This window comes from Arachis stenosperma, chromosome 4 (assembly GCF_014773155.1).
Source record: "Arachis stenosperma cultivar V10309 chromosome 4, arast.V10309.gnm1.PFL2, whole genome shotgun sequence".
NCBI classification, from domain to species: domain Eukaryota; kingdom Viridiplantae; phylum Streptophyta; class Magnoliopsida; order Fabales; family Fabaceae; genus Arachis; species Arachis stenosperma.
Genome location: NC_080380.1, coordinates 98,278,810 through 98,350,898, shown reverse-complemented (window position 1 = coordinate 98,350,898; position 72,089 = coordinate 98,278,810). Strand labels below are relative to the sequence as shown.

Sequence of the window (72,089 nt, the reverse complement as noted above, 5' to 3'; positions counted from 1 at the left end):
GAGGTCTCGATTATTTTTTCCTAAGCGAGTGAGTCACACACCTACTTCATCAGATGTCATTGTCCCTTATTTGAACAAGGCTGGCTTCGGCCATACGGTGCCTCTCAGAGATTTCGTATTTGACAACTCCCTGATCATGACATTCGTGGAGCACTGGCATCCAGAGACACACACTTTTCATCTGTTATGGGGTGAGTGCACCGTCACTCTACAGAACATCGTGTACCACCTCGGGTTACGGGCGCATGGAAAGATCATTGAATAAGTTTTCATAAAAATCTAATTTCGTTGAATTTCTAACTTCGAGGACTGAGTTACGGCCCACTAAAGTTGGCCAAAAATAAGTTTTTACCCAAAAACAGAATTTACTAATTTTCAAGAGGTTCACAAGTCACACCAGTTTTCTACATCAATATAATACCTCCCAACTATCCCAAATCACTCATTTACTATCAACCAAGTTCAAGCCTACTTAATTTACATATTACTACTCTAAATCATCATTTTCACACCTCAATTTTATGCATAAATATTCAATGCATTTCATCAACTTACTAAACTTACCTTTCACAACCTCCGGCCCAAAATTCATCAACTCTACTCATAATTCATAAACACATAATCACTAACCAAAATCAAATCCAACAATGTATCAATTTTAACATATCAATTCCGTCCAATTACAAAATTCAAGCTTATTTCTAGGGACATCTAGCCTAGGATTTCATATCATAGTATTTTTAATAAAACTTAAACCGTTCCTCTAAGAAGCCAAGATCAAATCCTCAATTCTTGAATTTTACCAAATTAAAGCTCCAAGTTCACCTCCACCAAACTCAAGCACCACCAATTATCAACTTAATTCCTCTAATATCAATCTACACTATTTTTACATAACACACAATACTCAATCTCTAGGACTTCATAAAACTTTTTGAACACATGGGAATAGTGGCTCTTACCTTTATCCACTAAAATTGGTGATGAAACCTAACTAGAACTCAAACTAAAGCTTTCCCAAAATACAAGAATCACCAAGTTTCATGAATACACAAACCTAAACATGATTCTCATGGAAAAAACAAAATTGCAGTTTGGTGAGGGAGATGCTTACCAAAATTTTGGCCATAAACGGTGCGGCGATCGAAACTCCGGATCAAAAACTATGGAAGATTGAAGTTTGTGGAGTTAGGGCTTTGTGTTTTCTTCTTTCTTCTCTAACCGTGTATCTCTCAAAGAAATGGGGGAGAATGGTTTATTTTATGCTTAAATGGTGTTTCATATAGTGTGGGCTTGGACCTGAATATGAGCACGTTGTGATTTTTACCCATTAGCCCTATCTCGGGTCAAACTCTTTAAAATAAGAGTTTGGGTTTTTATTCTAAATATTTTTCTAGTCATTTTAGCAGTTTTATTTTTCTCATACGCAGTACCGGACAGACTTAAGCCGATATTGCCGGCTAAAATACCAATATGCGTTTTACGCAGTTTTTTGCAAAAAATTATATTTTTTCACTCGAAAAAATTCTCCAAATCCAAATATCATTGTTACAATTTTAAATTCCTAAGTTTTAATTTTTTTACCCCATCTGGGAGCATTTAACTATTTTAATTTAATGATTAATTATCCAATTAATCGTTTTATAATTTTTATGGGTCTTATAATGGGTCAGTTTAAAATCAGCGCAGGTTATTTGGGCATATCTGATGCACTATTGAATTTGAAGCATTAGATCATATCGACAAATAATCCAATGGCTTATATTTAATATATAAATAACTTATTAAAAATTATAATAAAAATAACAAATGTTTTAATATTTTAAAATTGCCCCATCATAAAATAAGAGAGAATCAAGAATGAAACCCTCGTTTTAGCTGGAGATTGCCGCTGGAAGGCTTTCCCCAGCAAAGAAACCCTTCGACAACGATAGAGAAGATCTCTGGCAACGATTCTTCCTCTCTCGTCCTTGCTTGTAAGAACCGCAACTAATCAATCGGTTAATTAAGTGAATTAATTGCCCAAATTAGATTCCGAAAGGTTAGAGAGAGAATTTGAGGATTTAAAGGTGATTTTTGGACTCAGTGGGTCTTTCTGAGTCAGAAAATGTGCTTTCTACGAAAAACCGTGAAAAATTACGAACCGGAAATTAAACCGGTTGAACCGGTTCAAGTCTGCCTGGTACCACACGAGAAAAGTGAAAACCATCAAAAACCTTAGAAAAACATTAGAATGGAAACTGGCTTTAATTTTAAAGATTTGGTCCGAAGTTAGGCCAAACGGCTAACGCTAACGGGTTTGGACCGGGCCCAAGTTGGGCCCAAGCCCAACATATAAATACACTTAAATGAACCCATTTCAGCCACTTTCACCCTCATAAACCTAAACACAACAGCACTGAAGTGAGGAGAGAGTGAGAGCTTTCCACCATTGTTACTATTCACTTCAACTTCCCAAGCTCTATCTTGAGCTACGGAGCTCCGATCGCCGCACGTTTGCGGCTACGCGTTCCCGTGAAGAGCTCTACAAAAACCCACCAAGAACCTCAAGGTAATCACGAAATCCTTCCAGTTTTGCTCTTCAAAATTTCGGGTTTTATTAGAGTTTGGGTTAAATGGGTTTTTGTGATTTTGGATGTTTAGGTTTGCTTTAATCCTTACTTAGCTTTGGATTTGCGTTGTCAAATCTGTTGGGAAAGGTAAAAGCTCTAAACCCTTGTGAGATTATGCTTATGTTGAACCCTAGGTTGATTTATGGTGATTTATATGTATATAGTTTGATTATTGTGGCTTTGGGAGCTTTTGGAACTTATTTGTGCTTGTTGGAGTGGATTTGAAAGCTGGATTGTGGTTGGAAGCTTGTTGGTGCTCTTTTAAGTTTGGGTGCAAAGGGAATCGGCCAAGGTATGGTTTCGGTTTCCTCTATGTAGTATATAATATTCATGGACACATAGGCTAGTGACCAATAGGATAGGTGAATTAAAATGATGGTTGGTATACTAAATATTGATGAATTGATGAATGTTGAGTTGATTGTGATGAATTATAATGATATGATGTTGAATGATTGTATGGATTGGGAGTTGGTTCTTATAATGATTGTGTTTATGATTTATGAAATGGTGGGTTTGATAGTGATTTTGATCATAAGTGTTATATTTTGATGTTGGAATTGAGAATAATGAAATGAGAAGAAAATGTGGTGAGGTTGATGTATTATGCTATAACAGGTACATTTTGATGAAAATGGAGCTTTGGATGGTTTGGTATGATTTGGTATGGGTATGGTGAGATATTGTGGTAATTATGAAGTTTTGGAAAATTGAGTTTTTGGTAAACTTTGTTTGATCATAACTTTTGCCTCGTTTTCAAAATTGATTGAAAATTGTTAGAATTAAAGATCTTTGAAAATTCTTCGAATCAGTATAAGGTTTGTGAAAATTGGAATTTTGTAGAGAAGTTACGATCATTCAAAGTTGGTGTTAAAAACCTAGTTTTGAGTATTAGAACATGGGATATAAATTAAGGCTCTAGTACATGATCTTAAGGTAAATTAGAAACGGAGGTCTAGGTTTCTGGCGTGCTGAGAATGGTTGACGTTAGGTGAGGATAATTGGTATATGAGATGAGGAATGATGGATCTATGTATACTGAAAATGCTTTGAAAACCACTGAAATAATTTTTTACATGATATTTTGAGACGCTATGCGCCTGGCAGGGACGGTGGTTAATCCCGCCTGTCGAGGTAGCGGCGGCGGCGTAAGGACGGTGGTAATCCCGCTTACGTTGAGATGTGAGGTCTGAGGCAAAATATCCCGCTCGCATCCCTTCGGATCTATAGGGCGAGCAGGCGCCGGTACCTAGACAGTGATCCGGGCACTATATCTCGGGGTTCCCATATAAGAAATCCGAAGGGCGACGTCTCCATGGAGATGTGTCGGTGGCAGTTGAACCGACAATGTGATATCACAGCCAGTAGGGCAGGCATTCATCATATGCATTTATTTCTTGTATGCTTTGTCTATTTGTAATGGTTTGCCTAATTGAATAACATGCTTACTTGCTATTTGAATTATTTGCCATATATGCTACTACTTGTGCTTTACTTGCTTGAACATTATCTGTGTTTTCTGCTGGGATTGAGGAGATTCGGAAGGCGGTGGATGGAATCGCATGGAGGATCGGTTGGTGAAGGCTGTGGACAGCGGTGTTTGGTTAGCATAGAATTCCTTAAGATAGATAACCTGGTTTATTTAAGTCAAGTTGGTATATTATGCTTAAATGTTTTTATAATGATTTAAGTTTGAATCTTGTGATGGATATGAGCTTAGGATTGCCTTTGGCGTCCCGGGGTCTTATATCCTATATCACACTGAACTGTTACCATACTGAGAACCTCCGGTTCTCATACCATATTGTTGTTGTATTTTTCAGATGCAGGTCGCAACCCATCTCGGTGAGTTGCTTTGGTTGGTGACAGGAGCGGAGAATCTTGGGTCATTTGAGTTTCTTTTGGTTTATTTTGTTTATACATCTCTCCTTTTGTATTTTGTTTGCCTAGAGGCATGTATTTGAGAACAAAACTTGTATAAGCTGTTTTTTCACTGTATGGTTTTGTATATCAGTATATGGCTAGCCGGCTTAAACTCCGCGAGTCGTGACTAGTTCCCTATGATATTATACTTATCTTTTGTTATATCTCTCTTTTTCTATGCCTTAAGCTAGTAGCTCCGTTAGTTGTTGTGCTTCGAAATTCTTTTGAGCTATATCTTTCATCGGCTTCTAGATTATACTATTCTTTCTATATATATATTATGTTTGAGTTTAGAACTGTCGTAATCTCTGATTAACCTTGGCTTTACGACGCGAGGTAAGGCTTAGGCTAATTAGGGTGTTACATTTAGTGGTATCAGAGCGTTCGTCCTCGTGAGCCTGAGGGATGGACCGATTGTGCTTCATTGCATACTCTGTGTGTCTTTTCTTTGATGCTATTAGGTTATCTATTTGATATATGCATAGCATGCTTGTTTGTGAGTGCCTGTTTGGGTTAATTGAAGCACTAGACTTTGATATTGAGACTGATCACCTTGATATCTATTGTTTGGTGTGGACAGGAATCCTACATGGCTACTCGCGGGCGAGGTCGAACGCGTACCGAGGCAATAGGAATGAGCAACCAGCTGACAATCACGCCGAATTCATGGCGGCGATGGCGAATCTCGCTAACACCATGGAAGCTAATGCTGCTGCGACTCTGCAAGCAGTGCAAAGATTGGGCCAACCGACTGGGAATGGCAACGGAAATGGGAATGGCGAAGGGAATACCAATGATGCTGAGGGTAACGGCGATAACACAGGAGGAGTTTCGATGACCTTGGCGACGTTCCTCAAGGTTCATCCGCCACTTTCCGAGGATCCCACAGATCCTATTGAAGCGGACCACTGGTTCCAGGCTATAGAGCGTGCTTTACAGGCGCAGCATGTTCTCTCAATCAATATGTAGAGTTTGCCGCTTATCAGCTAGCGGGAGAGGCCCAGCCCTGGTGGCAAGCTGAGTGTCGTTTGCTACAGCTTCAGAACGCCGACATTCCATGGGAGGTGTTTCAAACGGCTTTCTACAAGAAATACTTTCCTGAGTCTGCAAGGGAAGCAAAGGAGATGGAGCTAATGCAGCTGAAGCAAGGTTCCATGTCTGTGGCAGAGTACACCAACAAGTTCGAAGAGCTTTGTAGGTTTTCTCGGGTATGTCAGGGTGACCCGGAGACTTTCGAGAGCTGGAGGTGCATTAAGTACCAAAGGGGCTTGAAGGACAACATTATGACTGCTGTGGCTCCTATGGAGATCCGTGTCTTCTCCGACTTGGTGAACAAAGCATGGGTAGTGGAGGAGTATGCCAAGACAGTGGCGGCATCTAAGGACACTCATGGAGGGAGCTCTAGTCGTGGGCGTGGCAAGTATTTTCATCCAAGAGGACAAAGCTTCAAAAGAGGGGGATATACTCCTCAAGGCCAAGGGGGCTTCAGAAAGAACAATCAGAATCAGTTTCAGTATGCTAAAGGAAGAGGAAATCAGAGTAAGAGTTATCCGGATTTAGCTTGTGATCGTTGTGGACGTTTTTCACCCTTATGACTCATGTAAGATTGGTTTAGGTGGTTGCTTCAAGTGTGGGTTACCTGGCCACATTGCGAGGGATGCCCTCGTGGGGGAATCAGAATGCGAGCCAGAGTCAGCATCAAGGTCGAGTCTTTGCTGTGAATGCCAAGGATGCTTCCAAGGCGGATCCTTTGATGAAGGTATATGTCTAATTGGTGATAAATCCTTAGTTGCATTATATGATACTGGAGCTTCGCATTCGTTTATTTCATTTGCTAAAGTTGAGGAATTAGGCTTGAAAGTATCAGAGTTACCTTTTGATCTACATGTACATACTCCGCATCAAACAATTATGACTAGGTCAGGTTGTAGACAAGTAGGTTTCAAGCTTGAGGGTAGAGACTTTGTACACGATTTGATCTGTTTACCAATGGTGGGGCTGGAGATGATTTTGGGGTTTGATTGGTTGTCGAAGAACCGGATTTTGTTGGATTTCTTTGAACGGACAATTCGGTTTATGCCGGAAGGAGAAAATGGAGCAGTGGTAGCTACAGGGTATTACCTGAACTCTGTAATGGTGCATTATAGTGGGGAGGAGTGTCAGGGTTATATTCTGTTGGCTGCCAATGCGTTGGGCGATGCCCATAACATAGATCAAATTCCGGTGGTTAGAGATTTTCCAGAAGTGTTCCCGGAAGATATCCCTGAGTTCCCACCTCAAAGGGAAATTGAGTTTGCGATTGAATTGGTGCCGGGCCGGACCAGTATCGATTGCACCGTATAGAATGGCTCCTAAGAGCTGGCAGAGCTAAAGACTCAGTTGGAAGAGCTTCTGAATAAGGTTCATTCGACCAAGTGTATCACCGTGGGGAGCGCCAGTTTATTGGTGAAGAAGAAAGATGGAGGGATGCGTTTGTGTGTGGATTACCGACAGTTAAATAAAGTGACAGTGAAGAACAGTACCCGCTGCCAAGGATAGACGATGGATCAATTGCAAGGAGCTGGAGTGTTTTCCAAGATTGATTTGAGATCCGGTTACCACCAGATAAGAGTGAAGGAAGATGATATCCCTAAGACTGCGTTTAGGACACGCTATGGACACTACGAGTTTGCGGTAATGTCCTTTGGGTTAACGAATGCACCTGCTGTTTTCATGGATTACATGAACAGAGTGTTTCGTCCCTTTTTGGACAAATTTGTGGTGGTTTTCATAGATGACATCTTAGTTTACTCTAAGACGGTAAAGGAGCATGAGGAACACTTGAGGATTGTACTGCAAATCTTAAAGGAGCGGAAGTTATACGCTAAGTTGTCAAAGTGCGAGTTCTGGAAGGAGGAAGTAAAGTTCTTAGGCCACGTGGTGAGTAAGGGAGGAATAGCTGTAGATCCTTCTAAAGTAGAAGCAGTGATGGAATGGGAAAGACCGACGACTGTGACGGAAGTCAGAAGCTTTTTGGGTTTAGCCGGATATTACCGGAGATTTATCGAAGGATTTTCCCGGATTGCGCTACCAATGACAAAGTTGACAAGGAAAGAAGTGTCGTTCGAGTGGACGTCGGAGTGCGAAGAAAGTTTTCAAACGTTAAAGCAGAGGTTAACTTCAGCACCTGTTCTAATCCTACCGGAACCGCGTGAACCGTTTGAGGTATATTGTGATGCTTCTTTGAAGGGTTTGGGTTGCGTGTTGATGCAACACTGGAATGTGGTGGCTTACGCATCGCATCAGCTGAGACCGCATGAGGTGAATTACCCCACTCATGACTTGGAATTAGCGGCAATTGTGTTTGCATTGAGATTTGGAGACACTTATACGGAGTAAGGTTTAGCGTCTTTTCTGATCATAAGAGTCTCAAGTACATCTTTGATCAGAAAGAGCTAAATATGCGCCAGAGAAGGTGGATGGAGTTGCTTAAAGATTATGATTTCGAGTTGAGTTATCACCCTGGAAAGGCGAACGTGGTAGCAGACGCTTTGAGTCGGAAATCTTTAACAATTGCTTGGATGAGAATCAAAGAAGAAAACTAGTGGATAAGTTTGTAGATCTTAAGCTGGATATTAGTGAAGTTGCCGGAAGAGCTTGTTTGAATCAGTTACAGATTTCAAGCACGTTTAATCAAAATACAAAGGGCTCAGCAAGATGAGCAGAAGTTTCAGCAATTGTTTCAACCAGTTGGTGATAAGAGACGCGAAGAGTTCACTAAGGATGATGAAGGGTTATGGAGATATAAGGGAAGGATTTGCATACCAGATGTTGGAGTTTGAGGCAAGACTTGCTGTTGGAGGCTCACAACAGTGGGTTTTCTATTCATCCCGGGAGCACGAAGATGTATTATGACTGAAGAAGATGTTCTGGTGGCCGGGGATGAAGAGTGATATAGCTACAGTGGTATCCAAATGTTTGACCTGCCAAAAAGTGAAGATAGAGCATCAAAAACCGTCAGGAATGCTACAACCACTTGAGATCCTCAGTGGAAGTGGGAAGGAATTGCAATGGATTTTGTTACCGGTTTACCGAGGACTAGGTCGGGGTTTGATGCGATTTGGGTGATCGTAGATCGCTTAACCAAATCCGCTCATTTTCTGCCTATCCGACTAAACTGTTCTATGGAGGAGTTGGCAAGATTATACATCAAGGAGATAGTGAGGTTGCATGGTGTGCCGTCAAGTATAGTATCGGACCGTGATCCCCGATTCACATCAAGGTTTTGGGGAGCTTTCCAAAGAGCTTTCGGTACAAAGCTATGTCTTAGTACGGCGTATCATCCACAAACAGATGGACAATCGGAAAGGACTATTCAAACATTGGAAGATATGCTGAGAGCATGTGTGTTGGATCAACCCGGGAGTTGGGATCGTTACATGCCATTGGTGGAGTTCGCATATAACAACAGCTTTCATGCAAGCATTGGGATGGCTCCGTATGAGGCTTTGTATGGACGGAAGTGTCAATCTCCACTTTGTTGGTATGAATGTGGAGAAGTAAGTGTTTTGGGTCCAGATTTGATAGCAGAGACTACTGAGAACATTAAGAAGATTCGTGCAAGGATTTTAACTGCCCAAAGTCGACAGAAGAGTTATGCGGATCAGAGAAGGAAACCCTTAGAGTTTGAAGTGGGAGAACATGTATTCCTTAGGGTTACACCAACAACTGGGATTGGAAGAGCAATCAAAACCAAGAAGTTGAACCCAAGATATATAGGACCGTTTGAGGTTTTGAAGAGATTCGGGCCGGTGGCATATCAAGTAGCTTTGCCACCTCATCTGTCTAACTTGCATGACGTATTCCACGTATCACAGCTCCGTAAATACACGTCGGATGCGGCTCATGTGTTGGAGCCTGAATCGGTCAAGTTGAAAGAGAACTTGACTCTCCAAGTGACACCAGTGAGGATCGATGACACTAGTATGAAGAAGCTGCGAGGAAAGGATGTCCCATTGGTTAAAGTTGCTTGGGAGCGAGCAGGAGTAGAAGAGCACACTTGGGAATTGGAGTCTGAGATGCGAAAAGATTATCCCGAGCTTTTCTCAGGTAATTCAAATTTTGAGGGCAAAATTTCTTATTTGGTGGGGAGAATGTAAGAACCGCAACTAATCAATCGGTTAATTAAGTGAATTAATTGCCCAAATTAGATTCCGAAAGGTTAGAGAGAGAATTTGAGGATTTAAAGGTGATTTTTGGACTCAGTGGGTCTTTCTGAGTCAGAAAATGTGCTTTCTACGAAAAACCGTGAAAAATTACGAACCGGAAATTGAACTGGTTGAACCGGTTCAAGTCTGCCTGGTACCACACGAGAAAAGTGAAAACCATCAAAAACCTTAGAAAAACATTAGAAATGGAAAACTGGGCTTTAATTTTAAAGATTTGGTCCGAAGTTAGGCCAAACGGGCTAAAAACGCTAACGGGTTGGACCGGGCCCAAGTTGGGCCCAAGCCCAACATATAAATACACTTAAATGAACCCATTTCAGCCACTTTCACCCTCATAACCTAAACACAACTGCAGCTGAAGTGAGGAGAGAGGTGAGAGCTTTCCACCATTGTTACTATTCACTTCAAACTTCCCAAGCTCATATCTTGAGCTACGGAGCTCCGATCGCCGCACCGTTTGCGGCTACGCGTTCCTTGTGAAGAGCTCTACAAAACCCACCCAAGAAACCCTCAAGGTAATCACGAAATCCTTCCAGTTTTGCTCTTCAAAATTTCGGGTTTTATTAGAGTTTTGGGTTAAATGGGTTTTTGTGATTTTGGATGTTTAGGTTTGCTTTAATCCTTACTTAGCTTTGGATTTGCGTTGTCAAATCTGTTGGGAAAGGTAAAAGCTCTTAAACCCTTGTGAGATTATGCTTATGTTGAACCCTAGGTTGATTTATGGTGATTTATATGTATATAGTTTGATTATTGTGGCTTTGGGAGCTTTTGGAACTTATTTGTGCTTGTTGGAGTGGATTTGAAAGCTTGGATTGTGGTTGGAAGCTTGTTGGTGCTCATTTTAAGTTTGGGTGCATAAAGGGAATCGGCCAAGGTATGGTTTCGGTTTCCTCTATGTAGTATATAATATTCATGGACACATAGGCTAGTGACCAATAGGATAGGTTGAATTAAAATGATGGTTGGTATACTAAATATTGATGAATTGATGAATGTTGAGTTGATTGTGATGAATTATAATGATATGATGATGTTGAATGATTGTATGGATTGGGAGTTGGTTCTTATAATGATTGTAGTGTTATGATTTATGAAATGGTGGGTTTGATAGTGATTTTGATCATAAGTGTTATATATTTGATGTTGGAATTGAGAATAATGAAATGAGAAGAAATGTGGTGAGGTTGATGTATTATGCTATAACAGGTACATTTTGATGAAAAATGGAGCTTTGGATGGTTTGGTATGATTTGGTATGGGTATGGTGAGATAGTGTGGTAATTGTGAAGTTTGAAAAAATTGAGTTTTTGGTAAACTTTGTTTGATCATAACTTTTGCCTCGGTTTTCAAAATTGATTGAAAATTGTTTAGAATTAAAGATCTTTGAAAATTCTTCGAATCAGTATAAGGTTTGTGAAAATTGGAATTTTGTAGAGAAAGTTACGATCATTCAAAGTTGGTGTTAAAAACCTAGTTTTGAGTATTAGAACATGGGATATAAATTAAGGGCTCTAGTACATGATCTTAAGGTAAATTAGAAAACGGAGGTCTAGGTTTCTGGCGTGCTGAGAATGGTTTGACGTTAGGTGAAGGATAATTGGTATATGAGATGAGGAATGATGGATCTATGTATACTGAAAATGCTTTTGAAAACCACTGAAATAATATTTTTACATGATATTTTGAGACGCTATGCGCCTGGCAGGGACGGTGGTTAATCCCGCCTGTCGAGGTAGCAGCGGCGGCGTAAGGACGGTGGTTAATCCCGCTTACGTTGAGATGTGAGGTCTGAGGCAAGAATATCCCGCTCGCATCCCTTCGGATCTATAGGGCGAGCAGGCGCCGGTACCTGGACAGTGATCCGGGCACTATATCTCGGGGGTTCCCATATAAGAAATCCGAAGGGCGACGTCTCCATGGAGATGTGTCGGGTTGGCAGTTGAACCGACAATGTGATATCACAGTCAGTAGGGCAGGCATTCATCATATGCATTTCCTATTTGCTTGTATGCTTTGTCTATTTGTAATGGTTTGCCTAATTGAATAACATGCTTACTTGCTATTTGAATTATTTGCCATATATGCTACTACTTGTGCTTTACTTGCTTTGAACATTATCTGTGTTTTCTGCTGGGATTGAGGAGATTCGGAAGGCGGTGGCGATGGAATCGCATGGAGGATCGGTTGGTGAAGGCTGTGGGACAGCGGTGTTTGGTTAGCATAGAAATTCCTTAAGATAGATAACCTGGTTTATTTAAGTCAAGTTGGTATATTATGCTTAAATGTTTTATAATGATTTAAGTTGAATCTTGTGATGGATATGAAGCTTAGGATTGCCTTTGGCGTCCCGGGGTCTTATATCCTATATCACTGGGAACTGTTACCATACTGAGAACCTCCGGTTCTCATACCATATTGTTGTTGTATTTTTCAGATGCAGGTCGCAACCCATCTCGGTGAGTTGCTTTGGTTGGTGACAGGAGCGGAGAATCTTGGGTCATTTTGAGTTTCTTTTGGTTTATTTTGTTTATACATCTCTCCTTTTGTATTTTGTTTTGCCTAGAGGCATGTATTTGAGAGAACAAAACTTGTATAAGCTGTTTTCACTGTATGGTTTTGTATATCAGTATATGGCTAGCCGGCTTAAACTCCGCGAGTCGTGACTAGTTCCCTATGATATTATATACTTATCTTTTGTTATATCTTCTCTGTTTCTTATGCCTTAAGCTAGTAGCTCCGTTAGTATGTTTGTGCTTCGAAATTCTATTTTTGAGCTATATCTTTCATCGGGCTTCTAGATTATACTATTCTTTCTATATATATATTATGTTTGAGTTTAGAACTGTCGTAATCTCTGATTAACCTTGGCTTTACGACGCGAGGTAAGGCTTAGGCTAATTAGGGTGTTACAGCAATGCATGATTGTCGACGTGAAGAAAATTATTAGTGAATACCTATTAGCTTCTTCTCTCGTTTTCTTCCGTTCCTTCCACTTCCTCTCCCAAATTCCATGATTTTTCATTTTCTTTTTGGTTAAATTATGATTACAATGGCTCTGTAATCTAGAACAGTGAATAATTTCGGATTATGATACCGGATTTTTTGTTTCAAGCACTTGCTCAAGTATTTTGTCAAAATAAAGAGGCCCCTGTTTCTGATACAGGGTTTTTAGTTTTTCAAACCTTTCTCCAATGCCCCATCCTTTTGTTTTTCAATTTATAATTGACTGGCTTTTGTTCATCCTTTTTTTGTTTATCAAGGATTGAGATTTGGGTGAACTGAAAACAGTCTCTAAAAAAATGGTGTTTTTTATTTTTGTTTTTTTATGTAACTATATGATTGTAGCTTTCAAATGCAAATTTGACTTCTTTTTTGGCCTCCAATTTTTACTGGTGAGGTTTAACTATAGTGAATGCATGATTGTTGAGTGACGATAGATATGAACATTGTGGTGGTTGTTCACTGTGATTGGTTAGTTTCATTGGTATAGCATTACTGAATATATATATGCAATGCTTTTTAAATCTAAAATTTCTTACAGATTTTTGTGATTGGAATGTGACAACTGATTTTTTATGTTGGTGAACAGATTAGTTGAAGCCCACATATTCATTTGCAGTAGATATAGAAAAGCTAAAAGTCAGCAGTAGAAAAAGATCTCTAGATATTTTTCAAGTTTGAAGACAATTTGAAATCAAATTCTTTGAATTAATGGCTTGAGATCATGCATAGAATATGCATCACTGTATATAATTCTATTTTAAGGTCTCTTGATGTTTTCAATGATTAGTTCTCAATTTTGCAGAATCGTCACGCATTTGAGAAGCCGGTAAAAATCTATAACTAAGGATTTGTATCATCTCAGCACGTCAATATAATAATATATTCAGCCAGTGGCACTCTACAGTTTTCAAGAGGTGGAAAAAGAAGTGTGTAAGGGATAGATATACCGTCTATCAATCTTATGTTGGAAATCATAACATTATTATAGCTTAGGAGATAGGTGTATAGCCTTAAACAGTTGCTTACTGGTTATTGAATCTCATTCCCTTAGGTTCTCATCTCGTTGGTGATTCCTTTGTATTTTAGTATATAAGATTTTGGGTTTGGGTTTGGCTTTGTATATAAGTTATAGGGATTACTCAAATGTCTTCCATGTCTGCTTTTATTCTGGCTCTCTCTTATTTGCTTTCCTTGCAGAGACTAGAAGGTCAAGATTTTGTATATACTTTTGCAGGGTCTTCCATGTAATTTTATTTCATGACTGGTTTTAATTTTCAATAGAAGCATATTATTGATTTCACTTTAATAGTAATATTAGTTTGCTCCCACTTGGACTTGGGTTCTTATCTATACGTTGTTGTTTTAGTATTTTTAATGGTGGTAATTATTATTGAGAAAATTGTTATAAAAGACTTATAAGAACATTTAATTATTAAAAAGAACATTTGATAAAAATAAAATTAAAAAATCTTTAATATTAACAAGGAGTCAAAGACTGACTGCCTACAATTACAAACCAACAAAACCAAATTCCAAGGAGTGGCTACAACAAATATAGGATCACACTGATGCTCTAAGAACATGAACATCAGAAGTAGACATGAAGAATATCTATCTTTAAGTTAATCAGTCAGTATGATACAAATGTTCAAGAGGACTAGTATTTTCAATGGATTGATCCCTTTAGAAGGCAACGCTGCAGTCGTCTACTCAGAGCCTCCAACTTCTCAAACATGTCACCCTTTCCCTTTTGTCAACTGTCTCGCCTTTCTTCTTTTTCTTCTTAATCTTGTTCTTGTTCTTCTTGAGCTTCTTTTCATCTTCTTTTGGCTCTAAACACTTTTCTTTCATGCTTCTATACTGTATTCTGAAATTGTTAATATCAATTATATCATTACGTACTCAAACTTTACAAATAAGCATGAGAAGCAACGACAATAGTCAACAGACCACATTGATATAGACTAACATTCAAATTAGAATCTCACTTCACTTACACATCATTTTCAATATTACCCTTAGTTTAATCAATAAAACAAAGAATAAGAAGAGAAACATATAAACATTGTGAGTGTATGCACGTGTGCACATGTCTGTATGCAATATACGTATACCTGAGGGAGGTTATCGACCCTTAAATCTGCACAAGATTCTTCATCATTACCTCCAAGAATATTTGCCCCAACTTTCTCTGTTTGAGCTTGTACATGAGAAACAATCTTCAATTTGATTATTTACCTTATCTTGAGGCTCCATTATTACTCTGAAAATGGAGGATGAAGGGGGAGATGGAGAACCACATTGCTGACGACCACTCGATGAGAGAAAAGAGAAGAGAGAAGAGAGAAGAGAGAAGAGGATACAGGGAAGAAAAACCTACGAACGATGCTGGGAGATAGATTGGACGGCAACGGCGACGGCTCGGCTGGACGCCAACGGTGAAGGCTGAGACCATCAGAGAGTAGAGTAGGTGGTGGTGAGTTAACAGGAAAAGAGATTAGGAATTAGGGTGACTTCGGAGTTTGTTCACCGTGTGGTGAGTTTGGGGATATGGCAGAATTTGGAATGTGATGAGTTGATGCCAGGGCATCTTGGCTAGTTTTACTAGCCATTTTTTGTATGCTTTACGTTGGTTTCATGCATTTTCTTAGGAAATAAGCAAGTATTTGGTTGAAAATGCAATCATACCATGATTCAAGCAAACATTGTGAATTTTGAAAGATTTCATGAGAATTATGCATGAATTGAATGATAAATTGGATGATACATGATCCCATGATTAAGAGCAAGACTTTGATGCACTTTGTTTGATTGATTTTAGGTAACAAGAAGCAGAGAAGAGCCACGTTAGTGGCTACATTAGTGCCACTAACGTGGCCATTAACGTGGAAGAAAAAGAGAAGCCCCAATGTTAGTGAGAAAGTTAGTGGCATTAACTTTGAAGAAGGAGAGCATGGAACGTTAGTGGTAAAAGTGAACGCCACTAACGTTTGTGAAGCAAAGAAGGCCTACGTTAGCTTCCACAATAACTACATTAACGTGGTAGTTAACGTAGAAGAAAAGAGAAACGCCAACGTTAGTGGAAAAAGTGAGTGCCACTAACGTTTGCGAAGCAAAAAAGACCCACGTTAATGGCCACGTTAACTACATTAACGTGGTAGTTAACGTGGAAGAAAAGGGAGATGCCAACATTAGTGGAAAAGGTGATCTCCACTAACATTTTCGAAGCAAAAAAGACCCACGTTAACGGCCACGTTAACTACATTAACGTGGTAGTTAACGTGGGCAAAAGTCTCACCTGGCAGCCTGCCCATGCCTTCTTCAAACAAGAATAACTTGAGCCACAAAGCTCCAAATGAGGTGATTTCAAAAGCATTGAAAAGTAGGATTCCAGAGCTTTCCAAGCATATATGGCACTACATGGCGGACACTAAATTTGAGGGAGAAAACCTGCCCCAAAAGTGCAAAGATGAACATAGTATCAACCTGTAGTAAGGCCAGCTGACCTCTTCACCTTCCAAGAAGTGTAACTCGAGCTGTAGAGCTCTAAATGATGCGTTTCCAAAAGCGTTGGAAAATAGACATACAGGGATTTTCAACAATATATAATAGTATGGGGTGGACATTAAGTTTAAGCTCTAGAATTTGGCAATATTAAACCCCTGATCGCTAGCGTTATTGTGACTCACGTTTTCCAGTAACGCTAGCGACTATGCCAGCGACCTTGTCCACTTCAAAGGAGCATAACTTGAGTTACAGAGGTCCAATTGAGGTGATTCTAGTTGTGTTAGAAATCTGACATTCAAAACTTTCCAAATATATATAATAGTCTATAGTGGGCATGAAATTGGAGCACAAACAAGAGGCATCTTTTAAGCCCCAAAAACACCAATTGATAACAAGTGCAACGTTAGCCACAATAACTTTGGCACTAACGCCAAACTTGTAGCATTAGTGTGGCTAACGGTAGCACTAACATTAGCACCTGGACCTCAATTTGATTCACTTCTCTTTCAAGGACCACCCAACCTCAAGGAAGCAAGCCCACAAGTGTCAACCAATCAAGGCCACAAGAAGCATCTAGAATAGGAATTTTCATTTAATTGTAATTTGCTTTTAATTTCATTTTGTAATTTAGGAGAGCCTATATAAAGGCCTTAGTTTGTACATTCAAAGTAAGCTGGACAGGCTGGAGATTGGGGATTGAAGAGGGGTCTTCGGACTCCCTCCCCTCACACACTTTTCCTTCTCTTTCTTATCTTTGTACTTTTCATTTATGAATTTGGAAGTTTCAATGTTAGTTTTAACCTTCATCTTTACTTTTCTGCACTTTCTTTCTTTTCTATTTTGGTAGAGCAATGATCAACTAACTCTTTTCATTGGGTTAGAGAGCTCTATTGTGATTCAATGGATCAATTGTAGTTCTTATTCTTCTTCTTCTTTCTTTTCTCTTGATTTTACTAGAGAGCTTTCGATCTTCATCCAATTGGGTAATTGTCTTGGAAAGAAAATTGCTCATACTTGGATTTCCTCGGAACCTTAGAAAAGGAACGAGGAAATCATGCTAGAAATGCTCTCTCACATTGGATTAGGTTGGGGGTTGGATGGATATTGTGACATTTAATCCTACCAATACTTTAATCTATGAATGTATGTGGTATAATCAGTGACCAAACTTCATCTCTTTCCATGAGCAATTAAATCAAGGAATTAGGAAATTGGTCAAGCTTAGAGAGATTGGATTGCCAAGGAATTGGGATCCAATCACTTAAGATTGCTAAGGAGATCAATGAATGCATTGATTGAGGAAGAGATGAGAATGAACTTGATCCGGAGGATTGCAATATCTCTTGATCCCAATGTTCATTTTATTTTTAGTTCTTACATTTATTTTTCTTGCCATTTTACTTTTCTGCACTTTATTGCTTTCTTTACTTTTATGCCATTTCTTGTTACTTATTACTCCAATATGATTCGTCTAACTAGGATAATCAATTAACCATTGATTGCTTAATCCGTTAATCTCTGTGGGATTCGACCTCACTCTTTTGTGAGTTATTACTTGACGACAATTCGGTATACTTGCCGAAGGGAAATTTGTTGAGAGACAAATTTTCATACATCATGAGTTTAGGGTTTTATTAATTGAATTTAAAAAATATTTATGGTCAATATAAAAAAAGTATTATTATTATTATTAAACTCTATGTGGGGTATATTTATAATTTATATTTTGTGTCTATTAGAAAAGCTTAAAAGATTTGAGTTTACTAAAGATGGACCCTCTTATAATGGTGGCTTTTTGCTGCTTCGCCTCTTCCTTCTCTCTCCTCTTTCGATTTTCTCCTTCATCCAAGTGAATGATTGAAAAACAAATTGGGATGAAAGGTTTTAGCTATGAGTTAGTTGTGACACAGGGAGAGAGGCCATAGATGAAGAATTGAAGAGAATGAAATTCATCAAAGGTAGTTTGAAAATTTTATTTAATTATTTAAGATTTGGATAATTTTACTTGCAAAATCTATTTTTTTTTTATATGTGCAAATGATAATTTCCATCTTTTATGGGTAGATATGTCAGCGTTTTCAACTTTCATGAGTATAAATGATAGTTTACTCTAATAATAATAATAATAATAATAAATAGTTAAATCTAATACGAAATTATTAATACATAGTTATCAGGTAGTGAAAATCTAAGATGTCTTAAAAGAGAAAGCTTGAGAGTTACATTGATTATGGTGCTCTCTGTGCAGAATTGTATCATATATGGTCTTTTATTCCTTTATTTCTTCTGCATCACTATTGGATTATGATGAAGTAATATTAGCTTCAATGTCTTTAATGTCTTCGCATAACTCCTTCACTTATTCTCTTTCACTACCAATAGTGTGTTGTATTCTCTTTCTTATTTCAATTAATGACCTCCTTTTTTTTCTATTTGTCAAATTTTTTATTGATTTTCAAATTTTGAATTTAACCACCATACATTATATATATTACTCTTACTTATTTATAACTCCTTGATTTTATTGTTCACTAAAGCTTTTTAGTTGTTTATCCCGTTTCTTATTTTTTCAATCCGTCATCGTGATGGTGGTGCAGGGCATTGTAGGCGTAGCACACCCTACAATTAAGATTTACTTTGTGATCATGTAATTCAGTGTCGACTGTTTAATTTGGAGCGCAGGTTATTTGGGCATATCTGATGCGCTATTGAATTTGAAGCATTAGATCAGAGTGACAAATAATCCAATAGCTTATATTTAATATATAAATAACTTATTAAAAATTATAATAAAAATAATAAATGTGTTAATATTTTAAAATTGCCCCATCATAAAATAAGAGAGAATCAGGAATGAAACCCTCGTTTTAGTTGGAGATTGTCGCTGGAAGGCTTTCCCTAGCAAAAAAACCCTTCGACAACGACAAAGAAGATCTCCGGCAACGATTCTTCCTCTCTCATCCTTGATTGGATGATTGTTGACGACGAAGAAAATGATTAGTGAATACCTATTATCTTCTTCTCTCGTTTTCTTCCATTCCTTCCACTTCCTCTCTCAAATTCCATGATTTTTCATTTTCTTTTTTGTTAAATTATGATTACGATGGCTCTGTAATCTAGAATGGTAAATAATTTTGGATTATGATACCGGATTTTTTGTTTCAAGCACTTGCTCAAGTGTTTCATCAAAATAAAGAGGCCCCTGTTCATGATACAGGGTTTTTAGTTTTTCAAACCTTTCTCCAATGCCCCATCCTTTTGTTTTTCAATTCATAATTGACTAGCTTGTGTTCATCCTTTTTTTGCTTATCAAGGTTTGAGATTTGGGTGAACTGAAAACAGTCTCTAGAAAAATGGTGTTTTCTATTTTTGTTTTTTTATGTAACTATGTGATTGTAGCTTTCAAATGCAAATTTGACTTTTTCTTTGGCCTCCAATTTTTTACTGGTGAGGTTTAACTATAGTGAATGCACGATTGTAGAGTGGCGATACATATGAACATTGTGGTGGTTGTTCACTGTGATTAGTTAGTTTCATTGGTATAGCATTACTAATGATCTTGAGAAAAGTTTATATGACAATATATTTTCTGCATATATATACGCAATACTTTTTAAATCTAAAATTTCTTACAAATTTTGGTGATTGGAATGTGACAACTGATTTTTTATGTTGGTGAACAGATTAGTTGAAGCCCATATATTCTCTTGTTGGAAGAGCATTTGCAGTAGATATAGAAAAGCTAAAAGTTAGTAGTAGAAAAAGATCTCTAGATATTACTCAAGTTTTAAAGGTGAAGACAATTTGAAATCAAATTCTTTGAATTAATGACTAGAGATCATGCATAGAATATGCATCACTGGATATAATTCTATTTGAAGGTCTGTTGACATTTTCAATGATTAGTTCTCAATTTTGCAGAATCGTGATGCATTCGAAAAGCCGGTAAAAATGTACAAGTGAGGATTTATATCATTTCAGCCGGTCAATATAATAATACATTCAGTCAGTGGCACTCTGCAGCTTTCAGGAGGTGGCAAAAGAAGTGTGTAGAGGATAGAGACTATCAATCTTATGTTGGAAATCATAACATTATTATAGCTTAGGAGATAGGTGTATAGCCTTAAACAGGTGCTTACTGGTTATTGAATCTCATTCCCTTAGGTTCTCATCTCGTTGGTGATTTCTTTGTATTTTAGTATATAAGATTTTGGGTTTGGCTTTGTATAGAACTTATAGGGATTACTCAAATGTCTTCCATGTCTGCTTCTATTTTGGCTCTCTCTTATTTGCTTTCCTTGGAGAGACTAGAAGGTCAGGATTTTGTATATGCTTTTGCAGGGTTTTCCATGTAATTTTATTTTATGACTGGTTTTAATTTTCAATAGAAGCATATTATTGATTTCACTTTAATAGTAATATTAGTTTGCTCCCACTTAGGCTCTCATCTACACGTTACTGTTTTAGTATTTTTAATGGTGGTAATTATTATTGAGAAAATTGTTTTAAGAGACTTATAAGAATATTTAATTATTAAAAAGAATATTTTATAAAAATCAAATTAAAAAATCGTTAATATTAACAAGGATTGACTGCCTACAATTACAAACCAACAAAACCAAATTCCAAGGGGTGGCTACAACAAATATAGGATCACACTGATGCTCTAAGAACATCAACATCAGAAGTAGACACGAAGAATATCTATCTATAAGTCAATCAGTCAGTATGATACAAATGTTCAAGAGGACTAGTGTTTTCAATGGGTTGATCCCTTTAGAAGGCAATGCTGCAGTCGTCTACTCAGAGCCTCCAACTTCTCAAACCTGTCACCCTTTCCCTTTTTGTCAGCTATCTCGCCTTTCTTCTTTTTCTTCTTCTTGATCTTGTTCTTGTTCTTCTTGAGCTTCTTTTCATCTTCTTTTGGCTCTGAACACTTTTCTTTCATGCTTCTATACTGTATTCTGAAATTGTTAACATCAATGATATCATTACGTACTCAAACTTTACAAATAAGCATGAGAAGCAACGACAACAAACCACATTGATATAAACTAACATCCAAATTAGAATCTCACTTCACTTACACATCATTTTCAATATTACCCTTAGTTTAATCAATAAAACCAAGAATAAGAAGAGAAACATATAAACATTGTGCGTGCATGCACGTGTGCACATGTCTGTATGCAATATACGTATACCTGAGGGAGGTTATCGACCCTTAAATCTGCACAAGGTTCTTCATCATTGCCTCCTAAAGAAGAACATTTGCCCCAACTTTCTCTGTTTGAGCTTGTACATGAGAAACAATCTTCAATTTGATTATTTACCTTATCCTGAGGCTCCATTGTTACTCTGAAAGTGGAGGATGAAGGGGGTGATGGAGAACCACGTCGCTGACGACCACTCGACGAGAGAAAAGAGAAGAGAGAAGAGAGAAGAGAGAAGAGAGAAGAAGAGACGGGGAGGGAAAGCCTACGAACAACGCTGGGAGATGGATTGGACAGCAACGGTGACAGCTCGGCTGAACGGCGACGGTGAAGGCTGAGACCAGCGGAGAGTAGAGTAGGTGGTGGTGAGTTAACAGGAAAAGGAATTAGGAATTAGGGTGACTTCGGAGTTTGTTTAGCGTGTGGTGAGTTTGGGGTGGGGCTGAATTTGGAATGGGATGAGTTTAGGATTTTATTAATTGAATTTAAAAAATATTTATGGTAAACATACAAAAATAATTATTATTATTAAATTTCATGTGGAGTATATTATAATTTATAAATTGTGTCTATTAAAAAAACTCAAAAGACTTGAGCTTACTAAAGATTGACCTATTTGATTACCCCAACTCTTAAAAAGTATTTGGGATGACACGGTGTAGCTCACAAGGAGAAAGCGCGCAATGGATTATCAGCTATATTAGTATTTGGTATATTCAAAAGATATCCCTTATAGTTCTATAAGCTTCTGGGTACATTCCTCTCTCCCAAATTCATAGTTTTTTTCTATTTTTGTAATTGGATTAATTTCAGATTTTGAACTTTTTTTTGTTTATTTTGTTTTTGTTTTTGTCTCATGTTATATGAATTCATATTTATAATGTTGAGGAAAACTCTTGAGTTTTTAACTTCTCAAATATGTCATTAAACTAATTTTGAGAAAAAAAAATAGGGGTGGATGGGAGTGTCTTTTCCAAGCATAACAATAGAAAAGATTTTTTGACTTTATCATGTTGCAAATTTTCTTCTTCAGTATATCTTTTAAATATATTTTATTTTTTAAATAATTTTGGCTAAATTTGATCAGAGCAATGAACTATTTCTGTTTGTTTTGAATACTAATTATTACGTATTTATAATCGACTCAATTATGCTTTGGGGATTTGTTGGGATTTAAGGTTTCGCACAACCAATTATTAATTTTTGAATTCTGAATTTCTGATCAATTGTGCTATTCATAATTTTTCAGGATCTTGAGAAAAGGATTCGGAAGGAAGTAAAAAGGAGACCGTGCTTAATGTCCGGGTTACTATTTTCACATGACCAACGTTTAGGCTGTATTTGTTTTCAGGGATAGGACACTGAGATAAGATAGGAATACGAAAATATAAAATTGTGTTTGACAAATAAGATATGGACAAAAATATTATGTCCAGGAATATTGAATTAGTGTATTTTATATCCATCCTGACGAGAAAGACGCAGAGACACTAACAATGAACAAAACTTATTTTTTATTTTTTTTATTATTTTTGTTAATTTTTTATAATTATATTTTTTTATAATTTTTTTCCTTATAACTGACAATTTCATCTCTTTAGAAGAGGTTTGGGTTACTCTTTTGCTTAATGATTTAGAAAGAATAATTAATATTGATCTTGTATTATAAGGATAATCGCTATTTGTGAGTCGAATTAGCTCTCATCCGGAGATATTTTGAATCGGCTTGTTTATATTTTAGATTATTTCTGCTATAAGAGAAGCTAGTCTTGAATCTTTAAATTTAATTCTTGATTTTGATTTTACGAAAAGCAATGAATGAATAGGTTAACTTTTTATTAAAATACTATAAATTTGATATGTGTGCATATTAGCATATTTATACCGTAAATGTTGAAAAGTCTCTTTATGATAATTATAGATAAGCACTCACTCAATATTTCATCATTTTAGGTATGTGTTCATGTATTTTTTGTTGCAATTTGTTTATGTAAACCATCAATTAATCATACATTCAAACGATATTCTTCAATGAGTTACAATGTATTATTATACAGTGAAATGTTAGAAATTTTTATTTTTGACCCGTTTTTTTTTTTCATTTTCTTATGTTTGATGTTCAAATCTATTGTATTACCTTAAAAATTGATTTGTCCAACTCGTACACATAAATATTTAAAGAGCATGTGTACGATTTAGGGTCAATTTGGACTCACTTTTGAAAAATAGTATTTAATTTTTTTTATCTTTTTAAAAAAGATTTTTTTTACAAACAAATTATTTTACATTTACATAGGCTTTTTAAAAGAAATTTTTAAGTATTAAAAGCGCCTTTTACTTCTATAAAAGCAAATAATTCGCTTTTTTAATAAAAATACTTTTTCTTAAAAGACGTATCCAAATAGATTTTAAATTGAATAAAAATACTTTATTTTTTTAAGAAAAAGTACCTTTTTAACTCAAAAAAGCCAATCCAAACTAGAACAACGAGAAATACTATATTATCTAATAAAAATAAATGTTGAAAACTGCTTTATGTATTTTAAAACCTGAATGACTAAAGTGTTCAATTTTAAAAATTTCAAGAAACTAATTTGGAGAATTACTCTAAAATAATAAAATACTATAAAATAACTATTTAAATTCATGTCATTTTCAGCAATTTATCTAAAATATAATTCAAACAATGAACTTATTTGAGTATTATTAACTTGCTAGAAAAAAAATTTTCAAAGAAAAATATTTTATTTTTATTTTTTAGTGTGTTTTGACAAAATTTTAGTAATAAAAAAAACCTTTTTTAAAAAACTATAATTTATATCTTTTATTTAAAAAAATATTTTTAACAAATAAATAAACAAATATAATTTTATATTATTGTATCCAAATATAATTGTTAAATAAAATATTTTTTCATTAGATATCTAAATCACTTGAATAAAAAAATTTCATAAAAACTCACCCAAATAAGCACAATATTTAGTTTACTATAATTTATTTTAATATAAAAATTATTAAATTATAAATCATATTAATATCAACTTATTTTTAATTAGAATCAAATTGTAAAATCAATTTTATGCATCAATCCAAACACATACTATATCATAAGTTATTACGTTTTCAAGTTCTTGGGGGAGGGGGGACCCATTGACCATTGATGATATATGAAAACCAAACATTTACTTTTAGGGGGGGGAACTAAAACAGGGGGGAAGGGATAATGACTTTTGTTATTAACAATAACACAACTGCAGCAGGTATACCTTAATGTGGCATTTTCATGAGTGATTCACATGTTAGAAATTACATTCTCCTCTGATATTTTCATTTCATCAAGCTCCTTATCATATCCCATCCATGGGTTTCATGAAGGAACTCCCAATAATGGTTTAACATGTGATCAGTGGGCGTTACTCGATCCCACTTTCCCGTACAAAATATAGCATAAGCATCAGCTGCGTACCTGATTGAAAGAGAACCAATATCAACAAAGGGAAGAATAATGGAATGCACTACCTGAATAAACAAGATGTGCCCACTTACTTTCCAACCCCATGCAATTGAGTTACATGAGTCCAATTTCCATTCAAGTACTCCTCAGAAAAGCGCTGTAACATTCTTGACCTTTTCTTTTGGAGACCTAGGCTCTTTATTATTTCTTCTATTTTCTCTTGCTCAACTTGAGTGCAAGATTTTGCATCCGGACATAAATTGAACAGGTCCAATATAACCGGTCCTGCCTGCAATGTGCAAAATAATACATGATTACATCAACTTTTTACATGGTCCAATATGATTAAATGTAATTCTATATGGCAGTAAACATATTTAGGAAAACAATTTTCAAAGACACCAGAACCACATCTAATACGCATCAGCTAAAGATTAAGCAGGCCTTATGAATGAAATGTTTGGACAAAGATACAAAGTGCATTGCTTATTATAAAGGAAAAGTCTAGGGGGCCAGCAGTTTTATTGAATTTTGGCCAGCATGTAACCAGCAGAGGAAGGTGAGTCATTGGATGAAATTTCACACCAATCTCACACCATCAAATCATCATTGATGGCTAGTTGATGGCTAACAATCACAAAAATTGCTGGCCCCCTAGCATTGCTCTATTATAAATTATAGCTCTGGTGTACAGGAAATCAAGGATATTTGCTAAACAGAGTATATAAAGCTTTAGCACATTATTACTAAGAAGATTTCGCCAAACTTTGAAACAAACTGAAGCCATATAATAAATTTGAGGGATAAGTACCATTTTGGTCCCTAAGGTTTGGGGTTTGTTGTTTTTTTAATTCAAAATCGTCCTCAATGTTAAAATTATTTTTAAAATCATCCTTTTGACTATTTTACCATTCCCTCACTAACCCTATCACCATCTCCATCACCCATTCTTTCTTCTTCTAATGTTCTTCTCACTCACATACATTCAGAAATCAGAAGAAAAGAAGAGAGAAGAAGAGAGCGTGAATGAGAGGAGGAGGAGGAGGAGGAGGAGGAGGAAGAAGAAGAAGAGAGGAGAAGGGATGGCGCCGGTGGAATTGATTGTCGCCGTGCCCATTGACACAGCAATCAGAGAGAGAGAGCAAGAGAAAAGGCGGCTTTGGTTCTAGATTTCCTCTTCTTCCCTTTTCAACAGCAGTTTCGGAGAATCAGGGCAACGACCATGACGATTTCAGCAGCAGTGGTTTCCTCTTCTTCCCTTTTTCGACAGCGATTTCGGAGAACCAGAGCAACAACCACGACGATTTCAGCAGCAGTGGTAGCGGCGATTTCAGCAGCTCTTTCTAGTGACCCAACCAGTGGCAGTGGCAGTGGCAGCGGATTCCATCACCGCCACTGCCCAACTCTCCATTTCTCCTTCTTCTTCTTCCTCCGTCACTCTCTCTCTCTTGTCTCTCTCTGTACTAATTTTTTCTTTCTTTCTTTCTTTCAAAAAAAAAATGACCGCTGTGTTGTTGTTGTTAAATTTAAAAGATTAGGTTGCAATAGATTATGTTGTTCTTGAATTTGGATGTTGTGCTGTTGTTGATAATGGATGAAATAGATAGATGTTTGAATTTGAATGCTATATTGTTGCTGTGTTCTTGAATTTGAGTGCTGGTATGTGGTGGAGTAAAGGGGCGTTGGTATTGGTGATGGTAAGGGTGGTAGTAGATGATCAGATTGGAGTTAGAACAAAGAAGAGGCATTTTTGTCTGAAAATTGTTAAAAGGATGATTTTAATTCGAAATGCAACATTGAGGACGATTTTGAATTAAAATTAGAATTTGAATTAGAAAAAATATTAAAGACGATTTTGATTTTAACCGCAAACTTTAGGGACCAAAACAATACATATCCCTAAATTTGATATATTTACAATAATATATCATGGAGACAAAGTGTTTCTCTTGTGATAGGCATAACATTCCAAAGCTGGAGCATATCACTAATGTTGACAAAAAAGAAGAAAGAACTAAGAGGCAATTAATTACATCAGCATTAATAAGAACTAAAACCATTAAGTCATCCTTAGATGTCCATTGGAAGAGACAATTCTACCACTTAGCACAAGAACTGGAGAGAATAAAACAGCAACTGCTTATATCTCATTTCAATCTCAGATTGAATACAGCATTCTTTTCCAAGAATTAATAGGTAGTATACCTAAATAAACAGTTTGGAAAGCCAAAAACAAAAACTATTCCATCAATTTTCTAGAACCCACACATTACCCGAGTGCATGAACAAAAAGGACAAATGAATAAATATGCCGGTAATGTTCGTAGTTATCATTTAAATAACTTCTTTTGGTGATCTATGCTCACTAGTTTATGATTTAATCTCATCTGTGTGATAAGAACCTAGTATCAGATGAAGAAGAAAATGGAAGCATCTGTGTGTTTGTATTACTCTAGAATAAAAAGTTGCTAGGTATTAAAGAGTTCCAAATCGAATTCTAAGATATTCCCCTCAATATCTCTCCCCTTACCTATACAGTCATCCACCTTCCCTTGAAAGCTAAACATTCTCTCTCCAGTTAGTTACAAAACCCATCCCAACTTACACTTAATTACAATTAAGGCCCCTTTGACACCATTCCACTTTCTTCTCTTTCTAACAGGTTCCTAACAGTAAAATACTCTCAAATGGGAGAACATTAGTTGCAACTTGCAAATGGGAATTACTACCAATACTAATATTTGGGGTCCTAACATGATGCCAACACTTTGGTGGACACATCAGATTAAAAGATAGACACATACAAAGTCCTCTCTCTTCCAAATTGAGTGATAGACACATACAAAGATAGTCCTATCTTTTCCAAATTGAGTGACATTTAAGTTTCTCTTTTAGGGACTAAAGAGAGAACTTCCATCATGATGAATGTTTGCATTAAACACCCAAATGAAGACAGAGTTAATTTGGAAGAAAAGAGAGTTGTGGGCGAAAACAGAGAGGAACCAGCTGTTGCGACAAATAGGACAGCTGTAAAAGTTAGTGGGAAGAGCATGGATGAGGGGTGAATTTGGTTATAGGGGAGAGAATCGCCAATGTATTTAAGAGAGGACTCTAAGAGAGTGGAAGCCATTGTAATGCTACCTTGTTCTCTATTTGTCTGCATTTCTTACTTACATTAATACACTCACATAGAATGGAATGGTACCGCCATGAAACCTTCCAGCTCCTCTGTTCCTTCATTCTCTCTTCTACTCTCTTCTCTATACTTCTATCTTATACACTCTGATTCTCATGTTCTGCTACTTCTATCTTATTATCTAGTCTGTTTGCTGTGGTATCAGGTTCTTACAGTCTGAAAGAAGAGAGAGGGAGAGAAACCACTTTGAAATCCACCTCTACTCAAGAACTCAAGACAATCGCACCTTACGTTCTTCCCATCTGGGTATAGATATTGCAACTTTCAAGCTCCTGTATTTAATGTTTTCACTTAAGACTGTTTACATGTTTATAAACATACTTTTAGTATCTCTCAGAAGAATATCTACTTCTCTTAGCTCTTAATAGTTAGGCCCAAATTTATACCGCCCTTAAAGCATAGCAACAAATGGCATGGCTAAAAACCACTGCAAGGAGTATGTGATTGAAAAACAGACTTCTTCCTACATATAATATTCTTGCTAATATGAAAAACGCAATAGCTCGATTTATGCCCATGAATCTTTTTTTTTGTGTAAAGAATATTCATTAGGATGAGGAGAAGGATAATACAAAATTGGGAATAAGAGTTTCCCTGTACAAAAGCAAAGCAAAGCAACCAAAACAAAAAAAAAACAAAAAAAAAAAACAAAAAAAAAAGAAGAGGAAGAAGAACTACAAAAGCATCGGATTCCAGTTTCTCAACATGTTTGAGAGGGAAGTTCCCCTATGAAGATCATAAGCTTCACACCAAATATATGCCAAGGAAAATATTTATACATTCACAAACAATAGGGACTAATTAGGGAAGTAATAATGCAAAGAATCAGAGCCTCCACCTGGTATTATATAAGTAGAAAATTATAAGAATGTACCTGTCCACCAGTAGTACGGTTCAAAAGCATGCATATAACCAACACCCTCCAAGGATCATAAGCATGAGGCTCTTGAAGGAGATTGAAGGGCGAACGTGGTGGTTTCCATATATTATCAGGAGTTCTTTTTTTGTATGCCTCGTCCTTCTTCTCTTCAGCTGAAAGTTGCTTATTAATTATGTTACACTTTTTCCGCCCTTTCTTAGCCTTGTCAACTTGTTCACATCCTACTAACCACTGGTTCTGAAAGTAAGGGGAAACCTTTATATCTGCATCTTGCAATGCTTTTGGTCTTTTACTTTTTCTCTTCTTGGGGAGAATTTTAACCGTTCCAACTTCATTTTTACTTTCTTGTAGTCCAGCCTCAAATAAGTTTCCAGAAGCAGCAGTTAAGGCAACAGAACCCAGATGGCTTTCATGTTTGCCCCGTTGTTTATGCTTCCTCATGTTATGAGTTTCCTGAGATATATCATCCATTATGTTTTGAGAGGTATGTAAAGCAATAACTTCAGACTTGCCTTCATCATTCAAGGTTTTAACATTATTCTTCTTCCCACTAGCATTATGAAAATATGGGGAGACATATATAACAGCACCATTGACTAAAATTTTCCTAACCTTAGGCACTTTCTTCTTATAATTGATATTACTAATTTCGATCTTATTTCCATTCTCTTGCAGCTTATCTGCAATGGTTTTCTTCTTCTCTTTGGATTTAATCTTTCCATTTAGATCCTCCAGCAGCATATCTTGGGGGAAGCTTCCACCAGAACCTGAGAAAGCAATAGATCCAATCTCACCACTATAACATGATTCATCATCAGCCTTCCACTCATTGCCACTTTGAAAGAAAGGGGAAACCTTTCTAGTATGAGCATGCTGTAACATAGTATGCTTCTTAGAAGGTTTCTTCACTTTGGGTTTGATCCTTTTTGCAATAATATGTTCATTGTCTTGTATAATGACTCCACAAGCACCTGAAGCAACAGAATCAAATTTACCTTCGTGGTCAAGTGATTCTACACTAACAGTCTTCTTCTCATTGTCATTAAGAAAGTAAGGAGAAACCTTCCGGATCTCATCCTGTTCAACATCAGTTCGCTGATTCACAGACTTTCTCCTCTTCCTAGATTTAATTGCAACCCCATCTTTATTTGAACAAGGGAAAACAGGTATAACAGCATCATGGGCTATAATTTTCTGATCAAACATTTTCTTCTTCGGTGAAACACCACTTGTCTCAGCAGCGCTTCTGTTCTCATGCAGCTTATCTGCGGTGGCTGTTTGCTTCTTTTTGGATTTAATATTTCCATTCTGAGTCAAATTATCTTCAAGGAAGCACCCATTGGTATATAAAGAAACGGATCTAGTCTCACAGTCATGCCAATGTGATTTGGAATCAAGCTTCTCACTGTTAATTTGAAAGAAAGGGGATACCCTTTGAATTTGATGTTCCTCCACAGGCTCATGCTTCTTCGATTTGATCATGCTATTTACAAGTATATCTTCATTATCACCCAAATTGTCTAGTAAGATGTCTCCATGGGTACCCACTGAAGGGACAAGATGAAAATCATGTTTCTTGTCAGCCACTTCCTCATAAACTGTTTTCTTCATATTGTTATTCTGAAAGTATGGAGAAACCCTTCGAACCTCAGAATGCTCCTTGGAAATTTCTTCATACTTGGGCTTTCTCCTCCCTTTGGGCCTAACCGCAATGCTTGCAACATCTTTTCCACTTTCTCGCTGTTCATTTTCAGAGAAGTCTCTAGAAGTTGCAGTCAGAGCAACAGAATCATCACAACTTTCAAATCCCAGTTGTTTAATCTTCTTCCCACCATCATTATGAAAGTATGGGGAGACATATCTAAAAGTAGCAAGTGGTCTTCCTTTCTTAGCGTCGGCCTCTTCGGCATCATTCCCACTATCTTGCATCTTCCCGTCACCAGCTCTCTTCTTTTTTTTCTTCTCAAATTTAACATTTCCAGCTTCAACTTCACTTCCAATCTCCTGTAGCGGCTTATCCTTAAGGAAGCTTATACCCGAATCTGGCAATGCAATGGATCCAACCTCAGTGTCATAATCTATTAAATCAGCATCAACATTCTCGTTATTGCTTTGAAAGAGAGGAAGAACCATGCTATCTTCCACCAACGCATTCTTCTTAGTGTATCTCTTCCGTTTGGCTTTTCTGCTTCCTGTTGCAACTTCCTCTCCATACTTTGGAGTTGCACTTATCCATGTGGCTGATTCAAACTCTCTTTTGGGTTTGGTCTCTCCAGTTCCAATTTCATTGCCACTCCTTTGGATGTAATCTTCAACTGGTGTCGTCCCCTTGGAATCCACTACTCTCTTCTTCCAATTGGACTTCACCTCAGTAATCACATCTCCTTCTTTCTGTTTCGGGGCAGGCAATGCAAGAATGTATCCATGCTCCATTCTCTAGCAATGAAAAAAGCAATTATTTTTATTTAATGAGCAATGCCACATAGCCAGCAAATATTATCATTTTTTGCCAGTACTTAACCAGTAATAATTTACACCTATATTGATAGGAATTTCGCACACAAAAAGCATAAAATTTGTACTATATTTATCAGAGTTTGCATACATGAACTAATACCGTTTGCACCCACATTTTTTCTGAGGTTGAACACATGAATTAGTAAATTTATTTGTTAAAGGCAATTTAATGTTTGTGGTGGTCAAGTGAGAGCCAAAATACTAAAAATTGCTGCCTCCAAGAATTTTCCTTTTTCAATATGTTTTTGTCATTACTTAAAAAAAGGCCAAATCTTCGTGTATTTTTTTATCATTACTAAACTCGCCCGGACACGGCGTTTGCAAACCCCAGTAATTCTTATTAAACTAATTAAGTCCCTATTTGCAATCAATGTAAGTCAAGGAATTGAAATCAGAGTTGGTAATGGAACTGAGCTCTAACCTCAAAATTGTAATACATACCTTCATCAACAACGGCAAGCCCTACACTCAAGTGGTCGATTCCCTCCCCTTACGCTGCAGGCACGTGACAGAATAAGCGGCGAGTGTGACGCATGTTGAAAAAGAGGGGAAGAGGCAGATATGAAGGAGAACAAAAGCGATGATCAAAGCCAGAAAGCCAGAGAGAGTTCTTGACTATACCAACTTACCAAGCTCTTTCTTTTCTTTTAGGAAGAAGCTAAATCGCTTTAATTTTTTTTTAGAAAAAACCTAAAGGCTTAATTTTTATTTTTATGAAATTGATTAATTATTTTATTAATAATTTTTGTATGGGCAATTTTATAGTGTCTATGAGTTTTTGTCTAAATTTTGTCAAATTTACTTTTTGTAGTAAGTTTTGATTAAAAATTATTTATTCTTATATCTTTTAAATTAAATAATAACTTTTAATCTATTTTAGCAATCTTTAGGCACCATAGCATTTACCTGTCTGTATTAATAATATAAGTCTACATAATATATTAAATTATTAATTTCTTCGTTAAAAATTAACTAAGATTGATAAAAAAATTGTTACATATTTTGTTATCTTTAAAAGATAATTGTCAATATCGTTTAATTTTATATTTTTTATTTTTTTAATATATTAACTAAATTTAGAATGTAAAACTAAGGAATATTAGTGATTTTTAAATTATTTTTACCTACAAAAATTAAATAGAAAATATATTAGTAATTAACGTGTCACATAAATATGTTCTGAGGAGAGATTATTAACATAAGGATTAATCAGTCCCACGAAGTTAAATATTAAGAGCGAAAAAGAATATTTTTTTGTGGAAGGCCCCGGGTATTCATCCTAATTTTTTCATCAGCACCAAATAAAATATTTCAACATGAAAGAATTCTAAGATTTTTTATCTATAATAATATAGAATGGCAAAACGGTTTTGATGTTCAAAATTCTTTTTTAACTTTGTCTTTCCTATTAATTTTTTACATTATATCTCACTTATTCTATGTTAAAAAATTTTCACTACCTCATCTTCTCTCTTATCACATATATTCACGTTAAACAAACTTTTATACTTCCACTACCTTATCTTCTCTCTTACCTCATACATTTTCGTTCACGAAACTTTTATAATTATATCTTTTCTACTTTACTATCTCTCATCTCACATTAATGTTACTATATGGTAGAAAAACTTTCTTATTCTTTTATTCATCTTCTCTTACTTCCTTCTCATTTCGTATAAATATGAAAGATTTACATGGAAGTCGTCAACCGACTTCAAGACTATGCCAAGCGACGAAGATAAAACATAAGCAAATAACAGAGATAGCAACACCTGGCCAGAAGACATGCAAGTTACCAAAAGAGTATTAGATGAAGAAAGCAAGTTGATACATTAAGTGGTCATCTAATATGACAAACTCATTAGATGTCACAAATATCCAGAAAGTCTATCATCAACATTTTGTGTTAGGTACTATAATTAACTTAATGTACTTAGTACCTATCATTTTTTTTATCTATAATAATTTATCTAATTTGATGTACTCTTAATTTTTCAAAATACATCATTTTTATACCAAAAATAAATTTTGGGTTAAATGCGATTTTGGTCTCTAAGATATAGATCAAAATATTTTTTTGTTTTCAAATTTTTTTTGGCATACAAAATCGTCTTTAAACTTCTAAAAAAAATTTTTTTTCGAGTTATCTTTTTTTAAAAGATCTTATATAAAAGTAAAAGTAATTTTATATTTGGATATTTCATGTAAAAATATCTTTTTATCTATCAATTATGTTTGGGTATAACGATATAAAAGTACTTTTTGTTTATTTATTACATGAAAAACATCTTTTAAAAAAGATGTAAATTATAACTTCTAAAAAAATATTTTTTATTTTTCTAGTGCTTTTACTTTTACTACTAGAAATTTGCCAAACACGCTAATAAAAATCTTTTATCAATGAAAAAAAATATTTTTTTATCAAGATAATAACGCCTAAACAAGCACTTAACTTAGTTTTAAAATCGTCTTTTTTACCAAAATTTTAATTTTTATTACCAAATTATCTCTAACCAAACAAATTATAAATAAAAAAAGGGAGAAAAAGAAAAAAAAGAGAACGGGGAGGGGAAAGGGAATCGCGAGGGGAGGGGACAAGAAGGAGGAGGGGGAGGAAAGAAAAAGGAAAGAAAGAAAGACGGGAAAGGGGGGACGGCACCAGCAAAGTTTGGAGCTGCTGTCGCTGTCGGAAATTAGAACCAGAGGGAGAGAGAGCTCGCAAGGGAACGTGAAAGAAAGATGATAAGGAAAAACACGTGAAGAAGAAAAAGGAACGCGAAAAAGAAGGAGGAGAATGAAAAGGAGGAGGAATGCGAAGAAGAAGGCAAAGAAGAAGAAGACACTTTGTGCGTAAACAAGCGTAAGAAGGAGAAGGAGAAGAAGAAGAAGCGTTGGGCGAGAGCAGTTTCATGTGTGTTGGGCGCGTGTATTTCACGTTTCATTTAATGATATTAAATTTTTTTGTGTTGGGCAAACTTGGATGAATTTGGATACAAAATTACATAGATGGCAGCATGACTGTTTTGAAAAATTTAAATATAAACAAATTATAATTAATTTTATTAATCGGAGCTCCTTATTTTTTGGAAACTAATTTACTAAGAATAATTAAATTGATTTTATGATTATTAAAGTTTAACTTAATTATGATTTATTCTATTAATTTGAACTATTTTATAAAAATTATTTTATTAGGTAGGTAAAATTAAATTAATTTTTATAATTATTATTATTATTATCATTTGAATTTGAATAAATTAAGGTTATTATATAATTTTTCTATAATAAGATATTTTACATAATTGAATTTATGATAACTATAGTTTAAATTAATTAGGATTTTATATAATTTTTATTATAAAAAGATATTTTGAGAAAGGATAAAATTATTATTATTATTAATATTTTTTACTCGCTTTGATTAAAATAATGTTTAGTTAATATTATTATTATCGAGTTCAAAATCTATCGATATGAGTAAATATTGGTACTTTTTAATGAGCTTACATTTACTAATACTTTATCGTATATCTTTTATCATTATGTTGCTAATACCATTCGTATTAATAACTCATATATATTATTACTTATGTTTAATATATTCAATTTTCATAATTATCCGTTTAGAATATTTTTAACTTGAATCGCTGACTCAGTAGCTTAGTTTTGTAACACACGCCCCTCTCTTACCATCACATCATCCTCACTTATTTCTCTTTCTTCCAATCACCGAACTAAACAAAGGAAAAAAAAAGAGAAGAAACCGTGACAGAAAAAAGAAAGAAAATTGAGAGAAAGAGAACGTGAATTTCATGGAAACGTAAATCTTTTGGCTTCGATTTTTTGAGTTCCGTAACTTCAATAAAAAATATAGTCCGATAAAAAGTGTTTGTATCTTTTTTCTTTACACGATGGTATTATTTTTGTTCGGTATAAGTTGACAATAACATAGCCATCTTTCCCGTGAGTTCGACCAATTGGAGTTCTAGGAGGCACAAACGATTTCTGACGCTTTATTCTTTTGCAGCTCGGTCAAAAAGCTTTTCCAGAGCTTCGAGTATTTTGATTTCATACAGAAGTAGAATTTTGGTAATTTATATCCGGTTAAATTGGTATTGGATAAGTGAATTGATGTTATGATTGATTGTTGATTAAATTTGACTGAATTTATGTTAAATTTTTGTGATATATTGATATTTGTGATTAGTTTGGTGTTTGATTAGTTTAAGTACAGTCAAGAACCGAATTATTTTAATAAATTCAAGGTTGGAATGTTGTTGGTGATCAAGTAGAATTGGTGAAATTTGATGATGACATTGAGATTTAATAAAAAATGAATTGATGACATGATTTGAGATATGAAAATGGTTTGATTTTGGAAGCGGTTTGATTTTTAATTGGTTTGATTTTATAAATATTTTTATATTAGAAATTGTTTTGATTTATTAGAAATGATTTGAAAGAGTTTGAGAAATAGTTTGGATGGGACCCGAAAAGAGTGACAAAGACCGAGTTTTAGGGGAGATGCTGCCAAAATTTTGTTATAAAATTTAAGACTTTATTTGAAATGTTATTTAGAAAAAGATTGAATTTGAGAAATTGTATTATTTGATTTTTGAGTTCGAAGAAAATAGTTATGTTTCGAGTTAAATTCATTTAAGAAAAGTATATCTTTTGAGTTCGATTTAAGAAAAGTATTATGTTTTAAGGTTGATTTAAATATGAAAAGGGCTTATGTTTTGAATTTGACTTAAGAATTTCATTCGGAGGAGTTTTAGTAAACTTTAACCGTAATTGAATTTTGATTGAATGATTTTGTTTTGTAACATCTTGAAAAAAGTTAAACAATTAGTTTTAAGGATGAAACTGGAATTGGTTTTTTGTTTTGAAATTGGTTCGAAATTTTTTATTTGTATGATTTGATTTTAATTTGACTTAAAAACTTTATTTGATTAAATTCAATTTAAGAAAACAATGATTGTTAAGGATTTCTAATGAACTTAAGAAAATAAGATTGGCTGTCGCTCCACTAAAGTCTAAAGGCCTTACTGAGAGGTTTAACTAATAAATAGTTTCCCTTTGTCTTTTAAAAGAAGAATTAGTTCAAGTGAGATTGTTTTAAAGGTTTTGGAGAATGTCACAAAGAGGTGGTTTTGGTTTTAAAAGAAAAAGAGAAGATAAATTGGCACATGTGATTATGAGAATAATTGAAAGGTCACAAGAGGGTGATGGAAAGTAAATAATATGGTGCCGAAGTGAAAATGTTAAGTCGCAGGCTTTGTATGTGAATGATTGTGCGGGGACGCCCGTAAATATGGAATGACTTTCAGGAGAAATGGTCACATGCTGCAGGCAGCGCCTGCAAGTACTTACAGTTGCAGAGGTCATGTTCGACATACTTCAGTTGGAGAATCAGTGCCTGCAAGAAGTAGAAACTTGCAAAGGTTATTTCCACTTACGAGTTGGATTACGTCAGGTGCGGGTCGAAACAGACAAATGAGCGTGTTTGTGATTTGTTTGTGATTGCTTGAGCGTGTTTGTGATTTTTTCATTTTGTATTTAGTTTGGTATTGTGAATTATTTTCAATAACGTAAGGAATTTCGAACTTGTTAGAGTGCAATTAAATTATTAATTTTTTTAACTTGTTTAACAAATTTTTAATAATAAAAATAAAATTTATATTTTATTAAAATATTTTATTTTTTACCTAATAAATAAATAAAATAATATTTTTATATGAAACATCTAAATCTAAAATTATTTTTATATTTTTTAAAATATAACTGAAAAAAAATTTTTCTTCAAAATTCACCCACACAATTGACGGCTAATTTTTTTTGTTATGGAAGTAGAAGTGGTGATATACCTTAACATTGTAATTTTTTGTGTTTTTCAAAACTGTGGAAGTACAGAAATCGGAGGGTCCGATTTCTGTACCTTAAAATTTTTTTTTTACCACAAATCGGACGGTCCGATTTGTGTACCTCCCACAAATCGGACGGTCCAATTTCTGCACCTCTAATAAATCGGACGGTCCGATTTCTGCTTTTCTGATTAAACGATCCCACATTTGAGTATAACACCCCCAACAATCCACATTTTAAAAAAACACCATTACCACTCTAATATTAAAAATAAAAAATTCCACAATTGACACCCACACCAGTCCTTCTTCCTTCCAATAAAAAAACATCATTTTATTTTCTCTGCCTGTACAAATCAAATCAAATCAAATTGGGATATAAATATCTCACGCGGGCCAAGAAATCAACAATACATTACATACCCCACGTGTTGGATTCTACAATTAATTATTGCTGAATATTTTAGTAGCATGAACTATGAAGTATGAAGCACTTCAATTCAATAATTCATGGCGAATTTCCCAAATATATAAACTCTGAAATAGGGGGAACCACTCACTCCGCCGCATATTCCCCTAACTCATTTCCCACTATTCCTCCACAACCAGGTACCGTTTTTCTCCCTTTCTAATTGTTTTCAATCATGTTATTCAGCTGTTTTATTTTACGCTGTTAGTGAGATATCGCTTGAAAAAATATTGCATTGCTTGAGAGCTCTAGTTAATGTTTAGAATATTCCCAGAAACATGCATTTCCTTTTGGTTCAGTCATTGTGTTTTTGTTGGAGTATCTGTCAATGCCTCAAGTAGTTTTGGTGCGTGTTCTGAAATTTTTTTTCTCCTAATTTTATTGGTTAAGCTGCTGAATGCTAAGTAGAAACTAAGAATTCGTCGACTTTTCTGGGTTAGAGCTACAAAGTTACAAAGCTACAAAGCTACCATCTTTGAGGATAATGGCAGGTTGTTCTTCGAATTTTGGGGTGGCACATGCGGTTAGTGTAAGGAGAGAATCCGTTTTGATGAAACTGGTAAGTCAAGATTCAAGTTTGGACAGGTTGAGTTTCAGGGGGGTTTTGAAAGAATCTGCATTTCCAATCATTTGTCTTAACAAGTGCAATAGATCTCTACGGAAGAAAAAAACATTTTTCATAATGAGTATGTCACAGTTGCCACCTGAATCACAATCCGATGTAACTACAATAAAGGTTTCGGAAGGGGGAGGCGAGAGTGTCATGGATAGTGACCATAAATTTGGGGACTCTTTAACTAATAGAGATGATAATAACAGAGTTGTGATTGATAGTAGTGGTGGTAACGGGAGCTTTGGAGGTGGTGGAGCTGGAGATGGAAGTGGTGGTGGTGGTGGCGGTAGTGATGATGATGGAGGTAACAAAGATGAAGATGAGTTTGGGCCAATATTGAAATATGAGGAGGTAATGAGAGAGACACAGGCTCGTAGGGCTACCCTTCCTTCGGATATGTTGGAGGCTGCTAAGACTGTGGGAATCCGCAAGGTGCTTCTTCTTAGATATTTGGACATGCAGGTAAAGTTTCCAATATCCATGCTTTTCTTTCCCTTTTATTTCATGGTAGCAATTATCTAATGGATTGTCAAATCTTGAGTAAGACAGGATTAAAAGTCGCTTGGACCTTAGACCTTAATGTTGTTGTTCCATTGATACTTGAACTGCAGGGATCTTTCTGGCCTTTGGGATTTGCCATGAAATATTGGTCTGCACTTCGCAATCGAATGCTGGCTGATCCGTCGTTTCTTTTCAAAATTGGCTCAGAGGTTGGTAGGGTTTATCTCTTAATAACCAGAATTTATATTTTGCATGTTGCAGTTCCTTGACTAAAGTTATTGAATTATCTAACTGTTCTACAATGTATAACTTTTAGTGATCAATGTTTAGAATTATCATATAATAACCTGCTATGATTTATTGAGGAACTAGCTCATGCTTTACTCGTTCTTTGTCTGCTCAACTTACCTAGTCAATAAGGTATTTATATGCTAAAGCAATGAGCTATATCCCTCGAATTAGAGATTGTGACTAGTAGTACATAATAATTACGCTTGCCGTCTGCTTTATGTGAAATTTATTCATGTGTTCTTTGCCACTCAATAGATTTTTTTACTTGTAAAAATGCTTATTTCAAATTTAAACTTTGTTCTCTTGTGATATGCAGATTGTCATTGATTCTTGTTGTGCCACTTTTGCCGAAGTTCAAAAGAGAGGTGACGACTTTTGGTCTGAATTTGAGTTGTATGTCGCGGATCTTTTGGTTGGTTTGGTTGTCAACATTGCCTTGGTAGGTATGTTGGCACCCTATGCCAGAATCGGGAAACCATCAGTATCTAGTGGATTCCTTGGAAGACTACAGAAAGCCTATGCCTCTTTGCCTAGCAGGTTACACATCATGCCATTAAATGACCTATTTTCATGTCATTATCTTTTGTGTACGTTTCTTACGTATTGAGATATCAACAGGTCTCTATCTACAAAAGACATTGTAGTAATGCTTTCCATGTCTTATATAGTGTCTTCTTAATGTGAAGAAGTTTCCATCTAAGAATCCACACGCCATTGAATGGCTTCCTTTCATATCGATAACTTTTTATATAGGTTTCTTTTGTGTGGAGTATCAATTGTTGCCATCTAACAAAGACAACTGGAAATAATATTTTTCATATATGAACTGCTTGTATCTTTACCGCATGAATTTTGTCTAACCTTATCTGCTCTCTTTACACAGTGTATTTGAAGCTGAAAGGCCAGGATGTAGGTTTTCCGTACAGCAAAGACTCGGAACATACTTCTTCAAGGTGAGGACGAGTCATCTCATTGGTCCATTTATTATTGAAGTTTCATTTCAGTTAATTTTTAAGCATGTTTCTAATTGCAGGGCATAATGTATGGAGCCGTTGGATTTGGTTGTGGCATTATAGGCCAAGGCATTGCCAATATGATCATGACTGCAAAACGGTATGGTTTTGTTCTCTTTAGAATTCATTTTTAGATGACCTGTGTGGCAATAGGAACAAATGTTACTTTCCCTGTTCTGACCCCGCCTCGATCAATCACTTCTACCCCTGGCCTCAATAGAAAAGTTCTGTAAGGATTTTGTAATTATGTATATGACATTTGGGCTTCTAATAACTAATGTTTCTGTCATAAATAAAAGATTCAACTTGAAATCATTATTTTCTTCTCTTTTCTTTGCAATAATATGATTTTAAAGTTGGCTGATTGTCCTAAGTTCTATGATATATTTGATCCACTATCCATCCATTTAAAACTCTACAATAATGTAAATTATAAACCAAAAATCATTGGAGAGATTAAGGATACTCACTTGAAATGAGAAGTTATAGTGGATTTTTGAGCAGGTGGCACCATAATGTTTATTAATGAAAAAAATCTAATACAAGGCAGAATACAGTTAAATTAGTAGATGATACTTATGCAGTTTGCAGTGTATGAATCCTTCTTTAGTGAAAAATTTCTGACCTGCTATTATGATATATCAGGAACATAAAGAAATCTGAGGATCATGTACCTGTGCCACCTCTTGTGAAGAGTGCAGCTCTTTGGGGTATGCAAATGTTCATTGTTTAAAATTGGTTCATGTTTTCTAGCTTTTCTTCACTATGCTACTAGAAAATATCTCTGTTTTTTGTTGTGCTAGTATGACTATTTTCAGTTTCATTGCCAATGAATTCGTTTATGAGACCAAATTTGATACCCTTGACTGTCCATACTCCATACTGATATTGCTAGATGATAAAATTTACCCATGTTTGGCAAACTAGAAGGATTTGTTATTTAAATTAAATGTTTTAATATGAATGGTAGAAACATGAGTTGGACAAAAGTAAAAAAAAGAAAAGGTAGCTTCTGCTACTTCCCAAACACGCGTATTGTGATTTTTCATAATTCAAAAGTAAAAAAAAAGTAGCTTCTGCTACTTCCTAAACGGGCAATTAATGAGCGTTTAGTAATATTATTTGGACAACTTATTTACCATAGTTGTTTAGAAACTTGTATTTCATCTCTTTGGAACTGCCGTTTTACATTGGTTCAATTATGTGCAATCTAGTCGATTTCTTTTCCAAGATTCTGTTTTTCTTTAAATAGCTTCTATTTTGATCATTGCTTATTTGTAGATAATATACTAATATTGACTTGTATTCTATTCTGTTCTATTCCTGTATGTAATGAACTTGATTCTTGTCTTCATCAACATTTAGGTGTCTTCCTCGGTTTGTCTTCTAACACCCGATACCAGATCATTAATGGACTAGAACGCTTGGTCGAAGCGTCACCGGTGGCGAAACAAGTCCCCGCAGTTGCCATGACTTTCACCGTTGGTGTGCGTTTCGCCAACAATGTGTATGGTGGTATGCAGTTTGTTGACTGGGCTAGGTGGAGTGGGGTGCAGTAACTGCTTTATCTTGTTTTAATGTAGCTTGAAGATGTTATGTTTCTAGTAAAATGGAACCATCAATGAAAACCATACATTGCTGAAATTTCCACCACAGGTTCATTGATTGTCCCATGATGACCAAAGGGGTTTTCTTGTGCTAGTGCCTGGTCTAAGGTTGCATGATTTGAGTTTGATATTGGAAAGTGATTTTCCTTGTGGGATTATTATAAAGTATTTAGGCAATAATTCAAAAGCATGAGCTGCTATTTTCTTGTAAGCTACCTTACTTTAGCATTATTCTAGTTAAAGCATTTCACATTCTTCTCTCCTTTGGAGGGTTCCATTTATTGTATGTGTCTATCTATCTGTCTATCTATCTATATATATGCACTGATAGTATTAACAAAAAAGAAAAAAAGCACTTTATGCGTAGCTTTGATTATGCACACTTACGTTGATAAGTAAGAATTAAAATGTACTTAGTATGCATTAATTAGAGGGAGGAAATGAACCAACTTAGATTGATTTAGTGGTTAGTTTACTAATTTAATTAAATAAGTATCGAAAATTTGAATCTTATTTCATATATACAGTAATTCATTGGCTTATGATAAATGTTTAAATGAAGTTCAGATCTATAACAAATAAATTCTTATCGAACTAAAAGAATTAAAAGGAGAAATCACAATATAGAATATAGAATGCATCATAATAATCATGAGAAACAATAGAGTTTATTTGATATGCGAAATAAATGTTCATATTAAAATTGTGTGGTAAGTTTTGATAATGGAAAAGTTTGTATTTTTATTTTCTGGTTATCTCCTAACTCCTAAGTAAACTTCTTAATATAAATGATAGGATAACTTTTACTATTTAATTTTTTTTTGAATAAGTGTCGACATAATAATTCACTAAGTTTGGGAGCTATCACTCATTGCATAACCAATTTATAGATAGATATAATTAGTGGTGGAGTTTGGAACAAAATTTTTGGGGGCAAAAATTTAACATAAAAATTTAATAATAATATTTATATTAAAATAAAATTTATAAATATAATTATTTTTTAAGTTTGTTACTAGTAACATAATAAATAAATAATTCTACAGATAAAAAATATAAAATAATTTATAATATTATTTTTTGAGTCTTTAGTGACTTAAAATCTTCAACAATTGAATCAGAATTAAATTTTTCAACAATTTATAATATATATTGAATTTTTTTCATCAATTTATACAAATACAATAATATCAATACTTATTAAATATTCTAATTTTTTTATCATATAAAAATTAAATTAAATAAACAATAAAATATAAAATAATATTAAATTAAATAAATAAAAATACATATTTTTTATATTTGAACTCAAAGATAGATGGAGTGTTGCTTGTTAAATAGAGAGATGCGAAATACGAATTTTGATGTGTTGTAAAAGCCAACAAAAACCTACTCAGTTCAGTTCAAATTCAACAAATTTTTAATGTTTAAAACTAAGAGATGAGAATTGAAACTGAGTGCTTTTAGTCATAGTAAAGTATTTTTTGGTGACTCAGTAAAGTATTTAAACTAATTGAACTATTTTTATTTTTTTTAAAAGTACTACTAATTTTTTTATAAAAAATTTGGAGGGACATTGTCTCAACTAAACTCTACCCTCAAATATAATTCTCTCACTTTCTAAATTTTTTTATCCATCTTTATTTATTTATTTACTTATTTATTTGTTTATCTATTTCTGTTCAATCATTCACCATCTTTTAATATAACTTTTTCACTACTAATATTTTTTTCACTACTAATATTTTTCTTGTTTCTTTCTTTTCAATCTAACAAGTTGAGTTTAGAGACTACTATTATTATAATTTCCATTTATGAGTCAAAAACACAACCTGTTTTACTGAAAAATATTAGGTCAAATTTGGGCGATATTATCCATTTAGCTATAATCTGACCCAATTATTCTTATAAATTAAAATTTAAATAAAATAAATAAAACGTCCTAAATCAAAAGTAAGTGTTTTTTTTTATTTTAATGAACCTTTTGGTATACGATCAAATATCGTTTAATAGTACATCTAATTGTGTGCTGCCACATCAATAAAATAATTATATTTTATATTGATTAAGTAAATAACTATTAAAAAAGTAAATATAATTAGATGATTATGTAAAATATTTTACGCTATAAATACATCAAAAATAAACTCTAAATAAATATCGAATTTATTTTATTTATTTAAAAAATTTCCGATTATGTAATATATAAGTCATGTACTATTGTCACAAAAAAAGATATAGTCATGTACTATATCAGGATATACATAAAAATAATTAATATAAAAAAGTTAATAAAACCTACATGCACGGACCGTACCACGACCCATGCACATGCCCAGCCCACCTTTCACAATTCACACACACATACTCTCTTTCTCTTACACTCTCATCTTGCTATCTCACATCCATTCCCTTCAACTCAAACCCTTCCTTCAAGAAACCTCATTGCACCACCCACCATGACCATCGACTTCCTCCGTCGATTCTTCCTCCCTTGTTTCTTCCCATCATCCACCGCAAACACAACCACCTCCACCACCACCAAAACCCCTGCCACCCCCAAAACGCCCTTCTCTTCCGCCACTTCAACCAAGAAACGCTTCAGCACCTCCTCCCTCCGCCACCGCCCTCCCACCACCACAACAGCAACCTCTCCTTCGTCCTCCACAACCTCCTCCTCCACCTCCTCCAGAGCCGCAGCCACCATGGCACCACCTCGCCCCTCCAAATCCATGGTGATAGGCACCATCTTCGGCAACCGCGGCGGCCACGTCTGGTTCTGCGTCCAACACGACCGCCTCTCTACAAAACCCTCCCTCCTCCTCGAATTCCCCATCTCCACCAACGACCTCGTTCGCGAAATGCGTAACGGCCTTCTCCGCATCGCACTCGAATGCAATCCCCACCGTCCAGACCTCGCCAGGTGTCCCCTCCGCTCCGTTCCGGTCTGGACCGTGTTCTGCAATGGCCGAAAAAGCGGGTTCGCGGCACGACGCCGCGCCGGGGAGCGCGTCCGGTGTGTTCTCAAGACCATGCGGTGCGTAACTGTTGGGGCGGGCGTCATACCAGCAGGATTCGGGTCGGGTCAACATTCGGGTAAAGTCTCGAGATCCGAGGAGCTTATGTATATGAGGGCGAACTTTGAGCACGTGGTTGGGAGCGCCGACTCCGAGTCGTTTCATCTCATTAACCCGGACGAGGGACCGGGTCAGGAACTCAGTGTGTTCTTGCTCCGATCCGGACTCGGCGTGGATCGTTGAGCTAACTCGGTACGGTAGTGCCAGTTCTTGGATTCAGCAGAAAAATAGAAAGAGAATTTTTTTTCTCCGCTTTCTGGGGTGTAATTTATATAATTTGGAGTTCTTTTCCAGTACAGAGTTTCAGTAAGAAAATTTTTCTTCTTTTTCTTTCGGGGTATAGAATTGAAAAGAAAACTATTGGTTTTCTTGACTTTTTGAGTGTGTTGGTTATTTTCCATTTTGCTGGATTTTTTTTAGATGAGTTGGACTTGTACTTTGTAGTGTGATTAGTGAGATCTGGGTGTTGTACATTTTTCTTTTCTTTATGTTGTTTTTTATTTTTTTATTTTTTGGGATAGAGGGTTAGAGTATGCTAGGTTATAATTGTGGTGTTGTTGCCCATGTGATTTGTTGATGGGTTTTTCTAGGACAAATCTCAGCTGGTTATATTGTATTGTATATATTCTTTCAAAATTGTCTATACTCTATAGACTTTAGCAATGTGTATAAAGGATTTGAACGAAGAAGAGCATGGAATCTCTTGCAATTTCCAATTTCCAACTTTTGTTGCCTCTCAAAATTTTGTAATTGAATAACCTACCACTTTTGATTCATTCAGATTTCTTTTCGATTATTTAAGGACCAGCAGTTTCAGTAGTTTTTGTGATTTCTAACTCTTATCTCACTTTTTTGTTAATTAAATGTTGGCAAAATTTTAATAAAAATGTTAATTTTTAAGATTTTCTCTTATTTACTTATGCAAGTCTATGATCTCAGTAAAATATTATCCGTTTTTTTTTCTCTTTCGGATTTTGGACTATTTGGTTACAATAACGTGAATAAACTATAGTTGCTGGCCATGATAAACTTTTAAAAATAACTTGCCAATTGTTTTGAAGACAAGGTGAATTTTATAGTAACTTACAAGCCTCCAGTGGCATAATTTTCTAAATAAGTGGTCTAATAATCTATGAAAGAATATTATATCTACTAATTTTGTATACATATTTTTTGTATATTTTTTATCTTTTGTTAAAAACGATTAATAAAAAATTTATATTTCATGTTATAAGTGTGAGAAAATTATTTACATAAAAAATAGTACAAGCATTATTTTTTTTATCTTTATACAATTTTTTTTATTTTTTTGTACACATCTTTATACTATTTTGTATAAGATAATGAAAACCAGTATCCAACTAGTGTCAGATTATTTGGACTTGGCATTTTTAGTGCATCCTCTACACTAGGCAATCATACAAAAAAGGTGGGGATTCTTGACCAAAAAAGACGTGGATTCTACACAACACAGTTTCTAAAGGTGAGTTTTAGCATAAGCCTTTGGGAAAGAGGCTAACTAGAACTAGCAGGAGCCTCGTCCTTTTTGGGTTTCTGGCAGCTGGAGATTAGGACGCGTATTTACCTTTATGACATGGTAATGGTTGAATAAGTTTTGTTTGAATTTGTAAGTGTTGTAAAGTATTCAAATAAATTTTGAGTGTTTAATGTTTTGGGCTTGGGATTGTTATGTACAGGTTTTTATAGATTTTTAAGAAAATGATAAATACATTTTTTTAATTTTTTATTCGTATTTAATCTTTTTAGAATTTAAAACTAAATTTAAATTTTTGATTTTTAAAATTTAGATATATTGATTGTTTATGTTTATTTGGGTCTATCAGACCTAATTAAAAGATCAAGCGTGATTTTTGTTATACTAACTTGATCGATAGGAATGTACACGTAAAAATTTTTTTAAAATAAAATAAATTAAACTGAGAGATTAATGTGTCTAAATTAAAAAAAATAAAAAATTTAAATATATTTTTAAATTTTTAAAAATTTAAATATACGCAAACTAAAAAATTAAAGATTAATTTGTCTTTTTTTTTTATTTTTTATTTACACGTTCAAGTGCTATATTAAGCCTTTTTGAATATCGTAATTTGAGATAAATGGGTTTTATTATTAGTAAGCCTGTAATGTGGGATAACTAAAGCACATATTTTATAAATAAGTATTTTTAATGAAGGGTTAAGTACGAATTTAGTTTTTAAAGTATAGGTCAAAATTTTTTTTTGTTTTCAATTTTTTTTGGTAATTTTTTCGATATTCAACTAATTTGAGGATATTATATACCTTTTTAAATGTTCCAATTAATTAGTGACAAATATATTCATTAATTTTAATCAGCAAATGAGTTCTTAATTTTTAAAAATAAAAAATAATAAATTTAATATATGTATTAAATACTTTATATATACATATCTTAATATATTGTACATACATTTAGTTTTGGTTAAATTAAATCACAATATGTGGTAAATCTTAATTAAATTATTTAAAAGAAAAAAAATTAGAATTGAGTCTATATGCTGAAGAAAGAGGGAAAAACATAGAATCCTAATCCTTTTCATCTAATTTCGTCTTCTTCTCTTTTTTATATCACATAGATTTGTTATGTTGGCGACTTTGAATGGAAGAACGGTAAAAAGAACGATCGATTTGAGTTCCAACAACAAAATCGATGACTTTGAGAACGATTGATTGTTCTGGGTTACAGTAACAAGATCGACGATTTTTGAATATTAGAATGAGAAAAAAGAAGGTATATCCTGAGAGTGAAGGAGAGGGAAGGAGAGGAAAGAAGACGAAAACAAATTTTTTCTATGAATATAGAAAAGAAAAGAAGACGAAATTAGATGAAAAGGATTAGGATTCTATATTCTTCCCTCTTTCTCCTGCACATAGAATGTGGCCCAATTCTAATTCTTTTTTTTTTTTTAAATAATTTAATTAAAGTTTACCACATATAGAGATTTGATATATATATATATATATATATATATATATATATATATATAAAGAATTTAATACATGTATTAAATTCCTTATTTTTTATTTTTAAAAATTAAGAATTCATTTGCTGATTGAAATTAATGAATATACTTGTCACTAATTAATTGAAACATTTAAGAAGGGTATGTAATACCTTTAAATTAGAAAGAATTTAATACATGTATTAAATTCCTTATTTTTTATTTTTAAAAATTAAGAATTCATTTGCTGATTGAAATTAATGAATATACTTGTCACTAATTAATTGAAACATTTAAGAAGGGTATGTAATACCTTTAAATTAGTTGGATATCAAAAAAATTACTTTTTTAATTTTAGATGCGTGTATTTTATGTATATTTTTTTTATTATTGGCTAATTAGTTGACTGAATTACTATTAATTTTCTTTGAAAAAGTGCAGTTGACTAAATTCTTTTTCATTAAATTGTTAAAAATATCATTAATATATATTGTCTCATTGGTTAAAACAAAAGCTGATAAATAAAGTTACAAAACAAATATATTAATACGTACTGTATAAAGCAACCAAGTAATTTTACAAATTCAAATTAAATATTTTGAAAAGAAGTTATAACTCTATTATTATTATTATTATTATTATTATTATTATTATTATTATTATTATTATTATCAAAAAAAATTTACTCTCTTCTTCTAAAAAATACTAAAATGGCACTCCTTTTTCTTCTATTTATAAAATGTACATTCTCTTCCCTTATAATTTTTATTCTTTTAAAAAATCTCATCTTTAATCGATTTTAAATTTTTTTGTATTAACTTTATCTATTTTTCAAGAAAAATAAATTATTTTTTACAAAAATACCTTTTAGAAATTTTTTTTTGTTATTAAATTTTTCTTACCAAAATATACTCTTTAATAAATTTTTTTGACTAAATTATATTTTTATCAAAATATTTTTAAAAAAATTTAATAACTAAATTAGTTTTTTTCTAAGATACCTTTCAATAATTTTTTAATTATTAAATTATAATTTTACCAAAATTTTTGTTAACAATTATTTTTATATTTTACTATTAATTTTTTGATATTAATATATATTATTTTAATATTAAATAAAAAAATATTATCACTGTTAATATGTATAACAATTAATATATATTGATATTGAAAAATAATGTTAGCAAAATTTTTATTTAATATTAAAATAATATATATTGATATAAAAAATTAATAATAAAATATAAAAATAATTGTTAATAAAAATTTTGGTAAAATCATAATTTAATAATTAAAAAATTATTGAAAAGTATCTTAGAAAGAATAAATTAATTATTAAATTTATTTAAAACTTTTTTTGATAAAAATACAATTAATCAATAAAAAATAATTTATTAAAGAGTATTTTGGTAAGCAAAATTTAATGACAAAAGATAAAATTTTTGCTAAAGAGTATTTTTGTAAAAAAAATTTATTTTTTCTTAAAAAATTAATAAAGTTAACATTAGTTAATACAAAAAAATTTAAAATAGATTAAAAAAAGTTTTTAAAAAATTATAAAAAAAATGTATATTTTACAAATAAAAAAGAAGAAAGTGTTATTTTAATTTCTTTTAAAAGAATAGAACAAATTTTTTATCACCACAACTCAAGCTATAGTTAAAATCTAAGGGAGCCAATTAATAAAAAATATGGGGTCCCTTCGTTTCATTATTTATGTGATAGAATATGCCAATATAGTAAATAGCTATGGAAAGACTAGTCATACAAGATAGACTCAATACAAATACATATAATAATAATAAAAGACAATATTCATACTATGACATTTTTATATGCAAATAGTATTGTGAATTTTTAGAAGGTTTGTTAAATATATTTAATTAAAATTAAATTATCTAATAATCTATAATATTATTTGTATGTAAGGATGTTATCATAAAAGTATTCACCAATAATAAAGCCTATTATTTCTTCTCAAAATCCATTAAATGAAACTTCATGAACCCATTGAGTGAAATTTCATCTGCTGGCCCATTTGCCAAAAATACGGGGTCATTTTTACAATTTTCAGTTTTTAACATGCTTATGCAACATATAACACTTTATGGGTGATCAAAATCGAATTAAACAAAACACCTACCACACATTAACTTGTGTCAGAAAGTACAGGCTAATTGTGAGCCTGGTTCAGTGCGGCTTAGGCTACACCGTTTCTAAAAAGTAATAATACAGAAACAATCTTTTTTGGTGTACCAATGGTTAGAATGATTGCATTGATGACCACGATTCGGTTTCTGATTCGAGGAACATGCAATTTCTAAGAATCCTTATTGCGTAGTTAGGCTGGGCCATGTCCATGCAATTAGCTAGGAATCGGACCACTTTGGCTTCCTGTAAGTTTTTTGGCTGGAACTGGAAACTTTTATAGCCATCATCGATGCAGCATGAATTAGCACAGCTAGGACACTTGCCTCAATTAGCTTCTATGATATTTAATTATGTAATCTTATCCACCTATTCTATATCTATTAAATAGCAATTAAAAAGAAGAAAAGGGATTATATTACAATTCTCACATTTGTTAGATTGCCTTCGTTTTGAAGTATTGAAACGAAAATAAAAGGATTGAAATTTACTATTATGTTTATTGAATTAGAGATTAGTACTAAAATTTTAATCTCTGTTTTTAAAATTTTAATATTTCAGTATTTCTAAAGGTTAACGACACAGAAAATTAAAATTTTTGAAAATAGAGATTAAAATTTTAATAACATTTTATACTTAAAATATTTTTATTTTAATTAATTAATTCTAACTTTATTTTTTGTACAAATCAAATTAGAGTTTCATTTTTAGCAGTCCCTCACTTTTTTTTCTCATTCCTTTTTTGAAGACATTCAGTTACAGTCTCTGCATCACCAGTGCCAGGACGGCCATTTTGTCGTTGCCGTCGTAGCCACCGCTAGGTAGGTGAGTTGTCTTCGAAGTTTATCTTCCTAATCCTTGTGTTCTCATCTCCTCATCTTCTCTTACATAGGATAATTATAACACATTTACTATCAGAATGTCACGCTTTCAGCTGTGCTATTCTAATAGCGAAGAGTATTATAACGATTTTAAATATACTTATTAATAAAATAGGAACCTTTAACTCTCAAAATTGTATCGCTATTTTTTTTTTGAAAAATCGAAAGTTCTTTTTCACTTTTTACAAATATTCATATATAAATAAATTCAATCACTATATATATATATATATATATATATATATATATATATATATATATATATATATATAAACATACGAGACTTTTCATTCAAGTAACTTATAAATATTATAAATATACATATTATTATAGTTTCTATTATTTTTTTACAGAAACATAAAAGTAAAAAAAAAAAACAACGGAAAAATTATAACTAATATATGCAAACAAAAATAGCATAGCTAAGAACTTAACAAAAACTTCATAAACTTCATCGTTCGTCCTAAAAAGAGAAGTCTGTAGGGGGTGAGAACATCGTCCTCGCAGATTCTCAGTAGAGAGTTTAAAAATTGTCATGAAAGAAAACTGTTTTCAACCGCAGTGATCATTGATCATCTTATGAATCTTTTTGAAAATTAACGGTTAATTATCCGAAAATCCAAATTCGTAGTTTATTTGTAAAAACTCCAAACCAAATATAATATACCATAACATTCAACTACTTACCAGAGAACCATTCCAATCAAACTTACCAAGACCTATAACGTACTTAAATTATGGCCTCCGATCCAAACATTATCAAACACAACTTTCGGCCCAAAATATAATCAATCAACACCCAACCACCATAGTATGAACCAACCATTCTCAAATACAAGTAATAAAATTCAAACACAATCAAGAACAATTACAGTAAGTATGGCAATCAGCAGTTAAATAGAAATATTCACATAAGCAAACCAAAAATAATATGCACACCCAAATAATGTCACATAGATGCAAATAATGCATGACTGCTCTATGGCTAATGAGTTCATCACCCGACATGTCCGGTAGCGAACCTTGTATAGTCCATTGGTGCGTGCATCCCCAAGAGGAATTCACTTTTCTTGGAGAAATTATCCGAAAAGGTCTAAGTGTCTGGCCACATCTTGTGATGGAGGGTCAACAAAGTCTCAAATCTCAACTTGGAGCAAGTGGAGTGAACCACTCCATCTATCAAGGGAGCCTCAATCTTAACCCGGAGTAAGTGGGCAAACCACACCCTTGTATCTACTCTGGGAGGTATCATTCTCATTCCGAAGCAAGTGGGGTGAACCATTGCATCTACCCAGGGAGGTATCATTCTCAACCCGGAGTAAGTGGGGGTGAACCACACCCTTGCATCTACCTGGAGCCTAAAAAAAATCAAATCTCTCTCATAAAACTTATTTTCACCAAAACAAAAGTCCCAAATTAACTTCAAAATCATTTCTCTTCTAAAAACTAATTTTCAAGTAACCAAAAATTACTTTTTACTCATCTTTACTCAACCAAAACTCCCAAACTGACTTCAAAATCTTTTTAAGTTTAAACTTCCTTTAAAAGACTCAAAAACCATCGTGTTTGTAAATCAAAATCTTAATTGAAACAACATAACTATTTATTCTTTAATGATCACTTTAGAATTTGCTAAAACACGCCAAATCATACTCTTTTCTTTAGTTAAATAAAAAATGAAATAAAATAATTTGTCAATCAAATTAACCAAAATAAAACTTCTAAATTCTCATAAAATTTCAATAGCATCTCTTCTAAAACTCGAACTTTTCCATCCTTCTCGCATCCCAACTAAACCATTTCTCAAACTCTTCTCAAATTATTTCCGATAAATCAAACCAATTCTAATATCAAAATCATTTCCAAATCTCAAATCATTTTCAATATCAAATTATTTTCAATATCCAATCATTTGCAACAATAAATCATTTTCAATGTTAACTCAGTTTCAATATCAAATCATTTTTAATATTAAACCATTTTCGAATATCAATTCACTTCCAATATCAAATCAACTTAAAAAATATATATATAGAGAGAAACTCATTTCAATCTAGAAGACTTGGAATAAAATCACAAAACATATTTTTTGTATCGATATCCAATTACAACAATTCTCGTAAATAAACTAAGTTTTGAAAAGCCCCTATCTCGAATAGTCGAAACCCGAAAGCTATAAAAACGTGTCAAAATCCCTTTCTATCGGCCCATAGTAGCGGCAGCAACCACAACTCTATACCACTTTCGCAGTAACAACGATAGTTTCAATTCCGACATGTAATAATCCTTAATCCTACACTATTAAAACCTCATAATCTCTAACCAAACATAACAGAATACTGATTTTCAAGGGTTCCGGAATGAAAAACACTTACTAAGAAGATATGGGCTCCAGCGGCGGTTTTGATGACAACAGCGCCACAACGATGACCAAAACGGTGGCGGTGCACCTCAACGGCGACGGCAGCCAGGCTTTGGTGGACAATAGATCGGCGACGGTAGCATGGTGGCGGCAGCAGTGGAGACAGATCTGACAGTGATGGAGCTCCACGGCGGCACAGAAAACGATGAATGGAAGGTGGAACGCGATGCCTCTCCCTCCATCTCGTTTGGTTCTTCTCGCGGTAGCTCAACGATGATGGACATTTGGCGGTGGCAGCGAGAAGCATGACAGTAACGGGGTTGACCTTCGCAACGCGGTTCTCTCTCTCTCTCTCAACGCCTCCTCCCATCGATCTCTCTCCTCGTGCATCTCCCTCTCTACAACAGCGATTGTGGAACGACAACGACAACTCCTCCGACAACAAGCTCGTGGCAGGCGCGTCGCTTCTCTCTCTCCTTGACCCTTGCTTGATGGTGTTCTCTCTCTCTCTCTCTCTCTCTCTCTCTCTCTCTCTCTCTCTCTCTCTCTCTCTCTCTCTCTCTCTCTCTCTCTCTCTCTCTCCCTCCCTCCCTCCTAGGTGAGACACGATGGCGCGACAGCAGTAATGCTCACCAACGCTGTCCTCTCCTCCGTTCCCCTCTCAATCTTTTATTTAATTAAAAAATAAGGTTCAAAATTCAAATTAAAGCACATAAAATTTTGATTATTTTTTAATTATTAAAACTCTAAATTATAAAAAAATTACCCAACCTATATATAAAAATCTTTAAAAATATAATCTTAAATAAATATAATAAATTGTAAGTAAACTATTATTTAATTTTTTAAAAATCCAGGTCTTACAATAACGATCAAGGAACCCAGTTGCAACCTTTGCCCTATTGCTGTCGAGGTCAATTGCCACCTTGTCGTCGTCGTAGTTTCTGTGACCTAGGTTAGTTGTAGTAAAATTTTTTTCCTGATTTCATTCATTTTTTTTGTCGTTTTGTTTTACCTTGCTTACTGTAGTTTGATGTCGTATTCATACAATGTCTTAATCTGCTTAATTTTATTGCATAATCTAAATTTATGTCTTCATGAAATTAGGTTTTTGTATCCTAGTTTTTTTTCTTATTTTTTATTGCTGAATTTTTGTGTCCTCATTTGTTGTTTTAAACGGGTGTAATTTGTTGTTCTAAATAATTGACGGTGCTACTTGACGGCTTAAAGTACAAAATATTGGCTAATCCTTTATTTTACTAATTAATTTTCATAATAATGCAAAACACACAGAAGATAAAAGAAGAGTTTGCATGAGCTGATTTGTTGGAAACTTGCATACGCGCCTTGATCATTCGAGATCCTTAGTAGTGTTGCCGATGGCAGGGAAAATCGAAGGATTTCTTCCCTTTTTGGTTTAAAATTTTGTCTCCGAGTCTCATTCTTCCGGTCTCAATTTCTCTTCCAAACGCTATCTTAAAGACAAGATGTCAATATCTTTACAAATGTATGTAAAGCATTTCTCATACTTTAGCTAACTTTTGAATTAAGTTAGACATACTAAGTCTCAATTTTAATAAAAAATGTTATTTGTATATTAAAATTAAGTACTAAAATTAATCATTAATTATTAATATATTTGTATATAAATATATATGTTGTTTAATTTATTTTTAATGTATATTTATATTTTAAATATGTATTTTATACTAATAATTGATTTTAATAACTAATTTTAATATATACTTAACATAATCGTTTTGTATAATATCATATATTTTCTTAATCATAAACTAATTCTTGAAATTGAATTAAATCTACACAATCACACTTCTAATAAAATGTAATGGCTGCAATGCACAACTTTCATAAACAACTGCCACGCACTATGACTGCGATTGCAATTTAAAAGCTCGCAAGGTGTTAAACGAAGCAAGCAAATATAAAAATGTCAGTAAGCAACATGTGGTGTTTGGAAATATACTAGCTTATTGACATCAAGAAAGCAAAACTATAAGTGGAAATATATATATATTTCATATAAGCTTACTATTCATAAGAAGAGATACTTTCAATTATAATTGATTATCATTAGACTGCAACATTTCCATGAGTACAAAATCTTATTTTCTATGTGGAAAGAAAAAGTACAACCACAAGTTTGGTAGCAACATACATTAAACAAAACAAAGATAAGTTAACTAACATGTACAAGAATATTTTATCACTCTAAAACTAAATAAATATCCACCTTGCTGTCACTGTGTTAGAAATTAAATATCAGGAAAAGATAATTTTATGACGTTATATCAGAGTTCTGTATTCAAAAAATCTAGAGTTCAATATTTAACAAATTCCAAAAAAAAAAGAAATATAAGACTAATTATAAAAAAAAGCTTATGAAAAAAAAATAATAAAAAAGAGACACGTATTAGAAATATAATAATTTATATTGTCTTCTTTTATCTGTTAAACTTTTGGGAGAAGTAGTGATATACTGCTAGCCAATAACAATAAACCTCTTTTCAATTGTGTTTGTTGTGATACTACTGCAAAGGAATTGAATAAACAGATTTGCAAGAGGTTATATGCAGAACCATGTTATGGATTCGGCTCACCAAGCTCTTGATGCCTGATTCTATTTTCATTGCTTATTTCATCAAACAGTTCATAACATCCATTTTCAATTATTACTTCCTTTTCCAAAAACAATAAGAAAACAAAAATAAGCTAAATGTTTTCATGAGGTATTAAATTTGGTATCTGTGGTTCAAGATCTGATCTAGCTATAAAGTTTTATGATAAACAAATTAGGATTTTGCTGTCATCAAAATTAGCGATCCCATCCGACGAGTGTTCTTTCAAATATGAGTCACCAACCGTAGAAAACAGAATCAATCTATCAAGAAATGCTGCTTGCTTAGTCGTCTTTAAGTTATGCTATATATATAGTTTAATTATTTTATATGCATAATTAATACTGCATGACTCTGTGTGTTAACCAAAGACTAAAATAAAATACTTTGAATCATAGAAACCTGATGAAGCATATGGACCAGCATGGAATTCTTTGGTTTGCGAGGACTTTAATTTGGATCCTGCATTACACATTTGATTTATATGAGTGTATTATATTCTTCCATTTCTAGAAAAAATACAAGATTATTTATTAAAGGAGCATATAAATACAATGACTATGATGCTTCTCAAAGATTATTTATGGTTGTTCCATTTATCTCAGTTACCTTTGAGAATATGTAGTGGTTGTTGAAGTACATAACAACTAGCATAAGGTTAATTTATCATGATATGTGTAACTGATTTAACTCTTTCACATTGATTAAAAAGGAAGTGATAATCTGCAGCCTAAGGACTAAAATGCAACAAACTAATTGTCATTTAAACCTCAGGATGCAGATTAGCTAATCCTTAACCAATAATCATTCACACTATATACTCCCACTGATATAAACAAATGGTAGAAGCTAAGAAACAATGTAAAAGAAGAAAAAAAATGTTCGTATTATTTGGCTCTATGTAATATGGATTGTGTTGCACTGTTGCTAGGCTGCTAGCCATGCTTTATAGTCGTTTAAAAGTGGAAGAATATATTCTAAAAAATTATTGAGATTTTAAATTACGGCTCCATTTTAAAAGTTTTTATAATTATAGGTATTGTGATAATTGCAAGTGTATTGTTACTTTTTTATTTTTAATATCAGGGAGAAACATGGAGTATAATAGGATTATAAGAGTGTAGGGGACATCACCCGGATGTGACGGCTGTAATTAAGAAATCGGACGGTCCGATTAGGGGCTGGGAAGTTACACAAATCGAACCGTCCGATTTGCGCCCCTAGCCACGCGTCAAATATGCATGCTGCCGAGCCCCTTCTGATTGTATATTCTCCAAACTGAATACTCCATTTCTCAACCTTTCACTTTCGTTCCAACCTTCACTTTCATTCTCCTCCTTTGATGAAATGAAATCGAACCTTTGAAGAAAAAAATTGGACCACTAACCTTTAACAATGCCAAGAAGAAGGAGAATAAAAGACGTTAATCGTTCGGAGCTCCACATTATTAATTATCTTGATCATCCTAATTATGTAAGTTTTTATTTTAAAATATTTTAATTTAATTAAAATAATAGTTATAATGTTAGAGATTAGTGTAGTAATAATTTTTAAATATTTTGGTTTAACTAAAATAATAGTGATAATATTAGAGATTAGTTGTTTATTATGGTGATGATATTAGAGGTTAGTGTAATAATAATTTTTAAATATTTTAATTTAATTAAAATAATTTTAGGAATTATCAGTAATAAATTATAGTGATAATGTTAGAGATTAGTGTAATAATAATTTTTATTAAGATTATGAGGATTTTTTTTATAAATTAAATAAATATAATAATTATCGAAATAAATAATTTTAAAAATATTTATCGAAATAAATATCCCTCTCTTATCTTGTTTACACCGAAAACGAGATAATTTTGCATGTATCTCATTTACTGTTTAAACGAGATAAGATGGGTGGACGTGTATATACATGTATTTTTTTTAAAAAAATTTTGAAAATAATAAAAAATATTAATAATATTAATAATCCAAACTTTTGGCCTGCAATTAATACATAAAAAGGTTGGTAAAAGAGATTAAAATAAATATGTTTGATCAATTACTACTCAGGAAGAGTACATAAAAAATTTAGATTAAATTATGTTCTAATTGGATTGATTTAAATTTAAAAAATAAAAAATTTGTACGTATTCAAGGAAATTTCCAGGATGAGAATAAATATGTAATTGTGCCCACTTCTAAAAATTAAAAAATGGAAAGCATGAAGTTGATGCTCAATAAATAAAACACAAAGATGAGATAAATGTTTGCTTGATGGGATAGTGGGAACAGAATTGAAACAGTTATCTCCCACGTGAATAGTGAAAAATAACGTGAGAGATAATCGTTTCAATTCTCTTCCCACTAAACCAACTTGGGTTGGTCGAGTGGTCAGCTCACTCGTCCGCTGAAGCAAGTGTCGGGAGTTTGAACCCCGCCTTGTGCATGCAGCAACCCATTGGCCAGCGGCAGACCCTTAAATGGAGCTCAGATCCGCGACGGATTAGTCCTTAACCTGTCGGGTTGGGGGATACCGTTTGGGTAAACCAAAAAAAATTCTCTTCCCACTATCTCATCTTTTTGTGTTTTATTTATCGTGTCCCATCTTTTCATTTTAATCTCATCTAACAACATTTTTATGTACTAATTGCATACTAAAATTTTGGATTATTGATATTATTAATATTTTTTATTAATTAAAATTTTTTTAAAAAAATACATGTATGTCATTTATAGTGTAAACGAAATATACACGTGTCGCGTCCACCTGTCTTATCTCGTTTACACTGTAAACGAGATACATGCAAAATTATCTCATTTACAATATAAACGAGATAAGAAAGGGATATTTATTTCGGTAAATATTTTTAAAATTATTTATTTCGATAATTATTACATTTATTTAATTTATAAAAATAAAAAATCTAGATTATGGTACAATGTATGATAATAAATTAATTATTGTTATTAATAGATTATAGTAATAATTGTTATTAAAATGTGTAGGTATGATAAAGAAATAAAATAATTAATGTTAATTGTTATTAATAAATTTATAGTAGTAATAATTCTTATTAAGATTATACACGTGTGATAATAAATTAATTATTAAAAGAATATAGTAATAATTATTATTAAGATTATACGTGTTATAATAAATAAATTAATTAGTATTAATTGTTAGTAATAAATAAATTTATTGTAATAATAATTTTTATTAAGATCTAAGTACAAAAATAAAATAATTATTATGAGTATAATATAAAAGATATATAAAAATTATTGAATTAATTATTTTTTATTATGAGTATAATATAGATATTTAATAAAGGATTAATGATTTATTATTGTGTGTTGTTAGAATATAATAGAATAATTAGTTGAGATTGTTTGTTATGTTGGAAGTGTAAATATTAGAATATAATAGAATAGTTATTTAATTAATGTATTATTATTATTATTATTATTGTGTGTAACACCCTACCACAATAAGCTTTATGTTTAAGTCGTAAAATAAAGTTGGTGTAGTATTATGACCTTTAAAATAAAATATGTACATATAATAGTAGAAGAATTATAATATGCTAGGAGCCTTGAAGAATAGAGGAAACAAAAATCACGAAATAAAAGCGCAACGCTCAAGGAATGAGTAAACTTGCATGCTAAGAAAACCATAACTATTAAACATAGGATAACAGAAGTAGGAATAGAGTGCCAAAAATATAAAATAACAAGCTCCTAACTCAGCCCGTGAAGTCAAGACTGGCCGAAGAATATTTACACACAGACACACACATATATATATCAAAATAATCTAGTAACCACTCCGCTTCAAGAGTCCAGACGCCTAAAGAGATGCCTCTCGACCTGCATTTGAAAAATAACAACATGGTATGGAATGAGAACCGGAGGTTCTCAATATGGTAAAGGTGCCACACACATAAAATATAAGGTCCTGGGAATGCCAGAGGCAATCCTAGAATGCCGACACTCAGATTATAGAGCTTAAAGTATTAAACAGAAGCCATAAAAGGTAGTTTTCTAAGAGTACCTAAACTTGACTTAACTTAACCTTAAATCTAAACCCTATATTGCCCTTCCTCTATACCTCCATTTCCATCAGTATTTCACAGACAATTAAACAGATAAAAGCAACCACAAGAAGGTTACAAATACAGCAGGTAACAATTACACATTTAACATGGCAAATACAGTTAGGCACACCCAACTAATGCACAAGCAAGTAATTCAAGTAATATGCAGATGATGCATGCCTGTCCTATGGCTGATGAGACTCATCTGTCGATTATCCAGTCAACCCGATAAGTCTGAAAATACTTAGACTGTCCCCCGACGTGCATCCCCATGAGTCTATGCATAGCTTTTTCTCAAATAATCAATATTGCTCAATGGGGATTATATTCCCGGGAATTTATATAGTGTCCGGTCACACTTACGTCGTAGGTTCAATAGAGTATCGATTTTTCAACCTAGTACACGTGGTGGCAAGCCACGACACTTTATCCAGGGAACCTCGTATCTCAGATCATTTAATCATTCAAGCCAAGTTTCTTACATAATTTTTCACCAGAATATCCTGTCAAGTATCATATATGACTCTTCCATAACATCTCATAATCAATTCATCTCTTTTCAACTTTGCTTCACCTTCACGTTATCCTCATTCTCTAACTTCATTTGATTATCAGGTTTAACACTATTATTTATCACCAATAGAATGAAAATAGGGATTTAGTAGCTTGAAATAGGTTTTAAAAACCTTAAAAATTATGTTTGCTGGAACAGGTGCCACGCGTACGCGTGGGATTGTAAAAACGCAGCTCGCACACGCGTCCCTCATCATGCATACGCGTAGGTGAAATCTTCATGTCACGCGTACGCGTGAACATGCTTGTTTACTCCTTACGCGCACGCATGGACTCGTTGCGCACACATCGCCAAATATCCACTCCACGTGTAGGCGTAGGCGTACTTTCTTTAAAAAAATAAAGCTAATGCAGAAGCTAGCTTGCAGTAGCAGGAAAAATCAAAATTGCCAAAACAGAACAGATTGCAAGCATAACTTTCAAACTCTATAACTTCTTTAATTTACAATATTCTTCACCTGTTCTTCAAGTGGCATAAACATCACGAACCCAATTTTCATTTTGAAACAAGTTGAGAACAAATTAAGGGGCGAAAGCCAAGTTATATCTTGTCAAAGTTTGGCCAAAAACCAACTTTTTAGAAAAACTTGCAAAACCTCTTTTCTTATTCCAACAATTCTCATAGTCCCAATACATTCACCTGCACATATTAATATCAACAAGTCCTATTTTCTCAAAATCATATCCACCATAAACATCATACTTACATCCACAATTATCATAATAAGCCAAAACCACCAACAACAATTGCTTATATATAAAAGCCAAGTCTCACAATCAAACCATAATTTATGAATTACACATTTGTGTCCTTAACTCATTGATTAACATTTCATTAATTCTTCAAATAATCAATACCACATCAATCCATATTTAATAACAAAACACTAAACCACAACATTCACATACATTTCAACTTATCCTATGGTCATTGATGAGCGGATATTTTATACGCTTTTTGGGGGTATTTTAATATAGTTTTTAGTAGGATCTAGCTACTTTTTAGTATATTTTTATTAGTTTTTATGAAAAAATCACATTTATGGACTTTACTATGAGTTTGTGTATTTTTTGTGATTTCAGGTATTTTCTGGCTGAAATTGAGGGACCTGAGCAAAAATCTGATTCAGAGGCTAATAGAGGTCTGCTGATGCTGTTGGATTCTGACCTCCCTTTACTCGAAGTGAAATTTTTGGAGCTACAGAAATCCAAATAGCGCGCTCTTAATTGCGTTGAAACATAGACATCTAGGGCTTTCCATAAATATATATGTCCATACTTTGCCCAAGTTTAGATGACGCAAATTGGCGTTTAACGCCAGCTTTCTGTCCTATTCTGGCGTCAAACGCCAGAAACAAGTTCCAAAGCAGAGTTAAACGCCAGAAACAGGTTACAAACTGGCGTTTAACTCCAAGAATGGCCTATGCACGTGAAAGCTTCAATGCTCAGCCCCAGCACACACCAAGTGGGTCCCAGAAGTGGATTTCTGCACTATCTATCTTAGTTTACTCATTTTCTGTAAACCTAAGTTACTAGTTGAGTATATAAACTACTTTTAGAGATTTATTTTGTATCTCATGATATTTTTACATCTGAACTTGTATCTTTGACGGCATGAGTCTTTAAACCCCATGGTTGGGGGTGAGGAGCTCTGCAGCGTCTCGATGAATTAATGCAAGTATTTCTGTTTCCTATTCAATCTCGCTAGTCTCTATTCTAAGATATTCGTTCGCACTTCAACATGATGAATGTGATGATCCGTGACAATCATCACCATTCTCAACCTATGAATGCGTACCTGACAACCACTTCCGTTCTACCTTAGATTGGATGTTTATTGATGCGTGAGCATCTTATCTATCTTTTCCTAGTTAATTTCATCTAATTTGTTGAGTTTAATTAATAATTAATTATATTTTAGCCACTATGGATGCTATTTTGAGTTTTGTACAATTTTATTTATTTAAGATAGCATTCGGAGGGATTTGATGAAGTTTCTGCAGAGAAAAAGAAGAAACCAAACAGATGACCAGCGAAGACCGACGCGGACGCATGGCTCACGCGACCGCGCGAAATGGAGAAATCGCAATGACGCGATCGCGTGCCTGACGCGAACGCGTGGACTGGAATCTGCACAAATGACGCGAGCGCGTGGACGGCGCGGACGCGTCACATGCGCGATATGCAATAATACAGAAAATGCCGGTTACGAATTTTGGGCTATTTTTGACCTAGTTTTCAGCCCAGAAAACACAGATTAGAAGCTGCAGAATGGACAAAGCAAGTGGTCCCCACCTATTAGCTAAAGACTTATTAATTAATTTGAATTTAAATTCAAATCTTATCTTTTAGGAAGAGATATTATTTTTAGATAAATAGATTTTAAATTAGGATTAGTAATATAATAGGAACTTTATACATTTAGACAGGGACACATATTGTTACGAGAACCCTTATTTTTCTTCTCTGAACCATGAGCAACTAATCCTTCATTGTTAAGGTTAGGATCTCTGTCTATTTTCATGGATTGATTCGTTTGATCTTTTTAATTTAATTCATGTCTTGATTTATATTTCAATAATTATTTTTGTTCTTTATTCTATGAACATTGGGTGGAACAGAAGTATGATCCATGTTCTAATTGAGTTCTCGTAAAACTTGGAAAAGCTCTTTACTTGAACAACAGCTTGAAAACATATTATACTGAATTTTTAATTGTTTGTATTTAAAGGGATATGTGACATATAATCCCCTTATTTGTGGATAATTAGGATTTTTTTGGCATATAAACTAGAAATTGATCATCACCTTCTAATTGGAATTAATTGACCAAGGAATTGGCAATTAATGAATTTTAGAGGAGACTAGTGATGAGCGGATAATTTATATGCTTTTTGGCATTGTTTTTAGGTAGTTTTTAGAAAGATCCAGCTACTTTTAGGGATGTTTTCATTAGTTTTTATGTTAAATTCACATTTCTGGACTTTACAATGAGTTTGTGTGTTTTTCTGTGATTTCAGGTAATTTCTGGCTGAAATTGAGGGACTCGAGCAAAACTCTGAAAAAAGGCTGACAAAAGGACTGCTGATGCTGTTGGAATCTGACCTCCCTGCACTCAAAATGGATTTTCTGGAGCTACAGAACTCCAAATGGCGCGATCTCAACGGCGTTGGAAAGTAGACATCCAGAGCTTTCCAGAAATATATAATAGTCCATACTTTATTCGGAAATTGATGACGTAACCTGGCGTTGAACGCCAAGTACATGCTGCTGTCTGGAGTTAAACGCCAGAAAAACGTCATGATCCGGAGTTGAACGCCCAAAACATGTCATAACTCGGAGTTCAACTCCAAGAGAAGCCTTAGCTCGGGGATTGATCAAGCTCAGCCCAAGCATACACCAAGTGGGCCCCGAAAGTGGATTTATGCATCAATTACTTACTCATGTAAACCCTAGGAGCTAGTTTATTATAAATAGAACATTTAACTATTGTATTAGACATCTTTTGACAGTTTAATCTCTTGACTGTTTAGCCTTTGATTATTCGGTCTCTTGATCACTCAGGGGGCTGGCCATTTGGCCATGCCTGAACCTTTTACTTATGTATTTTCAACGGTGGAGTTTCTGCACACCATAGATTAAGGGTGTGGAGCTCTACTGTACCTCAAGTATTAATGCAATTCTATTTTCTTCCATTCAATTCTCTCTTATTCTTATTCCAAGATATTCATTCGCACCTAAGAACATGATGAATGTGATGATTATGTGACGCTCATCATCATTCTCACCTATGAACGCGCGTGATTGACAACCACCTCCGTTCTACATGCAACCGAGCTTGAATGTGTATCTCTTAGATTCCCCAACAGAATCTTCGTGGTATAAGCTAGATAGATGGCGGCATTCATGAGTATCCGGAAAGTCTCACCTTGTCTGTGGTATTCCGAGTAGGATCCTGGGAATCCGGAAAGTCTAACCTTGTCTATGGTATTCCGAGTAGGATTCCGGTAATGAATGACTGTGACGTGCTTCAGACTCGCAAGTGCTGGGCGTTAGTGACAGACGCAAAAGAATCAAGGGATTCTATTCCAGCAGGAGCGGAAACCAACCAGTGATTAGCCGTGCTGTGACAGAGCGCGTGAGCGTAGTTTTCACTGCGAGGATGGGATGTAGCCTTCGGCCAGTGTGATGCCTCCAGGCGATTAGCCATGCGAGTGACAACGCAGAGGACCATTTTCCAGAGAGGATACAAAGTAGCCATCGTCGAACGGTGAACCCCTATACACAGCTTGCCATGGAAAGGAGTAAGAAGGATTGAGTTGAAGCAGTAGGAAAGTAGGTGTTCTTGAGCCATACAGTATCTCTATTCGCTTATCTGAAATTCCCACCAATGAATCTGCATAAGTATTCTATCCCTTTTATTATTTCTATTTTATTATTAATTTTTGAAACCATAAGCAAATTTAATCTGCCTAACTGAGATTTACAAGGTGACCATAGCTTGCTTCATACCAACAATCTCTGTGGGATCGACCCTTACTCACGTAAGGTTTATTACTTGGACGACCCAGTACACTTGCTGGTTAGTTGAACGGAGTTGTGAATTCAACCGGTGCCATAATAATAATTTCATACAAATACAAAGAATATGGATCACAATTTCGTCCACCAAGTTTTTGGCGCCGTTGCCGGGGAACAATCAATTTCGAACAACAATTCAACAATTGTTTCCAGACCACAATGGTACTGGTGCACGAAATTGTGATCACTACAACTTCGCACAACTAACCAGCAAGTGCACTGGGTCGTCCAAGTAATAAACCTTATGCGAGTAAGGGTCGATCCCACAGAGATTGTTGGTATGAAGCAAGCTATGGTCACCTTGTAAATCTTAGTCAGGCAGACTCAAATGGGTATGGGTGATATACGAATAAAACATAAAGATAAAGATAGAGATACTTATGTAATTCATTGGTGAAAGCTTCAGATAAGCGAATGGAGATGCTTGGTCCCTTCCGTCTCTCCGCTTTCCTGCTGTCTTCATCCAATACTTCTTACTCCTTTCCATGGCAAGCTTATGCAAGGGTTTCACCGTTGTCAATGGCTACCTCCCATCCTCTCAGTGGAAATGTTCAACGCACCCTGTCACGGCACAGCTATCCATCTGTCGATTTTCGATCAGGCTGGAATAGAATCCAGTGATTCTTTTGCGTCTGTCACTAACGCCCCGCCCTCAGGAGTTTGAAGCACGTCACAGCCATTCAATCATTGAATCCTACTCAGAATACCACAGACAAGGTTAGACCTTCCGGATTCTCTTGAATGCTGCCATCAGTTCTTGCCTATACCACGAAGACTCTGATCTCACGGAATGGCTGGCTCGTTTGTCAGGCGAGCGCTCGGTTGTCAGGCGATCAACCATGCATCGTGTATCAAGAATCCAAGAGATATTCACTCAATCTAAGGTAGAACGGAGGTGGTTGTCAGTCACACGTTCATAGGTGAGAATGATGATGAGTGTCACGGATCATCACATTCATCAAGTTGAAGAACAAGTGATATCTTGGAACAAGAACAAGCTGAATTGAATAGAAGAACAATAGTAATTGCATTAATACTCGAGGTACAGCAGAGCTCCACACCTTAATCTATGGTGTGTAGAAACTCCACCGTTGAAAATACATAAGAACAAGGTCTAGGCATGGCCGTGAGGCCAGCCTCCCAATGATCTAAGAACTAGATGTCCAAAGATGATCTAGAGATCTAAAGTGATCAAAAGATAAAAATACAATAGTAAAAGGTCCTATTTATAGGGAACTAGTAGCTTAAGAATTACAAAGATGAGCAAATGACATAAAAATCCACTTCCGGGCCCACTTGGTGTGTGCTTGGGCTGAGCATTGAAGCATTTTCGTGTAGAGACTCTTCTTGGAGTTAAGCGCAAGTTTTTATGCCAGTTTGGGCGTTTAACTCCCACTTTGGTGCCAGTTCCGGCGTTTAACGCTGGGAATTCTGAAGGTGACTTTGAACGCCGGTTTGGGCCATCAAATCTTGGGAAAAGTATGAACTATTATATATTGCTGGAAAGCCCAGGATGTCTACTTTCCAACGCCGTTGAGAGCGTGCCAATTGGGCTTCTGTAGCTCCAGAAAATCTACTTCGAGTGTAGGGAGGTCAGAATCCAACAGCATCTGCAGTCCTTTTTAGTCTCTGAATCAGATTTTTGCTCAGGTCCCTCAATTTCAGCCAGAAAATACCTGAAATCACAGAAAAACACACAAACTCATAGTAAAGTCCAGAAAAGTGAATTTTAATTAAAAACTAATAAAAATATACTAAAAACTAACTAAATCCTACTGAAAACATACTAAAAACAATGCCAAAAAGCGTACAAATTATCCGCTCATCACAACACCAAACTTAAATTGTTGCTTGTCCCCAAGCAACTGAAAATCAAATAAGATAAAAAAGAAGAGAATATGCAATGAACTCCAAAAACATCTATGAAGATCAGTATTAATTAGATGAGCGGGGCTTTTAGCTTTTTGCCTCTGAATAGTTTTGGCATCTCACTTTATCCTTTGAAATTCAGAATGATTGGCTTCTTTAGGAACTCAGAATCCGGATAGTGTTATTGATTCTCCTAGTTAAGTATGATGATTCTTGAACACAGCTACTTTATGAGTCTTGGCCGTGGCCCAAAGCACTCTGTCTTCCAGTATTACCACCGGATACATACATGCCACAGACACATAATTGGGTGAACCTTTTCAGATTGTGACTCAGCTTTGCTAGAGTCCCCAATTAGAGGTGTCCAGGGTTCTTAAGCACACTCTTTTTGCCTTGGATCACAACTTTATTTCTTTCTTTTCCTTTCTTTTTCTCTTTCTCCCCTTTTTTTCGTTTTTTTTTGTATTCACTGCTTTTTCTTGCTTCAAGAATCATTTTTATGATTTTTCAGATCCTCAGTAACATGTCTCATTTTTCATCATTCTTTCAAGGGCCAACATTCATGAACCACAAATTCAAAAGACATATGCACTGTTTAAGCATACATTCAGAAAACAAAAGTGTTGCCACCACATCAAAATAATCAATCTGTTATAAAATTCAAAATTCATGCAATTCTTCTCTTTTTCAATTAAGAACATTGTTTATTTAAGAAAGGTGATGGATTCATAGGACATTCATAACTTTAAGGCATAGACACTAATGATCATAAGACACAAACATGGATAAACATAAAGCATAATTTTCGAAAAATAAAGAACAAGGAGATTAAAGATCGGGTCCACCTTAGTAATGGCGGCTTGTTCTTTCTCTTGAAGGTCTTATGGAGTGCTTGAGCTCCTCAATGTCTCTTCCTTGTCTTTGTTGCTCCTCTCTCATGATTCTTGGATCTTCTCTAATTTCATGGAGGAGGATGGAATGTTCTTGATGCTCCACCCTTATTTGTCCCATGTTGGAACTCAATTCTCCTAGGGAGGTGTTAATTTGCTCCCAATAGTCTTGTGGAGGAAAGTGCATCCCTTGAGGCATCTCAGGGATCTCATGATGAGAGGGGTCTCTTGTTTGCTCCATCCTTTTCTTAGTGATGGGCTTGTCCTCATCAATGAGGATGTCTTCCTCTATGTCAACTCCAACTGAATAACAGAGGTGACAAATGAGATGAGGAAAGGCTAACCTTGCCAAGGTAGAGGACTTGTCCGCCACCTTATAGAGTTCTTGGGCTATAACCTCATGAACTTCTACTTCTTCTCCAATCATGATGCTATGGATCATGATGGCCCGGTCTAGAGGAACTTCAGACCGGTTGCTAGTGGGAATGATTGAGCGTTGGATAAACTCCAACCATCCTCTAGCCACGGGCTTGAGGTCATGCCTTCTTAATTGAACCGGCTTCCCTCTTGAATCTCTCTTCCATTGGGCGCCCTCTTCACAAATGTCAGTGAGGACTTGGTCCAACCTTTGATCAAAGTTGACCCTTCTTGTGTAAGAATGTTCATCTTCTTGCATCATAGGCAAGTTGAATGCCAACCTTACATTTTCCGGACTAAAATCCAAGTATTTCCCCTGAACCATAGTAAGCCAATTCTTTGGATCCGGGTTCACACTTTGATCATGGTTCTTGGTGATCCATGCATTGGCATAGAACTCTTGAACCATTAAGATTCCAACTTGTTGAATGGGGTTGGTAAGAACTTCCCAACCTCTTCTTCGAATCTCATGTCGGATCTCCGGATATTCACTCTTTTTGAGTGAAAAAGGGACCTCGGGGATCACCTTCTTCAAGGCCACAACTTCATAGAAGTGGTCTTGATGCACCCTTGAGATGAATCTCTCCATCTCCCATGACTCGGAGGTGGAAGCTTTTGCCTTCCCTTTCCTCTTTCTAGAGGTTTCTCCGGCCTTGGATGCCATAAATGGTTATGGAAAAACAAAAAGCAATGCTTTTACCACACCAAACTTAAAAGGTTTGCTTGTCCTCGAGCAAAAGAAGAAAGAAGAGAGTAGAAGAAGAAGAAATGAGGAAGAAGGGAATGGCTTTGTGTTCGGCCAAAGAGGGGGAGAAGTGGTATTTAGGTTGTGTGAAAATGAAGGAGTAAAGAAGGGTTTATATAGGAGAGGGGGGCTCATGGTTCGGTCATGTATGGGTGGGTTTGGGAGGGAAAGTGGTTTGAATTTTTGAATGGTGAGGTAGGTGGGGTTTTATGAAGGATGGATGTGAGTGGTGAAGAGAAGATGGGATTTGATAGGTGAAGGGTTTTTGGGAAAGAGGTATTGAGGTGATTGGTGAATGGGTGAAGAAGAAAGAGGGTGGTGGGGTTGGTGGGGATCCTGTGGGGTCCACAGATCCTGAGGTGTCAAGGAAAAGTCATCCCTGCACCAAATGGCATGCAAAAAGGCGTTTTGAGCCAATTCTGGCGTTAAACGCCGGGCTGGTGCCCATTTCTGGCGTTTAACGCCAGGTTCTTGCCCTTTCCTGGCGTTTAACGCCAGTCTGGTGCCCCTTTCTGGCGTTAAACGCCCAGAATGGTGCCAGACTAGGCGTTAAACGCCCAACTGCTACTCTTAGTGGCGTTTAAACGCCAGCAAAGCCTTCCTCCAGGGTGTGCTGTTTTTCTTCCTGTTTTTCATTCTGTTTTTGCTTTTTCAATTGATTTTGTGACTTCTCATGATCATCAACCTACAGAAAACATAAAATAACAAAGGAAAATAGATAAAATATAACATTGGGTTGCCTCCCAACAAGCGCTTCTTTAATGTCAGTAGCTTGACAGAGAGCTCTCATGGAGCCTCACAAATGATCAGAGCAATGTTGGAACCTCCCAACACCAAACTCAGAGTTTGAATGTGGGGGTTCAACAGCAAACTTAGAGTTTGGTTGTGGCCTCCCAACACCAAACTTAGAGTTTGACTGCGGGGGCTCTGTTTGACTCTGTTTTGAGAGAAGCTCTTCATGCTTCCTCTCCATGGTGACAGAGGGATATCCTTGAGCCTTAAACACAAAGGATTCTTCATTCACTTGAATGATCAGTTCACCTCCATCAACATCAATCACAGCCTTTGCTGTGGCTAGGAAGGGTCTGCCAAGGATGATGGGTTCATCCTTGCACTTCCCAGTCTCTAGGACTATGAAATCAGCATGGATGTAATGGTCTTCAACTTTCACCAAAACATCTTCTACAAGTCCATGAGCTTGTTTCCTTGAGTTGTCTGCCATCTCTAGTGAGATTCTTGCAGCTTGTACCTCAAAGATCCCTAGCTTCTCCATTACAGAGAGAGGCATGAGGTTTACACTTGACCCTAAGTCACACAGAGCCTTCTTGAAGGTCATGGTGCCTATGGTACAAGGTATGGAGAACTTCCCAGGATCTTGTCTCTTTTGAGGTAATTTCTGCCTAGACAAGTTATCCAATTCTTTGGTGAGTAAAGGGGGTTCATCCTCCCAAGTCTCATTTCCAAATAACTTGTCATTTAGCTTCATGATTGCTCCAAGGTATTTAGCAACTTGCTCTTCAGTGACATACTCATCCTCTTCAGAGGAAGAATACTCATCAGAGCTCATGAATGGCAGAAGTAAATTCATTGGAATCTCTATGGTCTCATTTTGAGCCTCAGATTCCCATGGTTCCTCATTAGGGAACTAATTGGAGGTCAGTGCACGCCCATTGAGGTCTTCCTCAGTGGCGTTCACTTCCTCTCCTTCCTCTCCAAATTCGGCCATGTTGATGGCCTTGCACTCTCCTTTTGGATTTTCTTCTGTGTTGCTTGGGAGAGTACTAGGAGGGAGTTCAGTAACTTTCTTGCTCAGCTGTCCCACTTGTGCCTCCAAGTTTCTAATGGAGGACCTTGTTTCAGTCATGAAACTTTGAGTGGTTTTGATTAGATCAGAGACCATGGTTGCTAAGTCAGAGTGGTTCTGCTTAGAATTCTCTGTCTGTTGCTGAGAAGATGATGAAAAAGGCTTGCCATTGCTAAACCTGTTTCTTCCACCATTATTGTTATTGAAACCTTGTTGAGGTCTCTGTTGATCCTTCCATAAAAAATTTGGATGATTTCTCCATGAAGAATTATAGGTGTTTCCATAGGGTTCTCCCAGGTAATTCACCTCTTCCATTGAAGGGTTCTCAGGATCATATGCTTCTTCTTCAGATGAAGCATCCTTAGTACTGCCTGGTGCAGCTTGCATTCCAGACAGACTTTGAGAAATCAAATTGACTTGCTGAGTCAATATCTTGTTCTGTGCCAATATGGCATTCAGAGTATCAATCTCAAGAACTCCTTTCTTCTGATTTGTCCCATTGTTCACAGGATTCCTTTCAGAAGTGTACATGAATTGGTTATTTGCAACCATTTCAATTAGCTCTTGAGCTTCTGTAGGCGTCTTCTTCAGATGAAGAGATCCTCCAGCAGAGCTATCCAAAGACATCTTGGACAGTTTAGAGAGACCATCATAGAAAATACCTATGATGCTCCATTCAGAAAGCATATCAGAGGGACACTTTCTGATCAATTGTTTGTATCTTTCCCAAGCTTCATAGAGGGATTCTCCTTCCTTCTGTCTGAAGGTTTGGACTTCCACTCTAAGCTTACTCAATTTTTGAGGTGGAAAGAACTTTGCCAAGAAGGCATTGACTAGCTTTTCCCAAGAGTTCAGGCTTTCTTTAGGTTGTGAGTCCAACCATGTCCTAGCTCTGTCTCTTACAGCAAAAGGGAATAGCATTAGTCTGTAGACCTCAGGGTCAACCCCATTAGTCTTGACAGTGTCACAGATTTGCAAGAATTCAGCTAAGAACTGATGAGGATCTTCCAATGGAAGTCCATGGAACTTGCAATTCTGTTGCATTAGAGAAACTAATTGAGGCTTAAGCTCAAAGTTGTTTGCTCCAATGGCAGGGATAGAGATGCTTCTCCCATAGAAGTCGGGAGTAGGTGCAGTAAAGTCACCCAGCACCTTCCTTGCATTGTTGGCA

The 72,089-nt window shown here is 34.7% G+C and overlaps 4 protein-coding genes and 1 non-coding gene across 6 annotated transcripts; 4 read left to right on the top strand and 1 right to left on the bottom strand.

Moving 5' to 3' along the window:
* The first annotated feature begins 5,201 nt into the window (after positions 1-5,201).
* LOC130975231 (uncharacterized) lies at positions 5,202-6,878 on the top strand. Its single transcript, XM_057900049.1, has 3 exons — positions 5,202-5,483; positions 5,573-6,074; positions 6,151-6,878. The coding sequence occupies exons 1-3, from the start codon at positions 5,202-5,204 to the stop codon at positions 6,876-6,878; spliced, it is 1,512 nt and encodes a 503-aa protein (XP_057756032.1).
* Positions 6,879-24,555: 17,677 nt separating this feature from the next.
* On the bottom strand, positions 24,556-32,164 carry LOC130976820 (uncharacterized). Its single transcript, XM_057901742.1, has 4 exons — positions 31,954-32,164; positions 28,990-31,431; positions 25,012-25,208; positions 24,556-24,931 (listed from the first exon to the last, which is right to left on the bottom strand). The coding sequence occupies exons 1-4, from the start codon at positions 31,957-31,959 to the stop codon at positions 24,793-24,795; spliced, it is 2,784 nt and encodes a 927-aa protein (XP_057757725.1). The 5' UTR covers positions 31,960-32,164; the 3' UTR covers positions 24,556-24,792.
* A 5,583-nt stretch (positions 32,165-37,747) lies between these two features.
* Positions 37,748-42,151, top strand: LOC130973054 (protein RETICULATA, chloroplastic). 2 transcript variants are annotated; one of them, XM_057897429.1, is made up of 8 exons: positions 37,748-37,985; positions 38,236-38,920; positions 39,070-39,168; positions 39,567-39,787; positions 40,134-40,203; positions 40,284-40,363; positions 40,909-40,973; positions 41,629-42,151. In XM_057897429.1, exons 2-8 carry the CDS (start codon positions 38,330-38,332, stop codon positions 41,820-41,822), a joined length of 1,320 nt encoding a protein of 439 aa, XP_057753412.1. In that variant the 5' UTR covers positions 37,748-37,985; positions 38,236-38,329; the 3' UTR covers positions 41,823-42,151. The 2 variants fall into 2 exon arrangements, with proteins under 2 accessions (XP_057753412.1, XP_057753411.1); XM_057897428.1 differs by having other exon boundaries at positions 37,760-37,985; positions 38,286-38,920.
* Positions 42,152-44,575: 2,424 nt separating this feature from the next.
* LOC130975229 (protein MIZU-KUSSEI 1) lies at positions 44,576-45,130 on the top strand. The gene has a single exon (XM_057900048.1). The coding sequence runs from the start codon at positions 44,576-44,578 to the stop codon at positions 45,128-45,130; it is 555 nt and encodes a 184-aa protein (XP_057756031.1).
* A 26,469-nt stretch (positions 45,131-71,599) lies between these two features.
* Positions 71,600-71,707, top strand: LOC130978099 (small nucleolar RNA R71). Its single transcript, XR_009085762.1, has one exon. It is a non-coding gene; the product is annotated as a small nucleolar RNA R71 (small nucleolar RNA).
* The last annotated feature ends 382 nt before the right edge of the window (positions 71,708-72,089 follow it).

Coding starts and splice junctions, on each gene's coding strand:
- LOC130976820 (XM_057901742.1), bottom strand. Junction 25,209..28,989: donor ACCGTACTACTGGTGGACAG/GTACATTCTTAT, acceptor TGCACATTGCAG/GCAGGACCGGTTATATTGGA. Junction 24,932..25,011: donor CAATTGCATGGGGTTGGAAA/GTAAGTGGGCAC, acceptor TCTTTCAATCAG/GTACGCAGCTGATGCTTATG.
- LOC130975229 (XM_057900048.1), top strand. CDS start 44,576: ATGGCACCACCTCGCCCCTCCAAATCCATGGTGATAGGCACCATCTTC.
- LOC130975231 (XM_057900049.1), top strand. CDS start 5,202: ATGGCGGCGATGGCGAATCTCGCTAACACCATGGAAGCTAATGCTGCT. Junction 5,484..5,572: donor GTGCTTTACAGGCGCAGCAT/GTTCTCTCAATC, acceptor CGTTTGCTACAG/CTTCAGAACGCCGACATTCC. Junction 6,075..6,150: donor TAAAGGAAGAGGAAATCAGA/GTAAGAGTTATC, acceptor AGATTGGTTTAG/GTGGTTGCTTCAAGTGTGGG.
- LOC130973054 (XM_057897428.1), top strand. CDS start 37,862: ATGAAGCACTTCAATTCAATAATTCATGGCGAATTTCCCAAATATATA. Junction 38,921..39,069: donor TTAGATATTTGGACATGCAG/GTAAAGTTTCCA, acceptor CTTGAACTGCAG/GGATCTTTCTGGCCTTTGGG. Junction 39,169..39,566: donor TTTTCAAAATTGGCTCAGAG/GTTGGTAGGGTT, acceptor TGTGATATGCAG/ATTGTCATTGATTCTTGTTG.